This window comes from Micromys minutus, assembly GCF_963924665.1.
Source record: "Micromys minutus genome assembly, chromosome: 13".
Lineage (NCBI taxonomy): Eukaryota > Metazoa > Chordata > Mammalia > Rodentia > Muridae > Micromys > Micromys minutus.
Window position 1 is genome coordinate 49679316 of NC_137982.1, and position 72089 is coordinate 49751404.

Below are 72089 nucleotides of genomic sequence, written 5' to 3' on the forward strand. Positions count from 1 at the left end.
TCCTGGGATTAAAGGAACATGGGTTAACTCAAGGACAGCAGCAGCATGGGTGGTGGCTCGAACCCTGAACTGCTGGAGCGTCCTGCCCAGCGTGCAGGCAGCTCCGCTGAACAGTCTCCCCCTCCACCTTTTCCCCCCTTATACAACATTGGGGAAGTTCCTTCTGAATCTTAGAACTTTTGGAGCTAAGTCCATTGTCTCTCCAGGAGGCAATGTTTCAATTTTGGGGAAATACCTACACAAGTTTGTACTGACCACAGCATAGTTTTACAGAGAGCTCTCCAGTTAAGTAAAATAGGCTTCTCTGTAGAGAATGCACGTAAGGGCCCCTAAATCACCCCAAAGGTAATACCTAACAGTCCTCATTCCCAGGAGGAAAGCTGACCCAATAGATTTAGTCCTATTTCCCCACTCTTTACATAACACATGAATTAACCAGTTAATTCACTCTGACATAAACAACATAAAAATCTTGAATCCTCTTCACCAGACAGGTAGTCACTGACAAGCCTCCAGGTACAGGACTGGACAGTGAGGCAAGTCTTACTGTCTGGATTTGCTTACACAGTGTGGTTGGTCCCACCGATGTGATCTATTTGTCTGTGAAACTAGTCTAGTGGTACCAGGACAAGGTTAATGACAATGACATTGTAATGAAAATTAAAAATGGTAACAGTAATGACAACGTGGAGCTCTCTGTGTCAGGCATTCACTAGGTGTGCTCCAGAGACTCTTCCTCCTCCAAATATATATTATCATTGTTCCATTGTGCTATCAGAAAACTCACAGACGTTAGAACCTCTCTAAGGGTCTACAGCCAGAAAGGAGTAAAGGTGAGATTAAAAACCCAGCCAGACTGAAATGCGCAGTTTCAAGTTGCTAAAGCATTCAATTAATGTACATGTAAGTGGACCTAACGCTGTCTTCCCCTAAGAGCAGTCTCTTCGGCTTTCCACAGCACACAGACACACACCTTGTGACTGTGGGTAGATGAATACCCACTCCTTACCTGTATACAATGGATCTGTAGACTAGAGGCTCACAGTATCACAAAGCACAGACATGGGCCCAGGGTGAGGACTGAGGTTGTCTTGCTATTAGTTTCAGTAACCATAAAACACAAACATGACTAGGTCCAAATGGCATGCATTCTAATGGCACATGCAACAAATTCAAAAAATTTCAAGGACATTTGGAAGGAAGTGTGAGAGCTACGATTGGAAGGTTGTTGAAATCACATCCAAGGTTGAGGATACAAAAAGAGGTCAGAGTTAGGAGACAAGCCGGTGTGGTGATGTTTGATTAGAGTCTGGAGTGTCAGTGAAATGTGCACAGTACTGACAATGGTCCTAGGGGTCACCCCGGGCCTCCAGTCTCTCCATAGCAACATCATCAGTCAATGCGGAAGCTCATCATAGCTGAAGAAGCACTCTGCAAGTGTATGAGAAACAGGGAAAGGATGTACAGACAGGTCTAGAAGGATGTTTCACCGAGTTGGAAACATGGCAACCTGTGGGACACCCTAGAGGCCTTTATACCCTACAGGAAAAACAATCCCAGTGCAGGAAGAATAAAACTTAGTTCAACTTGATTACGTAACTGGTGCTTGGCCAAGACTTTTTGAAGTCTGACATCAGCTTGTTGATTTTTGCCATATTTCAGCATAACACAATTTTGGGTAAAAGTTTTACTGCTAACAACTCAGCCCCGTGAGTACAGCAAAGCTTAAGACATGTTTACGTACAAGCTCTAGGATGGGTTCTTGTTGGAACAACATTCCAGACATGGGTCTAAGGAGAATGACTGAGGTGAACATACTGTCTGACCTAAGATAACATAGAAGTCACTTAAATGAATAAATTATAAAGTATAAATGACATCTCTCACAATGATGAGTTTTATGGCCTAGAAGTAATGCTCAAGGTTTTAGTGGGAAAGGGTCTGGGATAAGTAAAACACAAATTCTGGGAGATGGGCATAGAGCCTGGCTCATTAGACAGCAAGGAATTACCAAGTTGTAAGCTACATCAACTCCTAGCATTCCAGGTCAGGGTAAACATCTTTCCTTTGAGAGATACTGGTGAGTTTAACTTTCCTGGCTTCTCCAGTGCACACCTGTGTGCACAAGCACATTTTGCCCTCTACAGTAACTGGCTTGCAAAAGAAGTGCCAAGGCTTTAAACACTCTCAGGGTGTAAATCCTGTAACGTTAAGGGGGATACTCTGTCAGTCATGTCAAAATGAAATCAACGTAAGTAAGATTTGTAAAGTCAGAATTCAAGATCCCTGGGTGGGGTTTGCTGTGAGACAGTGCCTGCTCGTCATGCCAGAAGCTAATGAAGTATCAGTAACATGACCCAATGCACATGCCAGATAAGGAATGCTCAGAGTGGGAGACAGTCTTCCCCAGGAAGAGTGTACCAGGTGGTTATCCAAGTGGCCAGCCCTGCAAACACACATGTGTAACATACCGACTGAACAGTTCTATTTAGTCCATATATGTCCATATATGCATGCAATAACAACAAACAAAGAAGCCATGAATTTGAAGGACAGAGCAAAGAGGGGCACGGAAGAGGGCTTGGTGCAAGGAAAGGAAAGAAAGGAGTGGTTTAGTTATAATCTCAAAAAAAAAAAAAAATCTAAGAAAACTCACTGGTAACTCTAAAAGATGGATTTTTTTGTATTTTTTTTTTGTTTGTTTTGTTTTCTGACATGGTTGACATGGCAGAAGAAACGAGTTGTTTGAGCTTAACAGATACATGAATCTGGAAAATCTTAGCAGCTGTAAATGTAAGAAAGATTATAGGGAGTTACTTTTGTCATACCTCCATCACAGCCAAGCTCCCTGAAGCACCCCTTCTAAATGGCTACTTTAACATTTAAAAAGGAAAAGGTTAAGTGAGTTTTAGGTAAGATAAAAGAAAGCAATCCCAAGAAGCCCATCAAAGAGCTTAAATGTTCTTTGAAGTCCTTCCTTTGTGCTGGGGAAGGGAGAGAGAGCTGACTGCTTACTTTATGTTATTCCTTGGTTACACCTTTGTAAAGCAAGTACTGTAAGAATCCTACAAAGTAGGAAGAGAACAGGACTGGCTTGACTGCTCCCACCCCAGCTAGGTAAAGGAGCTGCTAGTCAACAGGCCCAAGGGCTCCCCATAGGCAGTCCTGCTCGGAGGAGGCGGAGCTAGAAGAAAGCCTGGTTCTGACACTTCACAACCACAAACCTGAGTCCTCTGGCTTCTATAGTCTTGTCTAGGAGACAAAAACAATTCTGAATGGGTTAAAGAGTTAAAGTAGCCCATTCATTTCTTCATCCTTCCCAAGGGTCAGGCTACAGAACAAAGGAAATGAAGTGAGAAGGTGCCAAGAAAGAGAGAACAGAGAATAGTGGGGGGTGAGCTAGGTGGGCAGTGATCAAAACATCCTCCGGTTAAAAAGAGACTTGAGCCACAGCTGTGACAACGTAAAGAAGTCAGAAGCAGTAAGGACTGAGGGACAGAACTGCCAGGCAAGGACGCTGAGGAAGTAAATGTATGTGTGCCAAGTATCTAAACTTCTGGGTGCTGGACTAAGGACTTGTGCCATAAAGTCCCACTATGCTGAATACCCACACTTGGCTAAAACCGGCCCTTTAAGGTGAACGAGTGTGAGGAGTCCCCTGAACCTGCCCGTGCTGCAGTCTCAGGTAACACTATCTCCACAGTAACGACTGTGTGTATGTACTGTGAAAAGCTTACAATAAAGAAAACCTTTCCCATTCATGTAAAGAAACTGGAATTGCTTCATAGGCAGTTCATGTACCTCATAACTATGCTTTTTAAATGATTAATCCGAATTAAAATTAAATATACATCAGCTCACGCTGACATAATGTTAACGCTGACACGTAGCTTTAAGCGCAGGAACTTTATAGGTGAGCTCACCCGGCAGTCTAAGAAGAGATGGTGCGAGAGCCGTGCACTGGGAAGCAGGGTCTAACAAGTTCACCTCTCTCTAGAGGAAGACATACTTAGAGAGAAAGCTACACATGGGAACTTGTCATAGTACCTTACTATAAAAAGTAGAAAAGGTTTATTTATTTTGGCTTTTGTTTATACATAAAAGCCTCTAATAATTATGGTAAGTCATAGTAATTAGACACATAGAAAAAGGTTTAAAAAAATCAATGATTCAATGAACATTTGTTCCTTTTATTCACAAAACATAAGACTTACCCCTTTTCTTTATGATTTTACACAAAGGACCTTGAGATTTATCAATTATAAAACATTTCAAAAAATCTTTAAAATTTACAAACAGGTACTTTATATAAGAGTTCTCTATAAAATCCATCGATGTAAAAAAAAAAAAAAAGACACTGAACTGAATGTAAGGCATGTTCAGTTGTCATTAGAATTATTTTTGTTTTGTTGGAGACTTTTCTCTCCTCCGGTCCTGACTTCTCTTTGATTCTCTAGAATGTTCAGGGTATCTGCCAGATTTTTCCCAGCGTCTCTCGGCACTGTCCTGACCCCTGTCGGCATCTCCTTTGTGACCAGAATGCTTTCTCCTCCTTTCCCTTGACTTGGAGCGATCTTTCCTTCTAACATTATCACTGTCCTGCTTCCGGGTTCTTTGCTTCTCATTTTCAGAAAAAGAGTCTCTTCTCTCTCGCAGCTTCTTCTTCGGCTCGCCGTGCCTGTCCTCTCTGTGCGGCTCGCCGTGCCTGTCCTCTCTGTGCGAGCCTTGTTCTCGGCCATTGCCAACTCTGTTGTAACTGTTCTCATGGCTCCTGTCCTCCGCATGCTTTGCTAGGGGATCTCGCCAGTCTGCATCCCGTGAGTTCTGAGCTCTGTGTCTCTCGGACCTTGCTCTCTCAGTCCTCCCTTCCTGATGCCTTTGGTCCTCCCTGCCTCCTTCTCGCCTCCTGTCACGTGCCTGGTGGCTCCTGGCTGACTTATCTACTTCTTCACTTCTGGCTTTTCCCTGTCTCTTCTTTCTTGTACCTTTAGCTGCATGCAAAAAAAATGAATTAGTTAGTTTTTATGTTAATATAAATTCATAATTTAACAATAACATTTACCAACATATTGTAGAGCACTTATTTAATAAACTGGATGCAAAGCAAAGCTGAAAAGCCTAAAAATAAACTATTTTAAAAGATAAATAAATTCTAAAACGTCATTAATAGTTATTATGTAATTAGTTTCAATAAACTATAGCAAATGAAAGCCATTCTATCAAATAACTAGGAAATGTGCCTTGCCACGTACGTACGCTAGCCCATCGGAGCAAACAAGGCTGACATCAGCCTTGGTACATAACCAAGACACACGGCCACCCACCCCTAACCACTTCCTACTGGGAGGTGAGGGGGCTGCGCTCATCCCAGAGCGAGTGCTTCCACCAAAAGGCCTCGGATGCCCCCAGTTGCCGGCCTTAGGAGCAAGAGCTGGGTTATAACAGCACGAACTCAATGAGAGCCATGGCCGCTTGGTTTCTGACACAAACTTCTAAGAAACCTTGAATGATGCAGTTTTACTGATACAATCCTAAATATTTTTATATAGGGAAATAAATCACCATTTTAAGTTAAACTTATTAAGTCACTTATTAATTCAAATTCATGAGTCAAAAGCACTGAGATGACTAAAATTTCCCAAATCCTTACACTACAGAAAGAAAACACGACAGGAAATCACTTCTTCCTGCCCTGACTCTACCCAAATGCCAGCGTACCAAGCCCTCCTTCTTCTAAGCCACTGGTGATGGCCCACCGTGTCCGAGCTGGTCTGCCAGGCAGAACTTCCTTCTCAGGCTGCAGCTGCCCAAGCAGAGGCCATCTGGCTCAGTGCTAAGGCCATGTCTCTGGCTCACATAGTCAGGGCTCTGCCAACATTACACCCCAGCCATGCAACAATATGCAAGCCCCTTGGCCATGTCTGCTTCTCTGGTTTCTAATTTGGAGGCTGTTCACACTACTTTTATGCTAATACTTTAATAATGAAACAGTTCTCTGCTAAAATTGTATAAGGCAAATTAACTTTGAATCAGCAAACTTTCTTACTGCAAAATTCAAGCTGAGCTATCATCTGTCCTCAAAATAGATGCCATGAAATATACTCTAACATTCAGAGAGCTTTCAACTGAGTGGTGCCGCAGTCTTCCAACCCAGGAGTCAAGTTCCTGTGAGCAAATGCACTCCTGCTTTAACAAAGCAGGACACGAAGAGCCCCACAGTTCTGCTGGTCATACAGCATGCCAAGTACTTTAAAATGTGACACAACAGGGACCCACAGCGAGAGTATCTGCCGAAGAGGGAGCAAGCTACCACTGACACAGGTATCCCACCATAACAACTTAGATACGCAGACCATCCTCACCCACGTGCACCCAGAGGCTCTACTGAAGAAAGCAGAGCAGGTCTTAGGTTAAACTACACAAACCTTTTCAGAAAACATGGACCAGAAGAAAGTGAGAAAGGATTTCAATAGAGCATCCTCTTCTCCTGGTGTAAAAAGGCACATTCTGAGAGCTGGATCTGTTAGAACTTTCCATCTGTTTGAAGGCACTGAAGATCTGCAGCATTTGTGATGCTGGAATCAAAGATGTGCTCATGGAAAGGATTTGAGCTTGTACAAAGAAAGGAACGAACTGAGAGTTTCAAAGTGAAGTGAAGGCTGGCAGGACGGTTCAGTGGTTAAGAAAACTGCCCAGTCTGCGGACCTGAGCTTTATCCTTGGGTCCCACAACATGACAGAGGAGAATCAACTTCTGAAACTTGCTCTGATCTCCACACAGTTGGAACAGACAGACAGACAGACAGACAGAAAGACAGACAGACAGACAGAAAGACAGACAGACAGACACACACACACACACACACACACACACACACACACACACACACCCTGTAATAAAGTAAAATGATTTCAACAAAAGCACCCGGAGTGTAACTCACAGAACACAACAGTTGTTTGGTTGTGGTAGAATGATAAGGCTGGGTAAATGATAGAGTAAAGGGGACAGTTTTTCTCTTGCAGAAATTGTTACTAATCCACAAAGAAAATAAGATAAATCATCATTAGGCAAACACCACAGAGAATGCTCTAAAGATGGCTGCTAAAATGACAGGAAAAGTCAGAGACAGATTTGAACAAAATGAAATGAAGTGGTTATCTGAAGAAATTCAGCAAACACTTTCTCAATCTAGTGATGACAGGTGATGTTAGTTAATTAGGACATGCCAGAAGTTCTAAGTCCCTTGAGTAGATGCACTAAAAGCAGAGCATTTCCATGACATTCTATCTAAAATGCCATATCTGGTGTTTGAGAGAGGTGGACTCATATTTGAATGTTTGGTCCCCAGTTGGCAGAACTGTTTGAAAAGGAGTAGAAGGTGCGGCCTTGTTTGTTGGAGGAGGTGTGTCGCTGGGGGAGCTGGAGTGAGCTTTAAGGTTTTCAAAGGACATTTGCTCTACCTCATCTAGGTAAGATGTGAATTCTCAGCTCCTGCTAAGGACGTCGCCTGCTGCCATGCTCCCTACCATGATGGCCACAGACTCGCCCTTTCGAACTGTAAGTCCCAATCAACTCTTTCTTCTATACATTGCCGTGGTTACGGTGACTCTTCACAGCAGCAGAAAAAGAACTATGACATCAACTTTTATTCTGTTCTTAAGAAAATATCAGACAGATATCTACACTGAAGGACTTCAATGTGACCAGAAACTTCAAAAATATCAAAGAAGTTTGGAAGCCCCGATAGAACACTGTGAAATATAAACAGGTTCCTGAAAGAGGACAGACTGCTGAGAAATGACAAACCGCTTTAGAACTCATGGACTGCAGCCCAGCAGTTACCGCCATGACGGTTCGCCTCTTTCCTTAGTTTCACACTTTACTGGCCTTAAGCCCCAGGTGACCGAGCTATCGGCCCCCACCAGGCTTCCCTGGAAGCTTTGGACAAAAGACACATACATTGCTGTAATTTTAACTTGCCTTTACCATCTCCTGACTGGAAAAGCACGCCCCTGTCAACTTCTTATCTCCATCTCTCCCACCTGCTGAACTTTAGTGCTAAAGTCCCCTGACCGCCCGCCTGTGGGAGCAGCCTGTGTGGCCACTCGGTTTTGAGATCTCACATGGCTGTTAGTTTTCTCTCTCCAAAGCATGGTGAGCTAGCTCCATTCTTCTATCTTGTGTCTTCCTGCCTCCTCTGTTCTCCCTCCCCACGTCCCCCTCTATCCTCCAGGGACACGGAAGTCCCACCTGTATCTTCTGCCCAGCAACTGGCCCATGGCTTTCTTCACTGACAAGAACCAATGCCTAGCATCAGAAGCGCTCCCTGCATACCTCAGTGTGGCATGACTCTCTATGCTGTTGTGAGTTCTGCTCTGCTTCCTGCCCTTCCTGCCCTCTTGGTCTAAGAGCTGTATGACAACTCTAAGGGGCTTCCAGACCCTCACTGGACAGTGTTTCTGACACTCACAGTAATGATGCCTGAGCTCTTTCAGGCATCGCTGCTGGAGCAGATTAATGAAGCTGTCACCACCCTAGAGAAGAACTTAGAGGTGTAGATTATCAGCAGTGACCACCACCCTCAGAAAACATCTGAAAAAATGAAATTGTTAGTGAAGCTGGGTTGACATGTTTTCACTACTGGCACTGATGTAGTTCAGAAAGGCACACTCTCACTAGTTATGCTAGAGACCTTTAAGGTCAGGGAAACAAGGACAGTGGCAGCAGCAGCTGACGTGACCCCACCTGAGGCTGGACTGGTGACAATTGGTTTTTGAGTTCAGCTTCCTGATTTCTTAAGAATTGCTAATAAGTAGATATGCATTCTAAGAATTTAAAGCAGATGTGATTTCTATATAAAAGTTTATATTTCTGATACTTTTAAGATTCTTACAATATTACTTTAAAAGGTAAGTAATAATTATTTCTTTCTTTGTAAATGAAAATTGCTGTCTGCAGTAAGAGAAACGGGTTGAGAAAACCACCTTCCTTGCTTAGCTACAAATGTACATGGGTTCTTAGGAATAATTTGTTTTCTTTACCTGTACTACATAATGTTATTTCTTGTAAAGTTATTGGGGAACATATTGTTTTTTTCCATAGTCATTCACTAGAAGAAACTAAAACACAGTCACATTGTAATTTTATACAGCTTGAAATATTTTCTGGGATATATAAGCCATGGAAGAAATAATGAAGTGTGGGGTTGGGGGCTGGGGCACTGTTCCTTTCATCCATCAATTACGGGCGTGTGTGTGTGTGTGTGTGTGTGTGTGTGTGTGTGTGTGTGTGTGTGTGTATAGACATGTCTGAATGGGCGAAATGCTTGGAACCTGCATGTTAGAGCTTTGCTCGATGTGCGAATATATATGCATGCATGTATGAAGTTACTGGACTCTGCTTTTTGTTTCACACACTTTGTGTGTGTGTGTGTATGTGTGTGTGTGTGTGTGTGTGTGTGTGAGAGAGAGAGAGAGAGAGAGAGAGAGAGAGAGAGAGAGAGAGAGACAGAGAGAGACAGACAGAGAGAGACAGAGAGAGAAAGAAAGAAAAAGAGAGAATTTTCTCTTTCTGTTTCTTTCTTGACAGCCCCAAAGAGTTAAAAGAACTCAAGAGTATTTTGCTGGCCACAGGGAGTGCCAGCCCAGTAAATATAGTTTTATTCCCTGACTGAAAAGTCTGCTAAGTAATTTCTTTAATCATGGGCTGCCCTTGTCAGTATCTTGACTGACCCAGTCAGCAGTGCTAAGCACTGATTGCAACAGCTGCCTGCCTTGGTTTACCCACCTACGAATCCAAAGCTAGTATTGGCATTCTGGCACCGTAACTCATTCATCTATTGCTTTACAATTTGTGAAATTCCAACGAGATCTGTAAATAGTCCTGCTCAGTGTGAATCTCCCCAGTTTCATTGATAATCTCACTGCTTGTACAAAAGCTGAGGAAAGTTAGGTAGAGGGTATATGTGGATTCTCTCTTGTTGTGATTTTCCTGTAAGTGGGATGTCAGTTCATGATAAAATATTATAAAATTAAAAAAACACAAACTTGTTAAGAAGACAAGAACCAAACGCCCCCAAATTTAGGGAAAGTAGAACGAAGTACACTTTAGTAAGTTAGGTTGTAACCACCTCCTCCCGGGAGCATCTGCTGATCCAGGGTTGCTGCTGAGGAAAAAAAGCAAAAGACAACAGAACTCTGGCAGCCTCAGAGACAAGTGTGAGCTACTTACTTGAAGTATAAACACTCAATACACACACACATACACACACATGGGGGGGAGATGAGGAGGGAGGAAGAGGGGGTGATGGAGGGGGAGAGGGACAGAGAAAGAGAGACAGAGAAAGAGAGACAGAGAAGGAGAAAAGATGAGGAGGGAGGGAGAGAGGGGGAGGGAGAAAGAAAGAAGAGAGAAAGAATACAGTAAAGCTAAACTCTAAAAATAAAAAATTAACAAAAAGGGGAGAAGAGTCAGATCTGAGCAAAAGAGAAAATATCCAAATGGCCAATAACAATATTATGCTCGGCTTAATTAGTAATGAAGAAAATGCAAATTAAAATGAAAGCCATTAGGCAGTATCATCAGCAGGATGGTTAAAATTAGAAACATTGCCAATATACACCAGGTAGGAGTGAAACTTGGACTAATCCCCTAGAAAACTGGTGCTAGATACTGAAACCACACGAACACCCCACAGCAGTGACTCTGTCTGCAGCTCCATCATTAATCACACATAAACACATGGGCATCCCTCAAGTTAAGATAAGACTATATCATGAAGATGACATGTCATAAGATGTTTCTAATACCTCTAACCACAAACCCCACATGCTCACAATACTTATGTCAGTCTGTAGGCAGACATCACAGAAGACCGACTCACACACAGGAGCTCAGGGAGAGAGAAAATTCAGACTTGTAAGGACTTTGACTCTACTATACAGGTTTTGTATTATTCTAAAGTTGAAAAAACAAGAATACAAGGTAATCACACACACATATGTATATATATGCACATATGTATAAATCCGTATATATGTACCACACAGACATATATGTATAAATATGTATGTACACACATACACACACAAAGGACTGCAGTTCAAGGCCAGCCTGAACTGTGTAGTGTGGAGACTATATATAGTCATTAAAAGATGCACACAGGGGCTGGAGAAATGGCTCAATGGTTAAGAGCACTGACTGCTCTTCCACAGGTCCTGAGTTCAAATCCCAGCAACCACATGGTGGCTCACAACCATCTGTAATGGGATCTGATGCCCTCTTCTGGTGTGTCTGAAGACAGCTACAGTGTACTTATATATAATAGATAAATAAATCTTTACAAAAAAGATGCACATAGGACGTCAGACATGTGTGAGTATGTACAGCAACCAATGTGAGCGGATCAATTATAAACATAAAAATATTTTGTGAACATAACAATGAAGGAAATATTAGATACATAGAAGTCCATAATTAATAATTATAAAGTTAAGGCTCTAAACTTAGCACTTGAGGAGTAGGGGCAGGGAGGACCAGGTTCAAGGGTAGCCCTTGCCGGACAGTAATCTAGACTGCACAGAAACTCCAACAACAAACGAGCCAGGCAAGTCCGCCACGAAACTGGGAGCAGGCTGCAGGCCCAAAGGAACAGAGGAGTTCTAAGGTACCGGTACTTCCTGATCTGGGGGAGAGCTGTGCATGGCAAAGCCCAAATGCTACCAGGACGGAACCGGTAAACTCGAGCACAGACATCCCTGGAACTGCAGTTGACAGTGGATTAGCTCTAAGAGGATTCTAAAACAGATATAACACTGCAGGCTGCCAGTGTCAGATGGTCATCTCCGTTAATAAATGTTCTAAGTAGAAAAAATCAATAAGCAGCAGTTGAGCCCGCACTTGTTAGGAACGAACAGAATACCTGGATGAGCCTCCACACCTGAGGCAGAGCTCTGGCTGGAGGAAGCGCTTGCGTCACTGGAGGACTCGGAGCTGCTCTCGCTGCTGTCAGAGTCTGAGTCAGAGGAATCAGACGCCGAGGAAGACTCTGAAGATGAAGATGTCAGGGCCGGCTTCTTCTGCTCAGCTTCTGGTTTCTGGGCTACAATGACCTTGGGCGTGTTTTTCAGATGTTCTCGAAGTTCATCCCTAATAGGAATGTACCGTGTTACATTATGTCTGTTGAGCACTTGTGAGATAATTATGTGAAGAAGATAAAATTCTGCAAATTATCCTTACGTCAATCCTCCCAGACCTATGGAAGTGAAGAAGTTGATGGCAAACCGAGTATTGCGAGGGTTGTCCCGGGGTAACAGTCCTTCAAAGAATGGCTGAAGGGTTCTGAAAAAGAAAAAGGAATGAAGAAAACAGAGAAAGGGAAAACGAAAGCTCCTATACCCACCTACCAGATTTTCTGCATAATCAATCAGTAAATGAAATATTTGTACGTGAGGCTGCCTAAATATGATAGGTAACGAGGGACGGTTCACTGAAGTCCATTTCTTTAGAGAACATTTCTTTGCAGTGTGTGTGTGCTGTGTGTGTGCGTGTGCATGCGCAGTAGGAAGACACATGGGAGCTGGCTCTTTCCTCCCACCTGTGGCCATGAGGGACAAAGCTTATTTCAGATTTGGTGTCCTTTCCCCACTGAGACATCTCAATAGTCCTTAAAGTTGATTTCTGTAATCACACAACAGATTTATACACATGGAATATACACATGGCAAATTAACATGTATACATCGTTATAAGCACACAAGTATATACTGTGAGCATGCACAGTAAACTGTAAAGGCCTTCCTTAGCTTTTTTTCCCCATGTACATCTAAATTGTGTAAAAGTACTGTAAAAGAGTAGGAAGTAGGCAAAAAGTATTTCAGAGAAAAGGGTAAATTATAGTAAGACTGACTAAGTTTGTTATATCAAGAAAACAGCCTCTGGTGTCACGGTGGTGAGGAAGCAGATGTCACAAGTTTCGTGATACTTGGGTGACTAGAGTGCAGCTTCCTGAGGAGGGAGACGAGCCTGATAAAGCAGAGTACATGGAACAGAGTGAAGGTCTAGCTTAGACGGAGAAGCGAGCCTCTGGGAAACATGCGGCCCGAGCAGAAGGACTAGACGCCAGTCACAGCGATAATGAGGGTACACAAGCTCCAAGAAAGGGAAATGGGAGTTAAGTGACAGTCCCAGAACAAAGCCCGGAAAGGTGCATGTTGTCTCATGCCTTGAGGAGTCCTAGAGCGCTCTTCACCGTGAGGCCAACTGTATGCACTGCCACGGGGGCGCCTACAGACAGGAAGACTCCAACTGTATGCACTGCCACGGGGGCGCCTACAGACAGGAAGACTCCAACTGTATGCACTGCCACGGGGGCGCCTACAGACAGGAAGACTCCAACTGTATGCACTGCCACGGGGGCGCCTACAGACAAGAAGACTCCAACTGTATGCACTGCCATGGGGGCACCTATAGACAGGAAGACTCAACTTCAACTCACTCATCCTTCAGCCTCGCATTCAGCTTAGGAAGACCCATGTATTCACACAGTTCCTGGAAGAAGATCTTGACAAAGATCCTACTAGACGATGTCGTGGTCTCTTCACTCAGCTTTATACATTCGAGAACCTAAAAGTTAAGAGAGAATGAAAACACTTTTGTTGGTTTTATTCTAAAAGACAAGGCCCAGCAGCCAAGCAGTTTCCACTCTCAGAGTGACTGGGAACCTCCACCTCTGAGCAGCACCTCTGAACACGTCCCTCGTGCTGACATGGACTCTTTCTTGGCAAAGCCTACAATTTCTCCACATTATTTCCCAATGCTAGGATGGTACAGAAATAGGGTTTGTTCTTCTTGAGGAAGGTGCTTTTTACAGCTGAGAAGGTCCCGTCTTGAGCTTATAACACCAAAGTAAAGGTTGCTCGCAAACCTCCCTCAGCAGAATCTGGTGTACACAAGGGACTAGGCAATGTGCCACCAAGAGCATTAGCTACAGTGAAGTTAGCACACATACACACCAAAGTAACAACAAAACCAAAATGATGGATGACATACACTGAATACCAAGTTTACAGCCTTTACAAACTAACTCGTGAAAACAGACTTTAGCTTATGGATTGTGTGTTCTGGAAGTCTATTTTTAGACGACTGTTTAAAACTTGGTTTTTGTCTAGAACAGAAGAAATGAAGCAAAGGGTTATTATGATTAGCTGCTAGGTTGAAAGTGCCAGTTGAATGTGGCTGGATACACTCAGTCCTGAAGGACTGTATATAAACTTATCTGGACTCCTGGGGTGGAGAGCCACCTCACCACCGGTCTGTGCTGTTATCTTCTTTTCCTTTTGAGATGTGATCTCTCTACTAAGATTCTTCTCGTAACTCTACTCCCCTTAGACGATGCACCTTTTACAGCATATGATTGCCACAGACCTAACTTTTCTCTTACACGGTAACTCTCCTGACATAAATTCATGGTAACGTTCCTAAAAGAATCCTTTGACTGTCCATTACCAAGAACTGTGACTAGACATGCAGACAGTCGCTACTTAACAGGTTCAGCAATTCCAAAATAAACATGGGATACCGCTCAATTTTTTGTCCATCCCCCCATTGAGAACGCCTTCCTTTGTTCTACGGACGTCACAGGATCTCCTTCCCATTGCTTACACCAAAGTGCGCACCTGTTACCAGCTCCTCGAACAATCCTTTCCCTTGAGTAGTAGAGGAACTTTGAGAAGTCACTCGTTCAGAAATACGGACAGTAATTCTGAGGCACAAGCGCCATCAAAATAGGGATATGTGTCTCTTTGTTAGAGTGTGGACAAATATGCACAGGTGTCAAGCATGCAAACACGTCATATTTCCCCTGAAATACTGCTAGTCATCACTGCTGAAAAGCAACACGGGCTGGGCTGCTATGTATGATCCACAACAGTATTCCTGACACATGCACACTGTGTGACTTAGCCTTCTGGTTCCATGCTTCATGAATGTGTTTCAAAGATATGACATGTTCACTGTAGTTCGTGCTTACTGACAGGATGTATTATACTCCATAACCAACGCATATTTGACAATAGTGGGGATTAGGAATGAAGAGCGAACGCTGATCCAATTACTTACACTCCATGGAAGTGAATCTGTGTATAAAAGGTGAGCGAACATCTTAGCAACATTTCTCAGCTTGTTCGTCTCTAAGCGATGGATGGTGTTGTACTGTTCCTTGAATATACTTTCAAATGACTCCATGTATTCTTTCTTCAGCATACAAAACCGCTACAGAGAAGAAAACTGATAGTCAGCCCCAGCAGAGACTGAATGTCAACGCAACTCAGCTTACTAGTCCTAATTTTACTAAGTTAAATGTTTGTAGACACCTTCAAAAGACATCTGTCACCTTATCTTTCTGTGGTAAATGATGTTCCAAAAAAGTAAGACACAGTTTCTCTTTATCTGGATTTATATGTTAAAGTAAAGTTATACATTTAGTTGACCCTAAACAGATACATTTTGCATTGTATATATACCTGCCTTATAAAAACTTTAGAGATAACTTTAGGGACGTGAAGAGAGGATCAACACTTAGTATTTCATGTGCTCTTGCAGACGACCCTAGTTACGTTCCCAGCAGCCTGCACCTCCAGCTCCAGAGAGACCTCTCACCTTAGCCTGCCTACACAGGTACCCTCACACATGCACATACCTGACACACACCAAGACACAACTGAAAATGACACAAATAAACATTTCTTTTTTTTTTTTTTAAGGTCATGTTTAACCTATGCTGCCTGACTTTAGTAACTGAGTTTTTGAAGACCATCTAGTTGTTTTGTATTGGGAAATTGTTACAAATTTATAATTTCAAGAAGCTGTAGAAAAATGGTAAGAAATTTGATGTGCTGCAAAATGAAGTGGGAAAGGACACTGAAAGAGGGAACAATGTACTGGCAGGCGAAAACAACAAAACATGCTGTTAACTAATGACAGACCAGACCACGAAATACAATCATTAATTCAACATATTATTGTTAGGAATCCTTTTGTGATTTATGTTAAATCTGACATGAAAAATCAAGGCTGTAACTCACCCCAGCTAACAAGCCAAAAAATTTTTCATAGGTCCTTTGTTGTGCACAGCAGTCAAGTATCATGTTGCAGAGTTCTTTCTGTTTGGAAAGAAAACTTGCATTAATGACTCAGAGCACAATGGAACTATGCTATATGACAACTCACAAACACAGGCTGTGTTTTTAAACTAGACTTTTAACATTTTTAAAAAGCTTGAGAAATTATTTTCAAAAATTCAATGGCAAGTTTATAATTTTTCGAAAGCCTTTATACTGGCTGATATCATCTAAAGCTATTTATGATAATTTGATTAAATGACATCCTAAATCAAAAGTATGAGTCATTTCTAAACAATTTAGGGCACGAACCAGGTCAAGCCATGACATGCTTCTATCTTTAAAGACTTCTGTGTGGAATTCTTTTACATTATTTTCACCAACACAAATACCTAAGATTTAGATTAAATTTATATTTAGGTAGTAAGTATGGAAAAAACAGAACATTAAGTATTTACAGAAGCTCAAATTTACTTTTCAATGTAAACAACCTTAATTGATAAAAAAAATGTAAAAAAATAAAAATAAAAGAACAGAAAGTAACAAGTTTATGACTCAATTTTCTAAGTCCTGAAATAAATGTTTGATTACAGACCTACCTACAGGGGGATGACCAGGTCTATCCACATAAGAATGAATACTATAAACAGACCTAGCTACAGACGGAGAGCTAAAGATGGATGGACCAGTCCTGTAACTGCTGAAATACTGCCAGCCAGCTAATTAATTGCTTTGAAAAACCTTTTAGTGAAAAATGGTAGAACTAATGAATAAACCCCTGATAAAAAAAATCTGTTATCACAAATGGCTGACATCAAATTAATTGACAAGTATGGTTTAATAATTCCTGGAATAATTCTTAGGGAGCAGACAGCAATTCCATGAGGAAATAAGTCAGGTAACATAGCAAGCAGAGACAGAATGAGGCCACTGTACAAGTACCTTTTTTCTATAAATCACTTACCAGAATGTCTACATTTTTACAAACACATTTCATTCTCTAAGTACAAACAAGCCTATATAAATTAAATGTGCATTCCTTCAGTTAAGCTTTTATTTTTAAGTTATAATTAACTTCTGAAATTTTGTCATAATCACTAAGGTATGATGTAAGTACAAACTGTTAGCAATTTTTTTTAAAGGTAAATAGCATTTATAATTAAGCAGTTTGTGTAAGATACCCTAGAGTAGAAATACAGAACAACAGGGTAGACAAGAGCCTGCCCTGTCTAACGTGATAGCCATTAGCTACCAGCAGCTCCTTAGATTATCACAGTATGCATATTTCGCATAACCGACAGCTGTATGTGCCTGTCATAGCTGCTCTACGCAGGGTGGCACTGGCTATTTATTTCCTCACTGAAGGAAGTTCTATTGCACAGTGCTGCTCTAGAAACAGGTTTACCATGAAGCGACCTTGCTAGAGGCATCACTGTAAAACATGAGAGTGCTTTCAGACACAAGGAAAGAAAAAAGAAAACCAGTCACAAGTTAATCCAATTAAGTAAAATGTTTATGAATGTGTTAAGTTCTAGAAAGATACACTTTGTCAAAATTTCATCTGGTAGTGCAAACTGAAAGCCTTTCTAAATTATGCCATTAGATTAAACTGATATACAATATTTAAAAAATTCACTTTCAGTTTTTCCTACTAGTATTTTGTTGTCCAATATGTTAATCGCATTTAAGCAAAATGTAGTGACAGACCAATGCCACTGCTGTCATCTCCTCAGAGTGAAGCACGCTCTAGACATTATCTACAGTTTGTGATCATTTTTTAACCTATCAATTAAACATCTGAGTAATTTTGGGAGTCTATTAACATACAAAAATAGATGCATTAAGATACTTCCAATAGTAACCAAAATATGTTAAGGATAGCTCTAGAGCAATTACCCTTTGGATTAGCACTAATAACACTAATAATAACTAATAATAAACACTAATAACACAATAGCACTAATAATCTGTAATGACTTAATTATTACATTCCTCAAATGTAACATGGTCACAGTAACTTCGGTGTCAATTCTAAGTTTAAAGGCTAAATTGCTGATTTATTTCCTTCTAAGGATGACATATTAAAGCCTGTTATTGGTGTATAAGTATACAAATTTGGTTTTATAAAACTTCAGCATTTCAGTAATGAGTCAAGGATGTTTCCCCTACAAATGCTCAAGCACTAGTTGTTCTCCAGGCCAGTGCAATACTGGTCAAAGGTGCGCCTGCTGCTGGGGCTTGAGGACAGTCACTCATGAGCAGGGGCATGTTTTCACACTGACAGAGCTTAACTATGAAAACATGAAGTGGGTCTTCAGCAGTGTACCAATCACCTGCCAGCTCAGGACCAACTGCCTACTGGAGCACACATATTCACTGCTCCATCTGTGCAGGTCTATCACATGTAAAACAAGATGTGAGGAACAACTCCACCAAAGCCTAGGCTAAGGTTCCAAAGACCTAAGAGAATATACAGTCACAACTAGGAAACACATTACAAGTCTTTATTCAGTTTGGTGTTTATTATTCTGGGTGTTGGGGCTCTGATACTTTACAGTATAACATGAGACTTTAAGAACCAGGAGGCTAACAGAAGACTTTAGGTACTTAGAACATCATTAAGTCCCTGCCTCTTTGCTGCCTATACAAAGTATACAATCAATTTCTTTTCCTATGAATAAATTGATGACTGAAACAATAATACAGATGCTTCTATACACAATCTGAGCACACATGTGATTGTTATAATTCCTATCGAAATAATTCTTTATTGCATATGTAAGACAGGGATCAAGTAATACTGAAAAACAGAGTCCTCCTGTGCCCTAATTTGTTCCTAGGCAACCACCAGTAGTTTTGTTTAAGTACCATGCTTAGAGACTAATACTCCTGTGTGCCATCAATAGAGGATGCAATCCACTAGGATACAGAACAAAGAACCCCAGGAGTCCTAAGCCTTGGTTTAGAATAAAATTACAAAAATTATGAGTATGTATCATTTTATTGTTTCAATTCACAAAACCTATTAACCTCCACAAACATTCTAATAATCAATATGTACCTCTTAAAAATAGAAAAAAAAAGGCATTGACATACTGTTTGGCTCTCAGCAAACTCCATTTTCAGCAGCTTGTGTGCACATTCTTCAAAATCTAAACTATGGAGACAAGACAGTCACAATAAATAAATTATAGTGTTCTTTACCTGTCTTAATATTACTTGGTTATTTTTTTTACTATAAACATATACAATATTTCAGCACACAGAGAACAGCCCTTAACTCTATCTATAAATGACAAAGTATAAGCACCTGAACCATAAACCTTGCTGTGAAGAAGCCAGACTCAAAGGTCACATACAATATAATCCTGTGTTCCGAGCAGGTAAACCCTTGGATAGAAAGAGGCTGAAATGATCAAAGTAATTGCTAATAGAAACAGAATTCTGGAGTGTCAAAAATATTTTGGCAATGTTTGAACAACTCTGCAAATGCTCTAAAACAATTAACTGCAGATAAGAAAGTATACATTTTGTTTTGTGTATGTGTGCATACAGACACCACACACACACACACACACACACACACACACACACACACACTTTTTCTTTTAAAGCATATGATAATACTGAAAGTTGCATTAGTTATAAATACTACATGAATTACAACTGCTGAGTATTTTTGGTGTTTTAAGTGGCCAAACAAAATTATTTCCTGTTTTAAAACAATAATAAGGGTTATAAAAGTGCATTCATGAATTATTATCTTCTGACATGACTATTGCGCTGAGGGGCTGGTAGTGCAGCTGGTTCTGGAGCATAGGCAGGGAAACAAGAAGTTATCGAAAAAAGTGAGGGTAGGATCAGGTGCGGGAGGAGACAGTCAAGATGTACAGAGGGTTGGGAAATTGAACTGAGGTGTGTAGCAATGGTGGATAGGGAACTGGGGGTAGCCATCAGAAAGTACCAGATGCCAGAAAAGCAAAAGGCTCCCAGGACCCAACGGGGATGACATTAGCTGAAATACCCAACAAAGGGGAGAGAGAACCTGTAGAGACCTTATCCAGAGATTAGGCATGGCCCCCAGTTGAGGGATGGGACTACCCATCCTTAACAAAATTTTAACCCAGAATTGCTCCTGTCTAAAGGAAATACAGGGACAAAGAGTGGAGCAGAGACTGAAAGAAAGGCCACCCAGAGACTGCCCTACCTAGGGATCCATCCCATCTGCAGATACCAAACCCAGACACTTGCTGATGCCAAAAAGTACTTGCTGACAGGAACCTGATACGGTTGTGTCCTAAGAGGCTCTGCCAGAACCTTACTAATACAGATGAGGATGCTTGCAGCCAACCATTGGACTGAGCACAGGGACTCCAATGAAGGAGTTAGAGAAAGGACTGAAGGAGCAGAAGGGGTTTGCCACCCCACAGGAAGAACAACAGTATCAACCAACCAGACCCTCCAGAGCTCTTAGGGACTAACCAAACAAAAAGTACACACGGAGGGAGCCATAGCTCCAGCTGCACATGTAGCAGAGGATGGCCTTGTTGGGCATCAATGGGAGGGGAGGCCCTTGGTCCCGTGAAGGCTTGATGTCCCAGCACAGGGGAATGCTAAGGTCACCACCATGTCAGAACATAATAATTCATGGGAGTGGGTGGGAGGGTAGGAGCGCATTCTCACAGAAGCAGGGAGAAGACGGGGTAGGATGAGGATTTTGGGAGAGGAAACCAGGAAGGAGATAACACCTGAAATGTAAATAAGCAAAATAACCACACACACACACACACACAAAAGTTAAATGCAACACAGATGCTAGTTTTGAAGTACTTATTTAAAAACGATGTCAATGTGTCCAATTTAAGAAACGATATTGTCAGGAGCACACACTGCAGTGCATTTCCCTCAGACACAACTTTGTAAATGCAAACACTGACCACCATTCACAAGCAACAGTGAAGATTCTTCAGCTTCCACAGCCAAGCGAGCTGCTTGCTGGGGTGTTTCGTATGATGAAAGAGTAATCCAGGAGTCCCAACAACAGGGAGAGAGGAAGACCAGCAAGCTAGTCATCAAGAAAAATTTTAAAACACCAATTCCTAAATAGTTCAGTAGTCAACTGACTTTTGTTTACACAAGATTTCTTAAAGTGAGGCTCTAGAACACAGCTTGCTCACACAGCTTGCTCAATGGGAGACTGGGCATAACTAGGCTCAATCCTCAGTTCTGTAAAATCCCAGACTCCCCCACGTGAATACATGAAATGCCCTCACACCTTCTGACTCAGTCACTTCATCCAGCCTGAATGCTATAAAGACTTCAGAAACCAGAAAACACACGTGTGCACGCACAGACAAGACACACACACACACACACACACACACACACACGTCAGGGCAGGCGAGCAGTGTTGACATGTAGAGTCACGTCCCCGCTCTGTGTGGACTGCTCACCTTCTCCAGCTGACAAGTATCAGACCATTTCCTACATTCTTAACATTTGTACGTTAGTTAGTGATCAGCCATTTGTCCCCTTTACTGTTTTCCAGTAAACTAAAGCCCTTGGCTCATGTTTCAAAAGGCTTTCTGTAAAGAGTTTATCCACAACAATGTTTTTGTGAATCTAGTAAAATCCAATGCTCCATTCTACTGCTTAAAAAAAAAAAAGTTAAATCTACTTCTGCTTTTGGTAAGCAATGGCAGCATTTCACTGTCTAGATTTGATAATGAGCATTTTTATGATATTTTATTACCCAAGACTCTCATTTCTACATCCTTCAAAGTGCATCTACTGGTGACTTGTACTTTTCTTGTAATTTGTGTGGGTTAAGTATAGCCACCACTGCCACAGATAACTGCACGGACTGGTAGACTTTAACACAGTCACATAAGGTCTGAAGGCACAAGACACGGACAGGCTGCTGTGTAAGTGGCTACCATCTGTGTCTTGGTGCTTCTGTTTTTGGTAATTTTGTGAATCAGAGATCAGCAAGGGTAAGGCAACTTGACCAAGGGTTTCTTCTAGCAGTTACTCAGAATGCCCTGAAACTCCTCCGGGGCAGTGCTAGACAGCAGCATCAGAATGACCTGCTTCTGATGACTAATGGTGGATGTCAAACTACACATTCTGGTTTGTACAGAAAAACTAGTGCTTTCTTCAGAAAAAGACAAAGATATAGGTCAAGTTAAACAAAGCATCTTTCTAATCAGCATTCTGCTGTTCAGATTCATTTTTACTACAACAGCATGTTCAGTGGAAACACACAGAACCTACCAACAGCCAAACCCAAGAAAATAGCCATCCTCAGGTGTGAAATGTAACATGTGCCCGGTAAATCAAGTGTTAAACGTTCATAACAAACACTGCGATCGCTTCTAATAGAGCTGGTTATGTTTAAGGTTTCACTACAGCAAGTGACTGGGAAAAGAAAACAGCATCTATTCAGGTAGCACAGTTAGGACTTTTACGTAAGTAAAGACACATTACTTTCTAAGGACAGAACAGATATGATGGGACCTCTGAGCTCGGGTACAGGACACAGGGAAGCAAGCACCGTGGGAATGTTGAAATGTCTAATTTTCTGTCACCAGACTCTAAACTGTCTCACTGATCCTGCTTACCCGTCTCGTACCCAAAATAAAAGATCCCCTGAGCGATAGAATCTTACCTTGACTGAATGGCGAGATATATTGTACGGCGGAACGAGACGAGGTTGATTTCTGTTTTGTCATGAATAGTTACTTTTTTTCCTGAAGTAAATTAAACATAACAATTATAAAAATACAAGTTTATTCTATGATCAAATTCAACAATTACAACAGTGTTTGTGAGTCAGTATCTGTAAGATTAATGGAGTCACTGTAGGTCTTCTGCCGTACACAACACCAAAAAAATTGTTTGTCTCTATATTACAAACTCATTTAGATGCCATAGAAGGTGTTATCTGATGCTGATGCTTCACAGAATACTATTTCCAGAGTCATAAGCATTTTGATTAGGTAGATGACCTGGATGGACTAAAATTCAGTTTTCTAGAACAATGGGTTTTAGTATGTTGGCTCTGTCCAACATGTGTATGTTTCAAAATCTGTTCATTGATATAAGGAAACTTCTCTTAAACATAATTAGTAGTATTCTAAATAGTACTCCCATATAGAAAGAGAAATCCTAAGGGAAATGTAGCATACAGAGATATGGGTGACTTATAAAGAGGACAGTGGAGAAATTCAATCTGTTTTTTCATAAAATGTGACAGAACAATTTAACTGTAAGACAAACACTACCCTAAAAAAGAGACACTTCTAATACTTCAGATGTATAATTCACGTAACTAATGCCTGGCTTATGCGTGCTGTTACAGTACTGATACTCAACCAAAGTCAAGGTTGAGCTTGTTTTCCTGTGAAGTGATGTCATCAGAGCCCAAGAGGAGCACAAGCCTACGTCTGTACGAATGGAGTTGTGGCCTTCCTACTGTTTTGCCAAAATGAACAGCAAATATCTAGTCATTCACATCTGTCACGCACTTGCCAAGGTCACATAAATCACACACCCTTAACATGAATGGGCCTTTAGAATTGAAGGTCTAAAATACCAAATTAAAATTATGTTGTTAGGAAAAACTGAATGTCCTTGTTTAATACTTTAGGGATTGGCATCCTGCTGTCGGGGACAGGCTTCGGTCCGAGAAGGTGCTGAGAAGTATCTCTTGTTTTCTCCCACTGAACACCAGGGCGTCCTTCACAATCCTCTCAGTGAATGGAGAAAGCCGTTCTAGCGTATTACCTCAAAATTCACTTTATCCTAGTGTTTACAAAGCCATACTTTACCTCCTTCCTCTTCTTCTCCTTCTTCTTCCTCGTCTTCCTCCTCGTCATCTTCACTACTTCCAGCTTCTTGGTCTGTGTTTGAATCACTGTCTCCTTCATCAAGGATTTCTACAAATCAAAGTAAATTTAAGAAGAAAAAAAATGAGCTAGATACATGTGCCACATTCTGATAGGTTAATCTCATTTCTCTCAATTTAATTTTAACTGTTTACCTGCCAACAAACATAATCACACAAGCCCCAGGCTACGGCAAGAACAATTAGAATGATCTGGTGTTAAGAAGTTGGGCCATTCTTTGGAAAGAAAAGAAGAAGAAAGAAAAGGCACATGATGTTTCTGAGTGGGTGAGGGCACCAGGGAAAATAACTGGAGCTTACAGCAGCATTTCAAAGTTCAAATGCTATCTTCAGAAAGAGGGCAATCTATGACGAAAGCTAACATCACAGGTATGTAGTTCAGGGTGAACACGGAATGGTACCGGAGGGGAATCAGTATCATTCTGTATTCACTATAAATAAGTAGAATGAAAATTTAAATTTAAACATAATTGGTTAATTGCATATTACAATCAAAAAGTTTTTTCATGAGCAAAACTAAAACAAGCTTAAACATCTTAAAGTCGGTAAAATCATCATTTCATTACTTCTTAAATAAAACACTTATTTAGAGGTAAATGAAGGCCCACGAAAGGTCAACAGTGAAAATGACGACCACAGCTGTGTCCTGCCCAGTGCTGCTGGCTCACCAACGCTGCACTGTCTCATTAGCGTAGTCACTTTTTGGAACTTCCAATTCCTTTCTGTTTACAGAGCGGTGTAAATCAGGAGCATATGTAACGGAGAATAGCGTGCTGCAGAAACAAGCGTTTATGAAGACTGCAGAGCTATACTGTTCAGCCCTTATCGAACAAATCTTAAGAGCATTTCTTGCAAACCCCAGTGTCTAACTGATTATGCAACAGAGCACAGACTTTGAAAAGAAACTATTTAGTATTCAAAAGTAGGAAGGCAGGCACTCCTGCTGTTTGCCCAAATGCTGAAGAACCTAATACACAAGTACACCTGGGTCACTCAGAGGTCTAATTACCAGAGCTGTGCTCACTTCCTGCTGTGGTCATTTTTTATGCCAGTTCCAGGGAACATTTGACTAAAGATGAAGGTCAGACGAACAGTCTGATAGCTTACAGCATCCTCTTTTCTCTCTCCTTTAAAATCAGCTTCCCAAAATTCCACAGGCACTGGCAACTGGATTTCATCAGATGAGTAAAACAGGACTTCAGAAGAGTCTGATGCCTTGGGGGGACCCGAAACCTGTTGGACGGCCTATGAGGTCAACACTACTTCCCTAATAATTCTAAGGTATTACTGCCTTCTCACTGAATTGCTATTTACAATAACAGACAAGAGCAATGGGGTTAAATTACTGCAACCTAAGCAAAAATCAAGACTCCAAAATGGACTGGGAATCAATGCTGCTTCCTGCCACACTTGCAGTAAGGAAAAAAATCCATTTAAATTATAAATGCCCTAGATGAAGATGTAAAATAGAAATTTTCTTACAGCTCATACTTGAACAACAATGTAGCACTTATGTTACAGAGAAATGAACAGTGTAGTGGTTCCTAAAGGACCAAGCTGGGGTAACTGGTGAGTTTAAGATGAAGTAAAAGATAAAGCAACCTTTTTACTTTTATTTGGAAAAAAAAAAGGCCAATGCGGTCCATACATGTTGTTAGGTATTCTGCAAACATTTTCAAATGCAACAAAATAACACTCTCAATTTAAAAACAGCAACAAACACTATTTGCCACCATGATACAACTGAAGCTTGTAAGAGTAAATCTAATTTCTACAAAGTATATATTTATCCTTCAATAGCTTCCCAACACAGACAAACTCTTCTGAGGAGACACGTGGCAACATTAACAAATGTGAGTTTTAATAGAGTCCTAACACATTAACTGGGTTTTGAGAATGTTCATGTTAGCATGTGCATACATGGGCGTGCTTGTACACACACACACACACACACACACACACACACACACACACAGTCATCATTACTATCACCACCATCATCTCTTCCCCCTCCCACATACACACACACCCCATCATTATCATCTTCTTCTCTGTCCCATACACACACATCACCAACATCATCACCATCACCATAATGAAGCAAGGATGTTCCAAATAACTTACATGTTGCAAAATGAGTCATGCCTTATTGATCTATTGGAAGTGACACATATTCCAAAGATTTTAACATTTAATTTAGTATGAAAATTCACTGACACCATTTAAGACTTCAAATGAAATCAACTTTCAAGAGAGCACTAGCAGTTAAATGCTGTCATTGTGTCAAGGAGAAGTAGCACATGAACCTGCAAAGGTTAGCACAACACTTGCTTCCTAACTACAGCCCCTAAATGAAAGCAGACTGAGCTGGAGCAGACACAACACAGGACAGTCACTGCACAGTACATAAAATGTCACTTCCCATTAACTTCCTCTGCTTAGGTATTATTTTCATTAAAACGTTGGTTATTTTAATATATATTTTATTATTTTTAAATGAGTTAATATGTAAATATTCAGACACACACAGAAGCTCTATGGAGTCTAATTTTAAAGAGTATTAAGAAATCTTGAAACCACAGAACTTGAGAACTGCTATAATAAAAAATCATAATCCATGTACTGGCCAACTGCCTAGATCCTAATGAGATTCATAACAGATATGGTGTGTGTGTGTGTGTGCGCACGCGCGCACGTGTGCATCATTTAGGGATGCTATAGGGAGAGAAGTCCAAAAAACAAAGAAAGAAGGGGCTTAAGAAATGAAAGACTAAGCAGAAAGGAACCCGTTCCATGGCAACAGAAAGCTTTTAAGAGTGTGAATCAAAGAGGAGAATCCTGTCTGTGACGTGAGAATGCCAGTGCACTGCAGACAGGCTGCCTGCAGCCTCTGTCCATAACCAGAGCAGAGAATGGAAGGACGGGGCTCAAGGACTCTGTGCAGCCGCTTCCAGAGAAGTAAGAGTAAGTAAAACCATAACCCAGGGTGAGCAAAGCCATCACGAGCATACCTGGACAAGACCGCTGTCTGAACACCTTCCTGTGGCAACACAAAGCATTTATTCTTCCTCTACTAACCCAACTTGTCTATCAAACACAAGTTGTTCCAAACCACCTAGCTAGAATTGGCAAAGACAAAACACACCAAAAGTTTGTCCCAAGTTACAACTTAGAGCACACTACTGACATCCTAATAATAACCAAGTCATCAGGCAAGGAAGTGTGGCATTTCCACAGAGGACAGCACTCAGCTGTGTACCAGCTTGTAGCACTGACTGCAGGTACAGAACAAAAGCCTAATAAAAAGCTAGTAATCTACGAGTACTTCTTAAAACATGGGAAGCTAAAAGGAAAGCAAAGGGGCAAAGAACTACAGCACTCAGAAGAAATTTCTTGCAAGATCAAACACTCCAAAGAGTTAATGCACGAGGAAGCGACGAGCAGGCTTCACGGGGGCTGAGCTTCTGAGGACAGTCGGTGGCTTTTAATATTTCCTTCAGTGTAATGGATCTACATTATGTCCACTGATCCAAGCTATTTGTCAAATCTTACATACCTTTTTTAATAGCCTTGTACTTCTCTTCATTCTCCATGAAATTAGGATCCATCTTGAAAACATCTTAAAAAATGAACAGGCAGTCAGGAGTTTATTTCCTTCGTTGACATGCGGGTGTCCCACTACTGTTTCCCGAACCCTCGGCTTACTCAGAACGTCTTCCGGATTGTAGTCATCCTCCAAGGGGAGCATGTGTGTAAACTGATCGTCCTCTTCCACTAAATCAAGGCCTTCCAGGATGACAGGGTGGTCCTTGAACCCGTCCTTCCGTACAGCAAACATCACTTCAATCATGTACTGCACTCTCTTGTCGATCTCAGACTCATGCAGAATGTTTCGCAGGCGCTCAAAGATTGCTGAGGTTTAAAGGAAAGGACAATAAAGAAAAAAAAAAAAAAGAAGAAGAAGAAATCACTCGAACACTAGAATAAGGATTGGTAAGAATATACAGCCAGGCCCGATGGCACACGCCTTTAATTCCAACATTCAGGGGGCAGAAGCAGGCAGATCTCCGAGTTCTAGGCCAGTCTATTCTACACAGAGAAACCTTATGGGGTGTGGGAAAGAATATACAAACCAAGAATATACACTTGCCATTGATTCCCCTTGGTGACACCTGGGTTAATTTAAGACCACACTCCTTGAGAAAGCCGATCGCTACTTCAACACTGTCATCTGTTGGTCTCTCTAGCAGCAAAGTGAGCATCTCCAGGCACAGAACCTCATGTGCCTTAACAGAATGCAGACATAAGAGACAAAATGGTTTTACATTATTAACCTCCTACTGACAAGCTTCTAAACACAAACTAGTGTTCCCCAATGATCATAATGCACATATTAAGTTTTCTACAGATTTCATCATGTAAATATTAAAATATTTTAATTAATATTTTAGATATAGATATATTATAATTTCTTTAATTCACTATATGGAACAGAAAGAAGTATTTGGTTTATGTCTACAAGTAGACTCATTTTAATTTATGTTGTATAAGAAGAGGAAGTTGGATCCCTTGGGACTGACGTCACAGATGGCTATGTGTGCTGGGAATAGAACTTGGGGCCTCTGAAAGAGCCAGTGCTGAGCCACTGAGTCTTCTCTCCAGCTCCAGTTCTTTATTTCACACCCTTTACACGCTGGCAACCTTTTATATCTGCTCTGCAATTCAATCTACTATATAATTCTACTGAACAGCAAATAGTCTGAAAGTTATAGAAAAACCATACCATAAAATATTTTAAAGATTATTGATGCTGAATTGTAAACATTTCCTTTTTATTTACTTATTTTAACTGTTTAGTGGTAATGACACAAAATCTCTAGTAAACTAGTAAAATTCTAAAACCAGAAATATATATCTGCTGTTGTAGAAAGGGTTCTCTGTTTCCCTGCTTCTTAAGTAACCAATTATTTATAATCACATGACAATTAGATTAAAATGTAGAAGATTTCCAAGAGCAGACACGGGAAAGAACTAAATGTTAGTGTTATAAAAAACAAGATTAATTGCATTAAAATCCTTCCACATACATGGGCATTATGGAGAGAATACATATGGGAGAGTCTCTGACTGTGAACAGACAGGTTTATTTTCAAGGTTGAGCAGAAGGCAATGTACTCCACAGAATAGTGGATGAGTATAAAAAAACTCAAACAAAATGACATTAATTATATGCACTCAAAATAGATGAAAATCACTCAACCTACTGTACTTCACAAATATTTATCTGTAGGCAAAGATTAGGATGGTCGAGAACACTTGGTAGGAAGAAGACAATGACAAAATAAAGCTACATGGGTTTTAAAAATGCCAATTATTTAACCTGTTTCATATGGTGGGCCTAAATAAAAATGACTACAACACTTAGATGAATTTTCTTTATGTCAAATTTTTTAAGTGATTAACATTTCAATTAAGTTTAATATAGTTTTGTTGCATGTACACACACATAATCAAGGCTAAGCAAAACCTAACAAAATTATATAAAAATGTATCTACTTCAATTTTTCATCTCTAAAATTAAAATGGAATCATTAAGGTTCCCTGTGTGCTGTATTTAGGGAATGCATAGGTAACTTTAGAACAGATTAACAGGGGCTGAGGAAGCCCTGAGATTGATCCTCAATACTGCATACACTGGGCATAGTGGGGCATGGCTGCAATCCAAACACTTGGAATGCAGAGGCAGGAGGATCAGAATTTCAAGGTCATCCTTGATGTCACAGTCAGCTTACAGCCACCCTGGAGGGGGAGGGAGGGAGGGAGACCTAAACAAACAAAACCCGTTTTTCTGAAGAGATGATGAGTAAGGGAGCCCTGTGTTCACACGCTGAGCACTGGTATTTTGCCTGTGTGTAAATCTGTATGAGGGCATTGATCCCTTGGGACTAGAATCAGAGCTGTGAGCGTCCATGTAGGTGCTGGGAAAGGACTCGGGTCCTCTAAGTGTCTCAGTGAGCACACACCGTGCTGAGCTGCAGCAGCTAACACAATACCTAATACAGATCTCTCTATGCATTAAAGCACCATCTCACCAAGGTGATCAAGCAGTGACCAGAGGAGACAGTGTCAAGACCGTGGCCTTATGCTACTGAGTTTGATCAGGCTTTAAGGATGACTACTTACCACATTTTGGTTAATAAGATGTGCCACAAATTTTGAAGCAGTCAGGCAAAGTTGCTGGAAAACAAAGTAAAGACAGTTAGCCCATCAGCTATCACCAGTTTCCCTGCATCACTGAGACCTAGTGGACTGCATGGGGCTGTTTCACCCAGGAGCAGCGACAGGAAGCAGCTGGGAAAGCTGGAAGTGTGCCGTCGTAAGCTTCGCGGCAGGACGTGTAGCCGAATGAGCAGTACACGCCAGGCCAGCACACTTACTGTCGTGGGCACTGGCTTATTGGAACGACCTCATGGGACAGTGACAGTCTACTTACAAGCCACTCATACGCACCTTGTCATTCCTTCGATATCCTTTGCGAAAATTAAGAATTAGTCTCTTGAGGATCAATTCTCCAATCTGTGGGAATTTCGAGTTGATGATTGCCACCAAAGCTGCATAAACATGAGTGAAGATGGGAGAGGCGCTCTGCGCTTGCAGGACAGACCTGGACAGCAAGCCTCTGTTCAAAAGATAGCACGTCAACAGTCAAACAAGCCATTCAGAAAAACACGCAAAATCAAGAAAACTATTTCCTAATCATGAGTAGTAAAAGCCCATTCAGAACTTAATCTTTACTGTTTCCTAGGAAAAGAGTTCATCTTGGTGATCAATTTTAAAATATGCTATTATAAAAATAAAATTGTGGGGTTTTTTGTAAAATAAAACGAGGGTAATTTTTTTTTCCAAAAATTTCTCTCTAAATAAAGTTACTGTTTCATATTTCATCTAATCAGACTTAAAGGATCAGGGCAAGGAAAAACATGATCAAAATACACTGTATGAAAAAAAATTTAAGTAAACCAAAATCAAAAAATAGTGGTGTAAAAACAAAGTTGCTTGACAAGCACAAAATTTACACAACACAAAGTTTCTGCCACGGACCTATCACTTATGTTCATGTGCTGGGCACAGCGCTGAGCTGTTTCCTTCTGCTGGTGTAGGTTAGAGGAACAAGGTAAGGACTCGGGACACCTACGATGAAGCCACAGACAACACAGTGGGTGAGGCACTGTGACGTTGCTCTTTATGTGCATGTGTAAGAGCGAGAGATGTACAGCAAGCTACCTTATTCCAAACAACACGGAGACAACTCCTGAGCTGCAGGGAGAAGGACCTAGATTGAGCCGGAAGCAAGCCAGCCCATTTGTCAACGCCTGCCTGCCTGTTTTCCTGTGAAGGGAACAGAGCTCTGCTAACTCCCTGGACAGTGGGGCTCTTGGCCAACCTCTATTCCCCAACAACACGCTTCCCTGAGCTTAGTCCTATTTTTCAATTATTACAATCAAGGCAACGTGAAATCACACAAGACAGCACTCAGATTTAAAACTAAGAGATATGTGATATATTTATTTCCATTTCCTTATTCTTTAAAACAAGAAAAACACCAACTGCTTGAATTAAAATAAGAAATGATGATTCTCCTCATTTTCCTTCAAATTTCTTGTTCCTCTTTCCCAGCTTCTCCCCTTCTAGCTCTGCTTTAATCAGAATGGGAGTTGGAATAAAGGACAAAGTACAAACCTAAAGGTAACACTGTCTCAGCAGCGAACCTGCCTCCAGGATCAGAAGCAGGCTGGGTTGCTTGTCATACTTCCCAGATTCAATGTAATACCCATCAACACCCTAGTAGCATTTTTTTCAGAAGAAAAAAAGCCCTTAAAATTAATATAGAATATAAAAAATACAAATAGCCAAAAAAACCTTCAGGAGAAAGAAAAAGAAAAAGCAGGAGGCGCCTTTTACTTGATTTAAAACCTACACAAAGCTACAATAATCAAAACAGCATGGTACTGCCACAAAAACTTAAGAAAAACCAGACAATAGAACAAAACACCTAGAGATAAATCTATACACTTTTATTTAATTGTATTTTGACGTAAAGGCAGTGTGTTCCAAAGTGGTAGGAAAGCCAGACACCAACATGCAGAATAAACGCATACTTTAATCTTAGGTAACACACACAAAACAACCTAGGCTGATTAATAAGCAGAAACTGCAGAGCTCCCAGACAGTGCTAGACACCAGCTATGAAGACAAGAGACAAATACAGGATGGAAGAAAGGGTCTGCAAGCCATTCGTCTGGTACGGAGCTAATATCCAAAATATCTGCCAGAAGTAATAAAACATACAGTCCAGTTTTGGAAATCGACAAAACAACTACACGGACATTTCAAGACAATGCAGACAAGCTGCCACACAGCGTCACCTGTCACAGGAATACAGAGTAAAGCCACATGATGATCTCATACCTGCATAATGGCTATAAAAATAACCAAAAGTGAGTGCTTCTGAGGAGCAGGGAAGAGGGAGCGCACATGGGCTGTGAATGGGAACGCACAGCAGTGCAGACAGGAGGGATGCTGAGCCAAGCAGAGTGCCACTCACACAATAGAATGCCATCCAGCACTAAAGAAGAAAACCTGACACTTGTGACAACGCAGAATGTACATATCAAAGTGTCACATTTAATAATTAATAAAAAATAAGCTGCTATAAAAATTTAAAGACTTTATGTCAACTAAAAAAATTAAAGCAAAATAGCATTTTTTAATTATTATGCCTCATGGATTTAAATTATTGAATTTAGTAAAATGTCTACAAAACTATGGCATGATAGCAAATCTCAAAAAGCACTGGCTTATTAACCTTGAACAATATGGTTTAATTTATCTAACAGCCTCCATTTAAAAAGAACTGCATTTCATATAAACATTCACAAATACCTTTTTAATGAAGTAGCATAACAAATCAACACTTATTGTTCACAGAGACAATGTTTCTTTCAAAAAAGTTACTAAGAGGACATCTTAGTGAGATGCTGTGGTCCATACTACTCTCTGAGCATCACCATGCCACCCAAAGATGGAAGAAGAAAGATGCTAGAAAAAGACAAAGACCCAGTAAATAAATCTGGTGGCAAGACCAAAAAAGTGGTTCAAAGGCAAAGTTCGGGACAAGCTGAACAATCTCGTCCTGCTCGACAAAGCTACATATGACCAACTCGGTAAGGAGTTCCCAGCTACAAGCTTATTACTCCAACCGTGGTCTCCGAGAGACTGAAGATTCCAGGTTCCTTGGCCAGGGCAGCCCTTCAGGAGCTACTTAGTAAAGGACTTATCAACCTGGTTCCAAAGCACAGAGCCCAAGTCATTTACACCAGGAACACAAAGGGTGGAGATGCCCCAGCTGCTGGTGAAGATGCATGACAGGTTCACTCAGCTGTACATTTGGGAAAATAAAACTTAACTGAATCAAAAAATAAATAAATAGAAAATAAGAAATAAAAGTTACTATGAAATATACAAGATAATGGCTACTTACCTCCCTCTGACAATGTTTTCTTGGAGGAGCTCTTGAATGATAATACTGATATTGGAGATGTTGACCTTGTTGATGAGACCATTGATGGATTTCTTCAGAGCCTCCCAGCTCATCCTCTGGTATGCTAAGCTAGGAATTACCAAAGAAGGGCAAGTCAGGAGGGAGCTGGGAACTGAGCCGCTGTCTGCAGTTGCGGGACCTTCAGGTAGTGCGGCCTCTTGAGCTGCACAGTGGGAAGCTAGGGCTGTGCTGCTTCAGCTGAAGGTTGGGCAGTTTAGCCTCACTTGGAGGTTTTCACACTTAACTTGATAACGCCCAAGGTCTTCTAAAGCTCTTTAAAATCTATGATTTTTGTAATTATGTCTCTGTGGGAAACCAGAGTCTTTTCCTCTACATGCTTCTTTCGAAGTCTGGTGAAATTAGTAGGCTTCCTGAAATGCATGTGATACAAACGGTTACACCAGATGCCGAGCCGTCAAAGCTCAAAAACAGAGCAGGCTTGGTACGAGTGCTGTGAGACCTTCAGACAGAAAGGAACAAGAAGTGGTAGGAAGCCAAGTGTCACTCTAGATTCTAAATGACATGGCCATGTACACAGTGTTACACAGCATCCGAAACATACCATTGGGGCTGTCTAGTACAGTTACACTTCCAGTAGAAAGAAAAGCTACAATCTAGTTAGGGATTAATTTAAAAATGCATTTTCCCAGCCCAGATTCCTGAGCCCACTGCCTGGTTTCACAGGGAGCTACAGAAAGCTGCAGTGTCACCGCCCTGCAGAAAGCAGCCCTGCGGTCAGTGCTGCCGGCTGTCAGGTCAACTGCAGTCAACAGCGAGGATCAGACAGACTGACAGACTTGTGATTGGTACTTGACTGTTGCTTCAAACTTCTTCATTAATCAAATCCTTTGCCTCCACCTATGGCACAGGGCCCTATGTCCCACTCCACGTACTTTGGTAAGTCCCTGTCTCTAGAGACACAGGTCTTTGACTTAGTGACTAACCTGGCCATACTGCTCCTGCATAATCACAACCACCCAGAGCACTGAAGACATACAACGGCCTTTCCCAACTCAGGAGCTGTGAGTCCACGAAGAAACACACAGCTCCTCCTGCATCTCCACCTGTACCTTCTTCACGGACAGGCCTCCACTACGTGTGAATTTGCACATGTTGCTGCCTCTCCCCTGCCTACTGTGCCGAAGATGCAACAACTCATATCAACACTCTTCTTTCCCGACCGAAGAAAACGCTCTGCACTGCACTGGGAAAATTCTGGGCACCGACTCTTCCACGCTGCTGTTGTGAACATGTGCCTAGGCGATGAAGCTGGCGCTGATGGAGGGCATCTTACACTCTCCCGTGTCACATTTCAAACACCACCAGCTCTGACACACACAAAAACACCAGGACCCAACCTCAATCTCCACGTCCATGTAACAGATGAGAAAGGTGCGTCCCTGCGGCCTGCTGGCCCGCCAGCCTGACCCACTTGGCCTGTTTCCGACCAGTGAGACCTGGTCTCAAAGAAAAATGGACAGTGCCCCAAAGCTCTACTCTGGCTTCCAAACACAACTACAAGTAAGTGTGGAGACACAAACACATAGGAACACGCTCACAAGGGCACACATGCACACACACACACACACAGAATGAGAGAAACATACGAAAAGGTATAAACTAATATCACAACAAGCAGTATACAGTTTCTGCAGTGAGAGAGACAAGAGGCCTATAAGTGTGGTCTCTATTATGGTAAAGTAAGTACACTCCTAACACCCAAAGCTAATTACATCGCTCTATTCCTGTTCAGTGAGGCTATCTTTGCTCTTACCTGTTCTTATCTGTTATCTGCTCCTGCATCATCCTGAGCTTTGCAGGAGGAATATATGCTCCCCCGGTGCGGGTGAGCAGCGGATCCACCTCATCCTTCTTCTTCTTCAACGAAGGTTCTTCCTGAGCAGAACTCTGGGTCACTCCTCGGTCTGGGCTCCTTCTTTCAGGAGATGGGGATTTCCGGGACCGTTTCCGATGATCTGCATCTCTATCTCTTTCTCTGCGTTTTTCTCGGTCCCTGCTTCTATAAAATGGGGTGGGAAGGTGGGGGAGAAAGCATATAGTCATTCTTATAATGAGGTGCACAGAGAAAGAGTGAGACTGTAAGAGACAAAAAGTTCAGCAAACCTCAGAGAAGATACCTGACTCCAGGGTAAGGTTTTAAATAGGCTTTAGCGTGGATGCAGGCCAATGAGGTAGAATGACACTCCTCACCCAAGAGGACCACATGCTGCTAAACTGAGGGGGGACATCAAGACCAAATGACGCCATCAAAAATAGTGAAGAATCTAGCCTGGCAGCAATAGCTGAACCAAAATGAATTCAAAAGCCAACCAATATCCATTAAAACGTTTACACTAGAGACAATGGAAAACGGTTTCTGCGTAGGCAAAAGTGTGGAATGGAAGTTAAGACCAGGTGGTTTGTGGTATATCTGGTAAATTGTACAGAGTAAGAGTTTATTTTTATAATGTTACATTTAAATGTAAATGTATTAAAAAACTAAGAGTTGAAGTTGTCACTTGAAAGAATTGCTGTTTTTATCAGAAGTTTCAGGGGCCCTGGGTTCTTAGGGTGACGTGGAAAGAACCATTTTCGAGTTACAGTTACTCTTTCCTTTACTCTATGTGTTTATCTTTTCTTTAACACCTTTTAAAACTCGCCTTTTAATTTTTTTCTAAAAACATAAGGAACTTAGAAAATATGTTGCTTTTTCCTCAGAGAAGGGTTTGTTCACTTAACTTTTAAAACATACACTGTCTTGAAACTATTTCAGACATAAACCCCAGCTCGTCAGCAGGAGGGATGGTGCGAACTCTAGCCACTCTGCATGGCGCACGCTCCTGGGAGCGGGTGTAGCAGAGACGGCCAGCGCTGCCCAGTGCTGGAGAAGCTGGGGCACAGCTGAGGCAGTCACCCCCCCACAGCAGCCCGGCTCATTCTCACTGTGCAGATGCAACCAAACAGAAACATTCATGAAATATTCTTCAACTATGCACTTAAAAAGATTTATTTATTTTATGTATGCGGGAACGCTTAAGTATGTGTGTTAAGAGTAACCAGTGCTCTTAACTGCTGAGCCATCTCTCCAGGACTCACAGAACTTTACGCTGGAAGTAAAACCTAGTCTACTTGCTTCACAGTACAACTGAGGGCCAAACATACGGAGTTATACTGAAGTAGCACAGGCAGGGACACAAAGCCTCTGGGCTTTGATTAGGATCAGGACGTAGCATCGACTACCAACCAGAAAATTGTTGACTGGAGAAGCCAAGTTTTCCACGACTCCAAAGTAATTTATGTGGGGGAGGGGCTCCTACAAACTAGGAATCCACTCTCAGTATTCCTCTGCCACACTACAGAAAGATGGCTCTATCTGCCAACACACGCCTGTCCTTCAGTGTAGCTCCTCAGTAAGACCACAGTGCAAGGCAGAGCACATGCTACAGTACATGGGTCAACACCCTGGTCGTCAGGTCTAAAACCAGAGATTACGAGGCATTTCTAGACTGAGTTCCTCAGTCATAAGCAGGCAGTATCTGGTGTACTTATCTGCTGTCTTAAGAGCTACTTCACATGAACGAAGAAGCCCTTCTTAGTAGCCTGGATCCTGAGCACGCAGTCAGCGCCGGCTGCCTGCTTTACTGTTTTCATTATACAAAGACAATTGGGCTGGGGATGTAAGTTACCCAGCAGAGTCATTCTAACACGCACAAAGCCCAGGTTTAAATCCACACCACCACAAGCATTGGGCGTGACAGTGCATGCTGCGGTCCCAGAGCTCAGAAGGCAGAGGTTGGAGGGTCAAATGATCAGTGTCAGTCTCGGCCACTTCAGTACAAGATCAGCCCAGGATGTGTTAGGCCCAGTCCAGGAGAAAGCCAGTCAAGTACAAACACTACGTAAGACTGTCGCCTCCCCGCGCTAAGATCCCAACACTTACCGAGACTCCATGCTATCATCATAAGCGTATCCTCTTCTGGGTCGCTCATAGTCTGACCGGCCGTGATCAGAATGATCTCTGTCCTGGGGGGACCGCTCTTGTTCTATATATCTAACACAGAAGAAAACCCAAGTTGTCCTTTGAAAACAACTCTGTTATACTTGCAAAGTCCAGTATCAGTGATGCCAAGTGACTCTACACCGTACAACACTGATGAAGTATTTTAACTACGGCTCATGTCCTGGCACTGACTCGGTCTGAATTACAAAGGCTCCCAGCAAGGGCACAGCAAACAACTCCTGGGATTAACCAAGTTTACTCGTCCCGAGTCACACTGCCCTTAGTAAAGGAATAAACCTAGAAATTATACATAACGGGCAGAAGAGGCTATTTTACAAACACCGCCTTGTATCTACCCTGAACAAATGAGGCCAATGTCAGCAACTGTTATTCTATTTAACTCTGCTCTAGACGCAATCATTAGAGGTTGTTCTGAAAACTGCAGTACTGAAGACACTGAACCAACAGAGACGGTCCCATCTTAATCTATCGTTTGATGCTTAAAACGCAATAAAACCAGAGAACATTAAGGGAAGTTGAATATACAACCTACATGGCACTATAATTTGTTTCATTTACAAATCTACAATTACCTTGCGCTTGTGTGTGACTGGTAAGGGTGGTAACGGTCACAAACCACGATCCTAAGCTCAGGTCCTGGGAGCTATCTGGCAGGGCGGAACAGGACTGAAGTGCACAGGCACAGGGTGCCTCCCTTAGGATTGCTTTAGTGACCCTCGGGGAGCAAGTGATACGGCTGAAGTGCTGGCACTGCTTTTATATTTCTTCTTCCCATGTAATTATGCTATAAATAAATATTTAATCTATAGGCTGCGTGAATATATAAGCAAGCTATAAGAGCAAAAGAGATACTTCAATGACCACCCTAAAATTACAAATCATAGAATCTGGCTGGGCCCTCCCCCATCAATCACTAATTAAGAAAATGCCCTGTAGCCAGATGGTATGAGGCGTACTCTCAGTTGAGTTCCTCCTTCCATATCACTCTAGTTTGTATATCACGCTGACATTAGACCAGCCAGCACATTGTGCATATACATATGTACATTACTTACATTCATATTAAATTATATATCCCAGAACTCAGGAGGCAGAGGCAGGCAGATCTGTGTTTAAGAGCAGCTTTGTCTACAGAGCAAGTGCCAAGACAGCCAGAGTTAAACAGAGCAACTCTGCCTTGGAAACCAGAGCAACAACAAAACCAACAAACAACAACAACAACAAAAGCCAAAAATCAAACCAAAAACCAAGCAAACAATCTGATGGACATAAGAAATTCAGAGAAGCGGTACCTGTCTTCTGGGGAGGAGCTCCGGTGCCGTGAATTGTGGCTCTCTTTTCTGTCGTGACCAGAGGACTGCTTCCAAAGGGAGTAAAAAAAGAATAGGAGGAATATTTCAAGATTGGTTATGTTAAAATATATACACAATAACATGTATCTAAGCAAATTAATAGTACTTTACAAATTACTTAAATTTTTTCTTTGTGACCCAGACAGTTATAGGCCCACCTGAATTAAATCAGGCCCTGGCTCAAAAGATTGATTATATATATATATATATATATATATATATATATATATATAGTAGATTTCACCAAGAAACACAATGGGGGCTGAGGAGATGAATAAAGGCATAAAAATATTAATTGCGCATGCCTGACAGCCTGAGTTCAATTCTTAGCACCTATATAAGAACTGAAGCAGTGGGCGGTGCCCATCTACAGTTCTGCACTCCTATGCTCTGAGGGAGGTGGAGACTTGGTGGCCAGAGTTCCCATAGGCAGTTCAGTGTTAGGGTCAACAAGAGACGGTGCCTTAAAACAGGAGGCGTCCCCTTCCTCTCTTTCCCTCACACAACCAACAAATCTTAAAACATAAACAAATGCAATGAAGCAGAATTGTTCAGTATGTACGATACCCGAGCCCCAACACGGAAGTTATAACCCACTCAGAGCATCTTAGCTTGCCTGAGGGCTCCACAACCCAGAGACTTTCCACACCCCAAAACGTTCTAAGTCAAATATACACAAGATCTACCAGATCAACAGTTTCTATAAAATGTGGTTATTTCCTGAGTATTTCTCATGAGCTACACTCTTCCTTGTGTAGTCATTCAGAGGGACACGGAATACAAGAAGAGAGGAACTGAAGATCTTCACACCAGGAATCCGTTGTGTACTGTAGAGATTTTATACAGATTTCAGTATTAAGCATATCAGCCCATGTATGTGAGTGAAAAAGAGACACAGACACAGGGGAGACAGATAACACTACAACTATTCTAGCCACAATTTCTTTTATAAGCGAGGCAATTATTTTGACTACATTAGGAAGACAGCCTCAATTCTGTGCTAATGATTTTTAACACATCTCCGCAACAGCTGCTGTGAACAAGAGGGAGAAGCCAAAAACCCAGAAGTCGTGAATCAGAAGGATTACGTAAATACAATCAAGTAACAAATGACTGGCACATTTGCAGTACTGTTAACAAGAGACCTTCAGTAGGGGACAATCACCGTGGCCCACAGCACTCAAAGGTGAAGGCTTACATGCAGTTTGGGTCGGGACAGAAGGTCACTAAATTAAAGAACATTTGTAGGTATAACCCAGATATTAAGAATATGAACTTCCCTTGTCATAGTTTTAGATTAAATCAATACAACTTACTTAAAATGTGGAGCAAGGGCCTGAGTCCAGGGGCTCTGAGCACCTCTGGTAGGTCCAGGAGTCTCTGGGGGAGGGGAGAGAATGGCTCCTGCCACACTAGTGAATTGCTAATGGCTAATTCAAATGAAAGATGGAGGCAGACTGAATACAGCTGGCCACTAAGTCTGAAGGACATACCAACTAAAGCCACCTCCTTCTTCCTTGATGTGATGCCACCGAGACACAAAAGAACCATAAGGAAGACCACCGAAAAGACCTCAGGAAGATTATGGTAAGGGTCACACGCTCCTCTCCCTTTAGAGGTATCAGTCTAAGGATGAATGTTTTTGCACAAGGCCTGAGACAGGTCTCCCAAGTCTCCTTCCTCCTGCTGACACCGGCTTTTATCATCCTGTCGGCTACCTAACTGAGCCCTAGATACATTAACGGTAGACTAATGAACACAAATTCAAAAGCAGCAGATTTCAGACCAACGTAGGAAAGACTCTACTGACAGGGTTAGTGAGTTCAGTCAGTGGAAACAAGTAACACAAGGCTGACTGTCTACTGAGCACACAGCCCAAAGGGTCTCACATCCTGGACAATGTGACAGAAACGGCTGTGACCAGCACATGCTATGTACAAGAGGCTCAGTCTACTTTTCTCTTCAAAGAAGTTTAGTGGAATAGTTGAAGGAACGTGTGCATATATTTGTGACTAGATAAAAATATATCTTTCCTTTCACTGACTCCATGGCCCAGTAAACAATACACTGGCTTACCAACCTCACACAGAACGAAATTCAGTGGTTGGCTGACTTTCCAAGACCACTGAGGCAGACCTCTGAAAGCCCATGATTCATTCATTGTTCTTTGTTATCTCGCCGACCTGACATCTTACAGCTCTCCCCAGCATCTGTTGCAGTCACACTGGATTCTGTGCATTTCCTGTTTCCACTTTCTGATACATTCTCCCCACTGGATAGCAACAGTCAACTCTCTTGCTTCTAAGACATCTCTCCACAAATGACGGACTACCTTCCTTCACAATAGGCCCTGTTCTTACCCCCATTACAAACACACCAGCCCCCCTTACTCTTCTTTTCTCCACAGCTCAAAGCTCACAGGTAACATTCTAATATACTACATAGCATATTTACTATCAAGTTTTAAGATTTACTTTCTGATTCCTCATACCAGAAAGTAAGTAAATTAAGAAATTTTCTTCACTGCTTTGTTAAAAAGTACTTATAAGTGACTGCAACTTATAATTCACTCTTAGTTTGTTGAATAAATGAACATTTAAAACCAAGAACAACAGGGGAGCCCTCTGGCACACAGGAAGTGACTGGGTATGAGAGTCTGGACGGACTGAAGGAAGGACTATGCCATGCCTATCACTCAGGAAAGTCCACTCTATGAGAACAATATTACCACTGCTAACACCATTTGTTGTTCTTTTTTCACATGTACACATCAAGTAATTCATGTAGAATCTCATGTGTGCAATTACATATGTATATAATTTAATATGAAAATAAGTAATGTACATATGTATATGCACAATGTGTTGGCTGGTCTAATGTCAACGTGATATACAAACTAGAGTGATATGGAAGGAGGGAACTCAACTGAGAGTATGCCGCATACCGTCTGGCTACAGGGCATTTTCTTAATTAGTGATTGATGGGGGAGTGCCCAGCCCACGGTGGGTGGTGCCATCCCAGGGCTGGTGGTCCCGGGTTCTGTAAGAAAGCAGACTGAGCAAGCCAGTAAGCAGCACCCTCCATGGTCTCTGCATCAGGTCCTGCCTCCAGGTTCCTCCCCTGTGTGAACTCCTGCCCTGACTTGCTTTAAAGATGAACAGTACTGTGGATGTGTGAGCTGAATAAACTCTTTCCTCCCCAAGTTGCTTTTCAGTCATGGTGTTTTTTTACAGCACACATGCACAGATGCAGGTACCCACTAGTGTACACACACACACACACACACACACACACACACACACACACACACGGGGATATCCAGCACGCCTTCTCAACTGTCCCTTTACTCAATATTACTCGTACCTGGTCCACTGTGTTTGAAATAGTGTGTGTCAGAGTACACATAAGTCCCTTCTATGGTCTGAGGGGACTGTTCTGATTCTATGAAAGCATTCTTGGTGAATCCCAGGCATTAACTATGAGCTTACATCTTCAAGTTTCCAACACTTACTTTCATGTGTGCCACACTGCTTTTCATTTTCTGCTGTCTGCTGACCCAATGAACCAGATTCTTCAGGTTCATCCAAGTGACACGTACTCAGTGGTCTGAGTTCCTTGACAGTTTTCTTTTTCTGTCTCCACACGTCACCTAAGACACAACAACACAAGTCTGTCAGCAATGATTAACAGTATGTGCAGTGATGGCATGTTCCTTCTAAATCGCAGGCACCTAACCTCTTCATTTCCCTTCATTAGTAAAAGTAGATATAACTCCATTGTTAAAATGAACTCTTTAAATAGTTGCACAAGGGAGCTGCAGAGATGGCTCAGTGGTTAAGAGCACCATCTGCTCTTCCAAAGGACCCTTGTTCAATTCCTAGCACCTACATGGCAGCTTACAACTGTCTGTAATTCCACTGCCAAGGGACCTGACGATCTCATACCAATGCACATAAAATAAAGTTAAATAAGTTATTAAAAAAAAAAAAGCTGGAGAAGATGGCGGTCTCCCCAGGAGTTAAAGTTCTTCGTAATTTTCGCTTGTTGGAAGAACTTGAAGAAGGACAGAAAGGAGTAGGTGATGGCACAGTTAGCTGGGGCCTTGAAGATGATGAAGACATGACACTTAAAGGTGGACAGGTATGATTATTGGGCCACCAAGGACAAACTATGAAAACAGAATATGTAGCCTGAAAGTAGAATGAGGATCTAAATACCCAGAAGCTCCTCCATCAGTTAGATTTGTAACAAAAATTAATATGAATGGAATCAATAATTCCAGTGGAATGGTGGATGCACAGAGCATTCCTGTATTAGCAAAATGGCAAAATTCCTACAGCATTAAAGTTGTACTTCAAGAGCTAAGATGTCTTATGACGTCTAAAGAAAATATGAAGCTTCCACAGCCACCAGGACAGACGTACAGCAACTAATTTTAGTGGATCTCAAATTTGTTTTAAATCAGCAACCTTCTACTCATGTTTATGTCTTGATTAAATATCACCATGCAAAATACCCACACATTAAGTAAAAGAATTGCAGCAGGTAAACATGACCTGGACAGCTGTAAGAGCAGATTTAATATATGTACACCTATTATGTTTTCAGGTAACAAGAGAAGCGCAGCACAGTTTTTCTTTCTCTTCTTAAAGCACTGTCATTTAAACAAGAACCTGAAGTATTCAAAATGGAATTCAGGTTTCCCAGACAGAAGCATGGCAAGAGTGTCAGGTGGCCATAGACACCTTTGTTTTCCTGAGAAGTAAAGTCTCAGGAAGGAGGAGCAGAACTGGCTTTTCCACATGCACAGAGCTGCAGCTGGAATTGTTTCAAGTGGCAGATGTAATGAATAATCACCAGTTGTGGTCATTCTTGACTTGGGGTGAGTGCTGACTACTATTAGCATCAAAATAGGCTCAGGATTGTTTTCATACCTGTATTTATAATAAAAAGATGTTTGGGATTTTGAGTTTCTGTTAAAAGCTGTTCTCGTTTGTTACATGTAACAGACATGGTAATTTGTTTACAGTCTTTGTTTAATAAAACATGCTTAGAAGTGAAAAAAAATAGTTGCACAAAAGGAAGTGTACTTAATATATATTAGCAATACTACAAAAACAAGAGAATAGCAGGCTTATTCTGACAGGGACCAGAGTTAGTTCATAAGTAGCTCTTATAAGACTATGAAATGCTTCAGCAAGGGAAAGTTATACTTACATCATCAAGTATGTATAAGAAAACAATACCCAATTTTACATATCAATTATATAAACGAAAGAGCCAATGTTTGTACAGAAACAATATTTTGAAATATACTCCATATGGAAAGATAATGTGATAAACTGAGATGTCTTAGCCTGCTTTACTAAAGGCACAAGGCTTTGGATATACATGTACCTTTAAAGAAGCATTAAGTTCTGAATAAATGTGCACTGATGTCTTCTATGTGCACATGCTCCTGTAGAGATCACAAGACAACCTCTGTCGTCTTTCCTCGGTCACTGTCCATCTTTCTCCTAGTCTCTCACTGTCTGAGAATTGCCAAGCAGGTAAGGCTGGCTCTCCTGGGAATCCCAGAAATCGGCCTGTATCTGTCTACCTCACCCTGGGGCTACAGGCAGGAGCCACCATGCCCAGGAATCAAACCCAGGTCCTTACACTTGCAAGGCAAGTGCTTTACTAAGCCACCTCCCCAGCAGCAAATGTGTCTAATATCCTTCTGCTGAATAGATTTTAGTTTTTATGACGTGCAGTTACATTGTATCGGTAGTTACATTCACACAGAACTGCCAATCAAAAATTTTATAGATACATAGTTTATAGGAAAATGAAAGAATAATACACAGGGAGTACAAAGAACGTAGTTAGTACTAAAATGGCCTAAGCTCTGCCACATGAAGGAAATGGCATTTCATGGTCCTCCTATCCCCCAGTTCTTCTGTTCTTTATGCCTCTCCCGTGATGCCCGGGCCTTAGAGGGGATTGCATACATGTTTTCTTCAGGGCTCAGCACCTTTAGAAGCTCTGCTTTTGACCCCTATCCACTGTATGTGTCTTTCTCATTAAAACCAAGAGTAGTGTCCCGTTTACTTTTTGTGTCAACTTAACACAAGCTAGCGTCACCTGAGAGAAGGGAAACTCAATTAAGAACATGTCTCCATAAGATCAGGCTGGAGGCAAGCATGGAGGACGTTCTCCTAATTAGTGACTGACTGGGAAGGGCCCAGCTCATTATAGCCCATCCCTGGGCTGACAGTCCTTCATTTTATTAAAAAAAAAAAGCAGGCTGAGCATGCCACAAGAAGCCAGCCAGTTAACAGCACCCTCCATGGCCTCTGCACCAGCTCTGGCCTCCAGGTTCCTGCCCAGTTGGAGTTCCTACCTTGGCTTCCATTAATAGACTGTGATTCAGGATATGTTAGCGAAATAAACTCCTTGAGGTTATTTTTGGTCATGTTTCATCACAGCAACAGTTTTCCTAAGACAGTAGGATTTGTCTATAGGTATAAATATGTTTATACCCTCTGACGCTATCAGCTTAACTAAACAGTAAGTTCCTCACTAAGGCCTAAGACTTCTCCAGCCAAGTATCTGACTGGGTTTACACTTTCACTCACTAGTCTCCTGTGGAGCAGGCCTCTGGTCAATCCAAGAGCTGCTGGTTACTCCCACACGACTAGGGTCACTAGGCACAAGTGTCCCATCCTGCCTGGCATGTTGGTACTAAGCCTGTGAGGTTCACATCGGAGCACTTGCTACGTTTCTTCTCCTAGCAACCTGAACATGTTCTAGCTCTCCGAAAGCTGGTCAGCAGAAAGCAAGTCTTCAGTTAGTTCACTTCCAACTTGTTTTATCTGTATCTTGCAATAAAAGCATGTGGTGTCTTTAGCAATGTGGTCTTAGCATGTTGAAATTTAACAGAAACTATGTTAAACTACAGCACTGAAAAAAATTCTTTAATTACAGTTAGTTTTTAAAAAGCATACCTAAAATTTAAAGCTAGATTTACCTGATGCCCAAATTACCTCATAGCACCCGACAAAAATGCCAATATTGGTAAACAAATGCCACATCGGGAAATACAACTGGAAAATTTAGAAAATATTCCTATCCCAAAACCAGCCTACTCCCTTGCAGTGCCAGATCAAAACTACGATGTTACTAAGACTTTGTAATCTGCACTAAGGACTTCTTACTTGGGCAGCATACCAGAATGCACTGTGCAGAGATGGGTAAGCAAGTGAACCACTCACCTCCACTGTCCCAAAGTCCTTTCCTGTCAGTCTACTGACTTCTTAAGCCTAGTTCTCTCCTTGCCTAGCACAATATGCATATCATAACTGCAATTCTCTATGTACTTCCCTTCAAAATGATTATTTATTTAAATGTAGTGAGTTTTTCTGTTTAGTGGTATCCTTTCCATCTGTAACTTTCAACACAGAGCAAACCATCTCAGACACTCCCACAGTCCTGTAGAGAGCAAGCTGGTAGCATTGCAGAGGCTGCTGCAGGTCAGAAAAGCACATAAGCTCCTCTCACCGCCCAGATGTATACAGCACAATCCTCAAGGAAGGCTCTGAGAGCTCAGCATGTGGACGCTTTACACTTAGACCGACTGGAAATTCCTGCAATGAGAGCAGTTTATATAAAATTTAAAGCTGCTGCTCTTCCCAACACCGCTATACGGACTTTGTTATGAATTATTAAATTTCTCATCCTGTCACAAATGAGCAACTCAGCAAAAGCACAGCTGCTTCTCTGAGTAAAGAGGGTATTTTATAAGAAGACGCAGCACTCCTGAGGATAGTTCTTTACAACAATGGTTATTTTCATGTTCCAACAAGCACCAGAAACCAAACACGTAGTAGCATTTGTACGACATAATTCAAACTGTGAGCCAAAACCTAGAAATTATCTCTGTTGATGACCTGAAACCTTCGGAACATGAAGAAACACTCCAGGGGCCCGTCCTCTTGACACAACACTTCAGCACCTCGTATTCCCGGGTGTGTTCAATCATGTGAGAGAACCCACTGAAATACGTGACACAAAACCTGTAATAGTCGGCCTCGCATTCTACAGGCTTAAAAAACAATTCAAGTTGTCGGATGGGGAAATGATAATGTTAAACAATATTCAAAGTTTAAGAAGAATCTTAAGTTAGTTCTAAATATCAAAATGGAAGGCAGTTTGACAGAGACATGGCTTCTCCCTTCCCAAGTAGAAAAGGAGGAAAAGGCTGGCCACAGAAACACACATATGCACACATATGTGGATGCACAAACATTTGTGAGACTTACCCCATAAAATGCCAAGAAAGGAAATGATTTCATTTTAGAATCACAATTTTAGGAGGTCGTCATATACTTATGGTGCTTTTTGGAAAAGTCACCAAGTACAGGTTGACAACTGTCTGTAATTTTAAATCTCAAACTTCCTAAAAACACAAAAATTTTTGTCATATCTATGATAAGTCATTTAACCCCCAAACCTGGCATGTACCATTTTGAGTTCATGTGCTTCTTGAAATATTACTGTGTTTAAATAGAAAATGTTGACCTGAACCTCAAAGACGAAATGCTTAATAAATATTCCATTCCTCACTTAATATAAAAAAATCCTAAATGTCAAACAGGTCTGATTAAGTGTATATAATAAGACATGCAGGCCTATGCTTGCTTCAAAGTCACTAATGAATCAGATGCTCTATGTCCTCATCTGAACTCAATCCCCAAGTTCCCATACAAGGGGGTGCTGTGAACACAGTTCAGGACATTGCCTGTCACAAAGAGAAACATTTGTTACAAGCATTTGCTCAGTCTCTGATTCTTTGTACAAAGAAAAGCTTCAAGTTTAAAGTTTGGAGTTACCTTAAGACAGTAACATGCAGATGACTATAGAGAAAAAAAATCCTAAAAATAATTTTAAGTAAGCACTATACATTTTAAACTAGGAGGAAGTTCTTATCTGCCTTCATTTCTCATGTCATGAAGGGAGCCCACTACTAAAAAGTACATGATACAATAACTTCACTTTAAAAAAAAAAAAAAAAAAAAAAAAACAATTGTTTGGGGCTGGAGAGATGGCTCAGAGCACTGACTGCTCTTCCAGAGGTCCTGAGTTCAATTCCCGGCAACCACATGGTGGCTCACAACCATCTGTAATGGGATCTGATGCCCTCTTCTGGTGTGTCTGAAGATAGCTACAGTGTGGTCACACACATTAAATAAATAAATAAATCTTAAAAAAATAATTGCTGCTCTTTGAATGTTTTACTTTTTACCAAAACATGTTGTCTGTAAGAACTAGAATCTGATCATTTTTGTTTCAAAATACTAGCTATCCATTTCTAGACTTATAGTAGTTCCCAGTTTAGTTTTAAGTAATTAAAACAATCTACATGTTGAACATTTTAGTCTAACTAAAAATAAATTGTGACACTGTGGACAACTCCTCTGGTCCTGCTTGCTGCCGCCCCACACTGAGAAGGGTCTGGTAGTCTAAACCTGACGTCCTCATTCTTCACTCCTCTTCCTGCTGCAGATTTCCATCCCTACTTTCTCAGCATTGACCAGGGCTATAAAACGGCTGACCAGACAGTGCTGCACACCTGGTCCTAGGTTCACAGTCCTCTGCTCTTCCTCTAAGTTATACTTTAACTTGGCTCCTCAGTTCTTCCCTCTGTTCATTACTGTAACTGTACTGAACAACACTGGAAGCTGCTGACACACATGCAACAAGAACAAATGGACGTGGCTGACATTCCCCTTGCAGTAGTCTCTGAAGAGCGCCTCCATCCCTACCTACAGTGTCAGCTGACTTTCTGATCTAGCCCATGCTTCTCCAGTCAGCAGTCCTCCGAGTGGGCGCTGATGGCCTTCCAAAAGGAGGCAGTGCAAACTGGCCTCATTTCCTTCTCCCCATCTCTCTCCAGCTCGTCCTCTAGCTTGTCTTCTGTCACTGTTCCAAGTGGAATTCACTTTACTTCACTCCCAGTCAGTCATCAAGTCCTGATTCCAGTCTTTCTCTTAGTAGAAAAACAAACTTGGTGTTTACCCCTCTCTGCCTCTTTATATGAGAGGTTGGTGGAAGTTTTCATTTAGAGAAGATCCCTAATAAAACCACTTTAGCTTTACTCCAGAGGCAGAGTGAGTTTGACACATTTTCTCACACTGTTGGCAGTATCTGTAACAGTTTCTGAAGTATACACTCCCTTTGCATACTAACACTGGCATCCCACTTATGGAGGCAAAAGGATCCTAAGTATCTGCAAAGCTGCCCGTGGGGAAACCAGGCTTTGAAATTAAACACGCATTGCATTAGAACATGTTTAGGATTATCCCTTACTTTTCAAATGTCCTTAAACATTTTAAAAACAGAAACTTGTCTCTAGGTCTATTTCTACAACATTTCACTGTGCAATATATTTTTAACAGAAAATAATTTCTCGATAGCAGTCCTTCTGCTACTGAACAGAACAAAGCCCAAGGGGCACCCTCCTTGTTACCGTCTCCTGAATCATGGAGCTCAGATTCTTTCTCCTAAGCCTGTCTCTTCGCTTACTTTCCCATATATCCTTGGCTCATGGCATCTGTGCCCACAAATGGGGCTTAACTTTATTCAGTAGCCCTGCACCTCATTCACTGTGTAAATGGTGTCATTATAGCTTCTCCTGGTCTACTGTTTCTACCCATTTTCATTTCTTTTCAGAACAAAAGACCAGAGAAAGCACTAACTTATAAAGACCATCATCTTCACAATAATACACTCCTTTCAGCAAACACTTCAGTGGGTCTAATCATGTTCTTCATCTGTTCAAGCTTGTATTTGTGCAGAGGAGTCTCTTTGAGACTGTAACAACCGAAAAAATACACAATACAGGACCTCAGAGTGATGCAGGTATAGCATTCTTCCTGATAAAAGCAACAGCTGTGGATAGGGCGGTCATATTTACATTAGACACTCGACATCACAAGTGAATGTTCTCATCCTAAAGGTGGAGAAATGTCTAGATGCTGTAGTTGTGCTACAAACACACTATTGTTGGGTGTGTAAAGAACAGGAGGTACCAATGCTGGGTCCTGAAGGATACAAGTAGGACTTCTAGCCATATAGAAAGAAGAAAAGGTCACACACAGACTCAAAGACTGACAAACAAGTAAACAATGACTTCAAGTCATTCGGGTAAAGGAACCATATAGAAAATGAAAAACATAAATGACACGGATCCTAAGAGACCTATGAAGCTAAATCATGAAAGGCCTTTGATGGATATAGCAGATCTCTGAAATTCTCAATTTCACACACACACTCACACTAAGATAGAACCAGACACTTAAGTTCAAAATCTAAAATTAAGTTTTATAAGGGGAAGATGGCTTTAGATTATCTTAGATCCAAAGAGAAGTCAACATATAAAGACTACTCCTCTACCCCTTATTCCTGGAGCCAGGCTGTCTGCCATTATCTGCATCAAGGCAGCACTAGTAGATGCCCTGCCCTATCAGGCATTACAAGAGGAAACTGGACCCCGAGGAACAAACCCAGGAATGTAGCATAGGCTACACTGCCACTCATACTAGAGGGCTCTGTGCTGTATCAGTTTCCTTCTAGCTTAAAAATTGTAGGGAACCTCAAAGTTGGCTCAAGACACCCCAAGACCACGTTCTCTGCACAAAGGTTAATTTGCTTCAGAAGGACAAAGGGCAGAGAATAGGAGACAAAGACAGGACACAGAGGACGAAGGAGAAGTCTAAGGAAACAAGGGAGAGCACAAAGGGACAAAGGACTGTCTCTGGATAGAGAGGAGACAGACATGCATGCAGGAAAATGATAGTTTATGGGTTGGGGTTGGAGTGTTAGGATAAGGTATTTAATTTAAATTGGGCATGTTAATTAGGTGACCCAAAACAGGCTTTGAATTGTTGGACTTTACAGTCTTAATAAAAACCTTAGATAAGGTTTTATCTAAGGGAACAGATCTTGGGGGCTAGCTTTAGGAATGTAATCCAATGTTTCTTAGCAAGACACAGGGAATTGGGAAGGGCCTTGCCCACCACATTCAAGATGGCCAGTCCCTGCAGTAATTACAGAGAAAACAAGGGAAACCTGACAGAACAGCCCTCAAAGATGTTAGTTCCAATCTGCGGCATTACCAGTAATCACTTGTTTCTGGAACTGGTCTATCCCCAGACTGAGTCTGACTGGCCCGGTCATGACCAAGTTAGGAATCAACTAGGTGGTAAAATACACAGTCTAAGCTGGGCAGTGATGGCACAAGCCTTTAATCCCAGCGCTTGAGAGGCAGAGACAGGCAGACAGACCTCTTTCAGACCAGCCTGCTGGCTCTAAGGAGTGAGTTCCAAGACAGCACAGAGAAACTGTCAGAAAAGCAGAAAGCACTATTAACAGAAAAGGTAGTTCAATTTTACACATATGGATCTTCCTGACTTCTATACATATAGGCACAATTCAAGTTGCTGGTTCGAGTGATGATCAGCAAGCTGCATCCCGTCCCCTGGAACATATTACAGTTTGTTGTGATCCAACTTGTGGGTGCTTGGATCAGAACTAAGATCCCTCTGAAAAAGCAGCATGTACTTTTTCTAACCAATGGGCCAACTCTCCAACAGCTTACCGGGATTCAGTTAATGTTTCTACAATACCTTTTCCCCAAATTATCCTCCCTTTACCTAAAAAAAGAAAAAGTCAGTGGCTACAATGTATCAAAAAAAGGTCTTGTATTTAGAGCAGGTAGAAACTGCTGGTGCATTGCTGCTTGTGCAAGTGTACTGTAGGGTCTACAGCACGCTAAGGGCAGGGACCGCAAACCCATGTTTGGAAGTTACAAATGGTAGACGCTTTTAGAGTTAGTTTTAACTACAAGACTTAAACACTGAAGATGCGAAGACACTGAGCAAATATGACAAGGGTTCAGTCAAGTCAATAAAAACGAACCATAAATGAAAGTGTAAGAGTTAGCTACTGGGAGATTAAGCTGGAATGAGGCAAAAGTGTTACCACAGTTTATTAATGCCAGCCCTGGGTCCTGGGAAGCCGACTGGGGACGCGACCCGGGACGCTCCCAGGAGAGGTGCTCACCCACGGTAACCCAGACCAAGGCCCAGGCGCGCACGCCCCGCCACCGGCGCTAGGCCAAGCCGGCTCACGCCGCACCTCCTGGGCCGCCGGTGGAGACGGCGCAGCCACTTGAGGAAAGCGAGGCCGACTGGGCAAGCGCCCACTCGCAAGTCCCTGCCCTCTCCACGCGACCTAGCAACCCGCCACCCCTACTCGAGCTCCCAGTCCATCCCGCGTCTTCAGAGTTCCGTAATTACCTAAAGCTCCACCGCGTCGCCATCACACAGGAAGTGCGTCAGCTCCCTTTCTCGGGTTAAGGCAGCGCGAGAAATTCGTGAAAACCTTATAGTGAATTGAGGGTATGCTATACTATTAATAATAATACCGAATAGTAACAACAGATCAAAGCAATCCAGCTAGTAACACTGTTCTCCCTTACGAATAACACGAGAAGAAGAAGAAAAAAAAAAAAAAAAAAAAAGTCCGTGTGAACTACAAAGTCCAGCATGCTCTGGAAGCGCGGTCGGAAAGAGCAGTTTGCCAAAGAGGTCCGCGGTGCACGACGGGAATAGTAGTTTGTGCGGGTTGGCGCTCACAATAGAGAAACTTTTGTGAGCTACGTTTTTGAGACATGCATCTTATGCCTGTAGATACTAAAAAGAGTAGAGATCCTTTTCAGAGTTTTGACAAAAGCTTTACCAATAATCCGTTTAGTGGGGGAAAGTGACAAAATGTTTAGCATCTATTAGGCTCCAAGATTTTAAATTCAAGTGAATAAAAGACTATCCAATTATAAATGACATAGTGTACCAATAATGAGGCCCAACACCTAGGTGCCTGCCTTTGAAAGAACGGAGGAAGGGAGGGAGAGACGGAGGGACTGAGAGAGGGAAGGAGAGAAGGGAAGGAGAGAAAAAAGAAAAAAAAAGAAAGGAAAAAAGAAAAGAAGCAAGTTGTATTTATGAGAAGGGGGTGACTTTTTTCAGGGTTGGAATGTGAAATCTGTAAAGAGTCCCGAGCATTGGCCTCAATTACACTGTTTCCTTAGTCTTTGATTTTCAGAGTTAATTAAAGCTAAGCATTAAAGTGCTTGCAAATGTGATTGGAAATCTCTTCCTAAAACAACATCATCTTTATATTCCCAAGTGTCTTATAAACCAAATTTGGCTTCTCCAAAAATTTTGTCAGTTTTTAAAAACAGAGACAGGGTCTCACTATGTAGCCCTTGACCAGCCTGGAACTTGCTATGTAGACCAGGAGGAGGGAACACTGGCTAGGCTTGAGCATCTGAGAAGCTCACCACAGTGACACACTTCCTCCCACTACCCCACATCTACACCAACAAAGCCACACCTCCTAATAGTGTCAATTCCTAAGTGCCAATTTTTTTTTTTTTATTCAAACCAACACAGAGTGTAAATAAAAATTATAGGCTAGGCACTTTAATCCCATAATTTGAGAGACAGACCTGATCTCTAAAAGTTCAAGGCCAGCCTGACCTATATAGTCATTTCCGGGCCAGTCTAGGCTACATAGCGTAGAGAACTTTTAGGGCTGCTTGGCAGGAATTTGACTTTGGGCTAGGACAAGGAAGTGGGCTCCAGGCAGGAATCTGATTTTAGGTTAGAACAAAGAAGCAGGCTTCAGGCAACAATACTGCTTTGAGCTAGGACAGGAAAGCAGGATCAGATATCTTGGTCATCCTGATAAAACCTAGAAACAGTGACCAAGGGACTTTGTTTATGGCCTTGCTTGTTCCTTGACTGTTTCTTCCTTCTTCAAATAATCTTATTAAAGTAATCCCACTGGAGTGAGCAGGAGTTTGGGTTTTAGTTGATTCTAAATGTAGAATGTAAGGGTCTTTGATTTGTGAAGAATGATACCCTAGACTCAAATAGCACGTAGCAGGAAAAAGCATTTATTCTGCAGAGAAACTGCATGCATTTGTCTACCATATATCGGATGGAAGACAGGTGTGGACTTTGCAGGGTCAATGTAAAGCCTTTTAGGGTAGGAGTGGGTGATTCTTAACATCTTTCCCTTGATTGGCTGTCTCTATCTCCAGGGATATGGATCCCTTTATGATTGGCTAAGGCTCTGGAAAATTTGGGGAAATTTGGCTCAGGCTAAGTGATGGGGCAGCTTCTACAGCCCCTGATTGGCTGCCCATGGGATTGACTCGGGTTAGTTGGTGGGGCAACTTTCTGACTGGCTGCCTGTGGGGGTGTTTTTTATCTGGAATTGACTTGGTTTGGTATTTTCCTGTTCTTAGGTCTAGTCTCTTAAGCTGCCAGTCTGTCATGGAGTCAGCCTGGCTCTGGCTAACTCAGTACTCTCAAAGCAAGTTGGCAACGGAGATTAGCCATCTTAAATTCATGTGTTACCTAAAATTCTGCTCATCAGGGCTGAAGAAACAGCTGTGATTAACAAGAGACCAACTCCACTAGGGTGAAAAATTTGCTAGGGTAATTGACAGGGGTCAGCTGGAGATGACAAATTGGCCTGATTTAGAAGATAGCAGCATGCCAGCACATGGGAGGCAGAGGCAGGGGAATCTCTGTGAGTTTGAGGCCTAGTTTACAGAGCAAATTCCAGGACAGCCTGGGCTGCACAGAGAGACCCTGTCTCAAAAGGCAAAAGACAAAACAAACAAAAACTAAAAAATATATAAAATGTACAGTTTGCAGAGAAAATGGAATTTAATGTTGTATCCAAAGTTGTGTAAAAAATAAAACTACAGAGAGACCTGATTTACATCGGTCTAAAGGGAAGAGCATCCTCAGACAAGACTCCTTCCCAGATAAGCTTCCAGCTTACAAAAGAGTATAAGGTGTTCCTGCTCCTGTCTAACTGACATCAACAAGCAGGAGATGCTGGAAGGTCATCCAGAAAACATCCCTAACTGGCAAGTGAGCTTGGCAGTGTTGTCTACCACGTGCTGGCTTAAGATTATGAAGTTGTGTGTGTGTGTTGTGTTAGTCTAGTCAGGGTTCTCTAGAGTCACAGAATTTATGGGTGATCTCTATATTGTAAAGGAATTTTTAGTTCAACTCCCCAACAATGGTCAGCAGCAGCTGTAAATGCTAGTCCAAGGAACTAGCAGATAGACGCTCAGCCCCACAAGGCAAGCAGGCGATGAGAGTCAGCCTTCCTTCTTCCAATGTCCTTATGTAGGTCTCCAACAGAAAGTGTGTCCCAGATTAAAGGTGTGTACCACCACACTTGGATCTGGGACTTGCTTTGTCCCAGATGATCTTGAACTCAGAGATCTCCATGTCTTAGTGTCCTGGGATTCATAGCCACTATGCCTCAAGATCTCCATGCCAAGATCCGGGTCAGAAACTTGTATCTCCCAGCCTTGAAATATATATATATATATATATATATATATATATATATATATATATACATACATATATATTATACATATATATATATATATATTTCAGTATATAGGCATGTAAAATAGGTGGACAATTTCTCCCTGCATAACTTGAACCACCTCTAATTCCAGTTGTTAATTGATTCTGTTATTGATGCCTCCTCCTGATGCATTTTCAATTTCAATTAGTATGTGACTTCTTAATTGCTTCTATCTGTCCATTAAATTTCTCTGTTGTAGTGTTGGACCTTTTCTTGTGTCTTCCTGAGGCTCAAGTTTCCTACAGGTTGATATTCAGTTTGTTTGTTTATGGTATATAGTATGGCCATAAGGCAAGGTTAAATTTCTTGAAAGCTCTTGATACTTGTTGGCCTAAGGCATCGCGTGGGATTTGAAGATTTAGGTACAGTACTTTTCATATGGCTTTTTGGCTTTGGTGCCTATCTTTCCAGAAATCAAGTAGGTTGCTTATTTCATGTGTTTGTGAGCTTTGGGTGACTTCCACTCTTTCAGCATCAGACCAGATTTGTCCCAAGCCTGCTGTTTGTATATTGTCACTGCTAGAGGACCGTCCAAGAACACACTTGTCTTAGATCTGTATATGGTATTTAGACAGGACTGGGGTTTGCAAGGAAGGATAGTCCATCCTCACAGGGCTATTCCTGAGGTCAGGATAGGCCCAGTACATCATGCATATTCTTGGAGCTTTGTAAGGCCCAGAAGGATTCTGCCAGTTCTGAATGTGTAGTGCTTAATTTTTAATGTCAACTTGCCTAAAATTAGACTCACCTAGGAGGTTCACCTCTCCATGTGTCTCTGAGGGAGTTTCCAAAACGAGGTGGGAAGACACACCCTGACATGTGAGTGGCATTCTCTCATGTCTGGGGGCCCAGAGAGAAAAGGGAAAACAAAACAAGAGCCAAGATGAGCACTGCTGTTCCTCTTTTCTTTGTTACATTTTGGTACCTATCTTAGTTAGGGTTTTATTCCTGTGAACAGACACCATGACCAAGGCAGCCCCCCTTTTTTCTATTTACTTTATTATTATTTTTTTTATTGGATATTCTCTGTATTTACAATTCAGGTGTTATCCCCTTTCCACCAATCCCATCCCCCTCCCCCACCCATTTCCTCCATGAAAGTGCCCCCTCTCCCAACTTCTCTCTCCTACCACAGCATTCCCCTACACTGGGAAAATGACCCTTTGCTGGACCAAAGTCCTCTCCTCTCATTGGTGCCAGAGAATGCTATCCTCTGCTACATATTCATCTGGAGCCATGGGTCTCTTCATAACAACTCACTGGTGTTTTAGTCCCTGGGAGCTGTGATGGGTTTGGTTAGTTGATAATGTTGTTCTTCCCATGGGATTGCAGACCCTTTCAGCCCCTTCAGTCCTTTCTCTAGCTTCTTCATTGGGGTCCCTGAGTTCAGTACCATGGTTATCTGCAAGCATCCTCCTCTGTATCAATATGGCTCTGGCAAAGCCTCTGAGGATTCCTACCAGCAAGTATTATTTGGTGTCAGCAATAGTGCTTAGGTTTAGTGGCTGCATATAGGATGGATCCCCAGGTTTGGATAGTCTTTTCTCCAATCCCTGCTCTTCTATTTGTCCTGTTATTTCCTCCCATGAGTGTTTAGTTCTCTCTTCTAAGAAGGACTGAGGCATCTACCTTCTTCTGGCCTTTCTTCTCTTTGAGCTTCATAAGTTCTGTGAATTGTTTCTTGGGTATTCTGAGCTTTTTGGGGAGTGGGGGAGAGCTAGTATCCACTTATCAATGAGTACATACCATGTGTGTTCTTTTGTGACTGGGGTTACCTCACTCAGGATGACAGCTTCATTTGCCTAGGAATTTTATATAAGAACAACATTTAATTGGGGCTGGCTTACAGGTTCAGAGGTTCAGTCCATTGTCATCAAGGTAGGAACATGGCAGCATCCAGGTAGCCATGGTACAGGAGGAGTTAAGAGTTCTAAATCTTCATCTGAAGGCTGTTAGCAGAATAGTGACTTCCAGGCACCCACAATGACACACTTCTTCCAACAAGGCCAAACCCCCTAATAGTGCCACTCCCTGGGCCAAGCATTTTCAAACCACCACAGTACCACAGACAAAACATCTCCCATTGCCTCCTTTATCATGATGAAATACGAGCCAAAACGAACGCTTTTTTCCTTGCATTTCTTTTTTTTTGGGGGGGGGGGGTAAAGCACGTGGTTACATCAATGAGTAAACAACTACTAGGGGCTGTGATCACTGTGTGTGGACTAACCCCACCAATGCAACCAAAAAGCATCTTGTCTGAGTCTACACTTCACCAGGACCAGCACAGTGCTGGGGCTGGTCCAAGGCCTACACTGCTGCCTGCTTCCTACTGCTGATCTGGACAGGTGGCCAAAGACGTCTGCCATCATCCATAGACAAGGCCGACTGGAATAGAGAGCTAATAGATGAGGTCACCTGTCTTTCCCCAGGATTGGGGCTGTCCAGGGACTCTGTCTACATGCAGGCAATGGAAGGGGAAACTTTAACTTCTACCTACTGATGTTTTACCATCTCAGCACTAAATTTGGGGGGCCAAGCTCTCTCCAAGCAATTTGGAGAAGAACAGATTTGTTTGGCTTATATATCCACATATAAAGCATTATCAACAAAGTCAGGGGATGGACTAAAACAGAAAGAATGGGTGGATGCCACTTATTGGCGTGTGTCCCAGGACTTGTTCAGTCCCCCTCCACCCCCCTTTTATACCATCGACGCGGTATGGGCCCGCCCACATCAATCAAGAACATGCCGTACAGACTTGCTTTAAGGCAATATCTCAGAGGGTGTTCCTCTTCCTAGATGACCCTAGTGGCGTCAAGTTGACAAAACCCAAATCAGGACGCCATCCTCAAGTTTATGCTTTATGTCAGTCAAGCAGCATCCTCATTGCATCCCTGTGCTCGTCTCCCCTCCCCCTTCTTCTCTCTTGCTAACTGGGTGCCATTAAGCACATTCACAACCTTCCCCATGTTTCCCCATTCTGGCATTGCTGGTTATTTTGTCAGTGTGATTCTCTGGCTTTGGTGGTTAAATGTTGACTCACACTCTCTTGCATGGGGCCCCATCATCATCACTGTCACCAAACAGCCAAGTTCCATGCAACCTCCCCAACCTGTAGAGAGAAGACAATGCTGGAACCTTAGAGATGTTGGTGTGCCGGTATCTTCCTGATGGTCTTGACAAATAGTGTATTTCGGCCTCTCTTTATAAGTTTTTCTGTCCTCATTCTTACTCTGGTAAGCTCACTTTCCCAGGCTTTTTCTAGGCTTCTTTCATTGTCAGCTATTGCAATTTGGACATTTCAGTTTCCTCCTAGGCTATCAGTTTCCCCAAGAGCCTTGTAACCTTAGTAACAAATCCTTCCCTTAGAATTCATTCCAGAATTCTTATTCCTATGCCTAAGGAGAGTGGACAGTGTAGGTAAACTCTCCCTCATCAAGTTCTGTGATGGGTTCTTCTGTGTTCTTCAAGTAATGAGGGAACCAGGATTAAATCCAACTTACCATGTGTGATAGTTATATTGGTTAACTTGATTACATCTTAAATGAACTACGATTCAGAAATGGAAGGCCCTCCTATGAGAGTTTTTTTTTTTTTTTTTTTTTGGTTTGGTTTGTTGTGAGTGAATCCACTTCTGATCTGAACCTTTGAGGGAGGAAGAAACACATGTTTGATGTGGATCTTAGGTGGGTCTTGAGGCTGGAAGACATACCTTTAATCTGGATCATGCCTTCTGCTGGAAGTTATATGACAACATAGAAGAAGGAATCTTTTGCTTGTTGCCTGCTTGCCTTTACCTTACTAGCAGGTCTATTCTTTCACTGGACTTAGAGATTGCTTTTTTGGGATTCCAGAATATACAGAAGACCAGCAGAGACATCCAGCCTTGCAGGCTGAGCAACTACTGGATTCTTAGACTTTCTATTCACAGCCAACCATTGTTGGATTAGCTGGACTGCAACCTGTAAGTCTCGTCTCATATCTATCAATCTATCTATCTATCTATCTATCTATCTATCTATCTATCTATCTATCCATTCATCCATTCTATGTAGATTTATTCTATAAGTTCAACTACTCTAGATAACCCTCATCTACCAACACTTACTCTTTGGGATAGCTTTTATGTAGGCTCTCTGAGAAAGGGATATAACAAGCTTATGAGACCTAGACATCAATAATAGGAAAAAGCCAGAAGCAGGATTGATTGGGAGACATCAGCATATAATAGTGCAGAGCAAACAGTCTCTTTAAACCTGCATCAGAGAAGTCAGATCAAGAAATTAGAAGAGAAGAGGTGGACTCTTGTACCATAATCTTGGTTGGTCAACAGTAGCTGGGGTGACCACAGGGAGAATGGTGTCTATACTCTGAGGCATGCTTGAAGGTGTTAAAGATAGACACCAAGGGTCTGAACATTGGAAGAAACTGTCGTCATGTCCTGCACAAAGATTCAGTGGTATAGAGATAAAGAAATAACCAGGTTCCTTTGGTATGCACCAAATGTCTTCCTCAACACAATCTTAAGGATGGTGTGGGAAAACCCGGTGATGTCAGATGTCTAGCTTTCCCCAGGCAAAATGGAACTTTCGGAGACTAAAGATTTTATGGGAAGACTATGGAGACCAGTGTACATGCTGTCACTTGGTATCCATATTAGTTCCTAAGATGTATTTATTAAAAGTTTCACATATGGATATTATGTGAGTGTAAAATTGCCTTAGCAATTTTGTAAAGGTTTTCTGTGAAGCCCTTATTATAGTTAGTTATCCTTCCCTATATCCATCCTCCACCGTGGCTTGGTACCTTATTGTGAATTCCATCAACCCTACTTCTATTGCTTCACCTCCAGTTCCTTCCCACCCATCCCCCCCCCCTTTCCTCAGCTTTGTGTGTTTTCTATTTCTCACTGTTTCTAAAACCACAGACACCACTTTGTGCTGCCTATATATGCCTTCCTTTCTTACACACCCCAGGACCACCTGCCTAGGGTCATTACTACCCCGAGTCCCACATCAATCCTCGATCAGGAAAATGTCCCCACGGGCTTGTTTATAGTCCACTCTGGTGGGACATTTTCTCAATCTTTTTTTTTCCCAGATGACTCTAGCTTTAACAATAAACTAACCAACATAATACTATGTACATATTTTAAGAAGCTTCTGCAGTAGTAGGTTTGCATATGGCATTTTCATAAATGGGACATTATCCCAGTCAGAGCAGCTAAGACCCAAAAGTCCAATGGCAACAAATGCTGGTGTGGATGTAGTGAAATAAAGCACATACTCATGGCTGGTGGGAGTGCAAGCCAGTAGCTGCTATGGAAATCAGAATGGAGGTTCCTCAGGGAGCTGGGAATAGACTTACTATATGACCACTCCTGGGCATATATATCCAAAGGCTCCATGTCCTACTACAGAGAGATTTGCTCATCCGTACAGTTGCTGCTATATGCACAGAAGCCTAGAAATGGAAGCAGCCCAGGTGTTCATCAGCTGATAAATGGTAGTAAAATGCAGAATATACAGTGGAATATTATTCAGCTATAAATAAAATGAAATTTAGAGTTAATAGATGGAAATGGATACCACCATTCAGAGTAAGGCAACATAGGTCCAGAAAGACAAATATTGCATATTTCCTCTCACACGTGGATACTAGATTTAAATTTTAGAAATGTGTGCTAAACTTGGGTGCCCCGTACAAGTCAGGAAACTAAAGGGATTATGGGGGTGCTTCAAGGGAAGAGAGAACAAGGAATAAGGTAAGAGAAAGGATTAAATGAGGTTGGGACTGGGGGAGGGCAGGGTAGAGAACGAATGTGGGAAAAAATCTCTAATAAGGTCTTACTTCTCGGTAAGAGTTGCTGAAATCCTTACTTTCTTCATTCTGACATCATTATCATTAGTGTATTAAATTGACCACAACAATTTGGCCTCATTACCAAATAAATTTCTGCATTCTTCTAAATGTTAAATAAAAATTCCTGTTTGAGCAGGAGAATAACATTGATGTCTCCTTCCTAAGTGTCTCAGAATAGAAACCCTACTTGGCACTCTAGACTAAGGATGTACCGTGGCCACAGTCTTCTGTAATGGGGCTGCTTAGAAAACTTCAGGCTATGCCAATGAACCAAGGAGTTCCGGGGCTCTTTTCTGCCTCGAAGCAGAAGATAGAGTTAATCAAATCTGTCTGTGTGAGCCAAGGTCCAGTGAAAGAAAAGAACAGTCATAACAGACTCAAGCAAACAAGGTTATTTCCAATGTGATTATCCAGACAACTTTTAGTTTTAATGTTCTGGTTTTCTATGAAGATGCATGATAGCTCATTTTGCCTTTCTTCTGAAGTTATTTCAAGTCCTAAATTTAGAATGCTATGTCTTAGGAGTCGGATTCTCTCTAACACATTAAAAAAAAAAAATCAAGAGAGTGCTATTTTAAACCAAGTTCCTTTACTTTCACAGGGATATAATTTTTGCATAAATTCATATGAATAATTTCTCCTTTCTAGCCAGTATGTAGTTTGACACATCAGTAATCCAATGAAATTATGCATGGAGGTTTACCTTTGCAAATATCTCTTATGCAGGCACATACCAGCAAGGGTTGGCTTACATGTGCAGAGCAGTGATAAATAGCTCTAGTGACTGATATTAACTATGAAGGCCAAATAGGTGAGTAATGACCATTGCCTTGGAATGCTACCCCGATGTGAAGATCCTCGGGCTTCCATTTCCCAGTGAAGGCTAATTTTCAGCCTGCAGAGAGGATGGAAGGACAGATGAGCGAAGGTAGAAGTTAAATAAACACCTGAGCAAAACATAGGCTTTGTTATTGTTCCAGAGGAAGGGTGGAGTTAACACACAAACGGAGCTTTGGGAATTCGGAAGGTCTTGTGCCAAGAGACCACCTTGGGTACCTCGGAGGAGATAGTCCATAGCGAAGGCAGAGAGAGGATGCTAAATACACACAGAGGTCAAGGGAAATCTTTCCCACCCCGGGGACTGTGAGAATTTTAAATGATACAATCCAGAGGGTTGGATTTCTACTCCATCCTTTACCCAGGACAGTAGTATGCTGGGCTCTCAAAGAAGATACACTTAAGCAAATAAAGGATTACCCCTGCTCCCCAAACCCCCTTTGTAAGGTGCCCAATCCTGTAACAGTTAAACCTGAGGGCACATTTGCTCTAAGTACAAAATAGTTACAACCCCTTTTAAAAGCCAAGAGTACAGATTCCTGGAAGTGAATAGTCTTCTATTGATTTTTTTTTTCATAAATATAATACCTTTCCCCCCAGGCTGTTTCAATCTCCATTGACCACGTTAGTCACACTGCAAAGCTAAAGCTTTGACTCGCCACTCAGTGACTCAGTCCCTCTCACATGTTGAATGTTTTAACAAGTGCTCGGGGCTTATGTAACCCACATATAATAACTTAAAAGTGCTCCTGGAACTATTTTCGACAGCTTCTCCAAAAAACACTTTAATTGGGGTAGCCAGCAGCTTTTAACTGCCATGGGGGATGTTTTGATACCGGGGAAGTGGGCAGAAACAAAACAAACCCTTCACTGAGCAGGGTTCTGATCTCCCCACAAAACCTACCCCCATTTGTGTTTTCCTTTCTGGTGTTATTTCCAAAAAGCTGTTCTTTGCAGACAAATGTGAATGTTTCCAGAAAGTAAATGAGCGCTTTTTGTGTGACAAAGCAGAGGCCCTGAGAAAAGAATTTGAAGGAGGCTGAGTGGGGATGAAGAGGGAACAGAATCCAAGAGCAAAGGAACAGAGAAAATGAGAGGAGACCAGTGACATGCTGGCCTCTGAGTCAGTCGGAGTTCGGCAGGAATGATCACCAGGGCCTTATGGTGGTTCCGTGCCGGAGGAGCTGATAAGATAAATGCGACATGCCAAACTTTCAGAGTAATGGAGATCACTGGAAAACATGAGAAAGGACACTAACCGAGTAGGCATGTCTGAAAACGTTGGCCTCCACATAGGAAGAACAGAGGAACAATTCCAAGCCACAGAGGGGAAGTAGAACGTGGAGGTTCATATGGGGTGGCTACACTGTCTAAATTCAGATTTGCCCCTTGTATTGTTCATTATCACATAGCACACGAAAACGTCTCGGTGTATCAAGTAAGTGAATCAAGGTATACCTTAGTTGGGTCCTCCGGGTCATCGTTTCTCTAAAGGTTGCAATCAATGCAAAGGCCTCATGGGTGGAAGATTGCTTCCACTATTGCCTGGATCTTTGCCTCTCTACGGAATTCATATGTGGAAATCCTGCACTCCAAAAGGCATTGGGTAATGGGTGGGACTTGTTAGGAAATGACTATGTCATGGAGTAGAGCCATCAAGAATGGGCTTGGGACCCTTATATAAGAGGACAGGCCCAGAGCTTCGAGAAACAAATGTTACTTGTATGCTGTTTTTACGAGTTGTCGGTTCTTTATAAATCAGGCTCATGGTGTTTTTGTTTTAACAAACCAAACACACAGAGGCATATCCCTGGGCTCACTCCCGTGGCGGTTGGCAGTTCTCAGTCCTCTCTGGTTGTTATTCGGGGACTTACTCCTTGTCTTAGTTAGGGTTTCTATGAAGACAACACCACGGCCAAAAATCAAGTTACGGAGGAAAGGGTTTACTTCCAGATCCATCATTGGAGGAAGTTGGGACAGGAACTCAAGCAGCGCTGAAACCTGGAGGCAGGAGCCGAGGCAGAGACATTTGCTTCTCACAGTTCTGCCTTGTCATCTTCTATGAGGGCACCGACCCTTTTCTTGTTGCCTCTACCCCATGACATTGTCATTCCCTGACGGGTCCCATCAACCTTCTCATGCAGAGGCCGTGGAGAGGGTTTTGCTTACTGGCTTGCACCATAGGGCATGCTCATTCTGCACCCTTATAGAACCAGCCCAGGGACGGCCCCACCCACAGTGGGCTGGGCCAGTGATGGCTCCACCCACAGTGGGCTGGGCCCTCCCCCACTGATCACTAGTTGAGAAAATGCCTTCCAGCTGGATCTCATGGAGACATTTCCTCAACTGAGGCTCCTTTCTCTGTGATAACTCCAGCTTGTGTCAAGTTGACACACAAAACTGGCCAATACGTTGCTGATACAGAACTCTTACTAGGGAACCCCAAACAGTGACGTTTCCTGAGAATGATCGGTAGAGAAGGACGAGAGAACAAAGCTTAATCTCGGCAACGATATCTTGTCACTTTTACAGTGCTCTGTGTTAGGACTATGGTGGGGGGGGGGGGTTGGAAGCAACCCCCTCACTCTCTGAAAGGGGGCTGAAATGAGATAGCAGGAGCAGGCAGAAACAGGTATGCACAAGGAAAAGTCTAATGCCTAGGAAAGATCTCCAGATGAGATCCGAGGGCAGGGGAGTGAAGTGGAGACATTTCAAGCTACAGAGAGGAACAGGCACTTCATACAGGAATGAAGGCTATTTTGTTTATTTTGCCTTTTTTTTTTTTTTTTTTTTTTTTTGTTCTCAAGGAAATATTTCCCTGTGTAACCCTGGAAGTCCTGGAACTCACTCTAGACTGCCTGGACTCGAACTCAGAGAAATCTGACTGCCTCTGCCTCCCAAGTACTCGGATAAAAGGCGTGAGCCACCAACATTGCCTGGATTTTTTTTTTTTTTCCTAATGAGTTTTTTGGGAGGAAGAAAACTTCATTTCTTTGGTTTTTAAACTTTATTGTTATTGCTGCTGCTGCCCTTCTCTCAGAAGTGCCTCTTCTTTGAAGAGAAATCCACTAGCGCTTTAGTAGCGGAGACATGACCAGAGAGAGACCTTCCCTGAGACAGCTCCAGGCACCCTGGCACGGCTGTGTGCCAGTGCCGAATCCCTATGTCCCATGACAGGTCTGGCTCCCTGACCAAGCCTTGGCAGACCTGATGAAACAGGACAAATGAAGTCACTCACCCTGAGGTGCGACGCCACCAAACCGAAGCCAAATTGTTAACTGATCAACTTTTAGAAGAAAGAAATATTTATATTTCCCAAATGGGCTAGTTTCACGGAATCAGAAACAATCTGATACCAACCAATTCTTTACTTTCTCTTCTGTTTTCCTCTTTTAGCCTTATGGGGAATGTAACTTCAAAATGGCTGATGCACCCCCTCCTCCTGGTTTCTGCTCCCCTCAGCTCTTTCCTCACCAGGATAATTCCCTCTTCTGTTCAGCACATCCCTAGGCCCATTCTGTTTTATGGGACAATGTGTTACTGAGTTCTAGAATTGTAAGTAAAACTAGTTAATGTCTCCTCCTCCTCCTCCTCCTCCTCCTCCTCCTCCTTCTTTTTTGTTAAGTCACTGAGACCAACCTGAACTCAGGAGAGGGAAGAACAAATTCTCACAACCTCCTTTACCACAAATGTGGGGGAACCACAGCCTGCCGAGCTTTCCTTTCTTTAATTCTAGGGCAAGAGGAATAGTAGCTTCCATAGTGTTAAACAGCACAGTAGGCGATATTAAAGCCAAGGTAATTAATGCATGCAAAATACAAAATGCAGGGACCACACACAGGATAGTTTGAAATATTTACCATGTTTTTTTCCTCCTGGAGTTTTTCTTTTCCATTCCCTCATGCAGCTTGTTTCTTGTGATCATAGTTCAGGGGAAGAAACAGAACAGAAGGAGGAGCAGAAGGCACCTGGGCTTGCATCTAAGGGCTTGTTCTCACCTGATTTCCATTTCCTGGATCCATGTGGGAAATGGAAGGTAGGGCAGGGGTCAAACATTTGGGGAAATTATTGGACCCACATGGCCCAACGATCGGGGTGCCCACTCCCACAGAGACACAGACAGACTGACATACCAATGCAAGAGGTTCAATTTGTATTTCCAGTATACTGGGGTGGTTCTGCAGGCGGGACAGAGACGACAGACAACAGAAAATACATAGACCTGCTCACGAGCGTACCTCCAGATCTTCGCCAATTGTGTGTCTGGAGCAGGGAAGCACTGTTCCTGGCCAACGCACCAAAAATGTAAGACTCCCAAGGTCTCAGCCTAGGTGCATTGCCCCACAGAACACAACTTGACAATAGGTCACTGCAATGGCAAGAAGTTTATTTTTGATCCGACATGCGTGGGGTTGCTCAGCCTCACAGGGAGAGTCAACCCCGAACTCAAAAAGCACACATCTTTTATACGTTTTTGTGAGGGGGGCGGTGAACTACTATATTGTGATTGGTCAGCAAAGCAGCAGTATCATTTTAAACTCTTTGGTCAGAAAAGGGAGAGGAAGGGGGGAAGAAACTTTGGCAGTAAGGTTGTTGACAATTTGCAGTTCTCCTTGGGATTCAGTACAGGGAGGGGTGGGGGTGTTGTTCCTAAAGCAGTCATTTTTGTTTCATCTTAACTCAGCTTGGCCAGCGTAGCCTACACATTCTGACCTGTCCACTAAAAACTTTGTTTTTACTTTTTTCATATCGTGTTTATACATTCTGAAAAAACTTTTGAGGGGTTTAGGCTAATGATGTATATTTGGACTTTTCTATGAGACCCTGTGGCTGTCAGCCAGTAAATTCTGTCCTGAAATGGGTGTTTTGGAAAAGTCTCAGTGCCCCTAAAAACTTTGTTTCTACAAAATCATGAGTCCCTAGAAAGAAGAACTGTGTGAACTGTGAAGTTCTCCCTGCTCAGGTCAGGTATAGCACACAAAAGAGGCCTGTGGGTTTTATCTTATTTTGTTTACTTTGAATAAGCACTTTGGTGGAAATAAGGGTCCTGCAAGAAAGTGACTAGACTACATGACAAAGAGAAGATGTCGACAATCCCACTTGATCCCTCAGGATGTGCTTTGTAAGCCTTGGATTAAGTCACATGAGTTTACCCAGAAAAAAAAGCAATAATGGGGATTTTGCAACCTGCTTTGGGCTTAGATTAAGCCAAAATTTAATATCATTTGGTGCTGTGTTTTAAGTCCTGCATCTGCAGTCTGCAAACTAGTTAATAGTATATTAAGGATGACAACATTCTGTCAGGCTGCTCTAGGAAGATGCTCTTCTAAAAATTAGTGTCCTGCCTATCAGGACATTGCAGAATTTAAAAAAGAAAGCCATGGCTTTGATCTATAAATAGAAATTGGCACCAGGCTTAGGACAAGGATGTATCATAAGGAGTATGAAACTTAGGAAAAAATTTTTTTCATTTCACATTTTCTGTATAGTTGGGAGCTTTTGTGATGGGAGCAGCCCAAGCCTGGCATATGGAATCTTTGATCAGGATTCCTCCTGGTTTCTGAAGATCCTTTCTGTATAGAAACCTGCAGGATAAGGTAGTCACTAAGGCTACTGGCCCAGGGTAAGGCTGTCAGCATCCACTCCTTGTCTCTGCCTTATTTATCTTTAAGTAGCTCCTTGGCACCATGGTAGATTGGTTACTCTTCACATCCCAACTGTAACTAAGCATCCTAACCTGTAAGGCCAGGATGAAGCCTTCCTTTAGTGAGATGGTAATTGTGAGAGGCAGATGAGATGATTTGTGAACCTTCTGAGAACTGACTGAACTCAGGAAGAATTGAACTCGGGAAGAGCAGCCAGTGCTCTTAACCACTGAGCCATCTCCCCAGCCCAAATAGGAACATTAAAAAAAATCCTGTTTATAGCCCTATTACAATTCCCAAATCAATGTTTTGTGGGTAGAGAGAGGTACAGAAAACTGTGGGCCAAATCATCCCAATAACTTACATCATGAGTCAAGACCAAGATTTTGTTCATAAGCCATGAATCCTTTGATAAAAAAAAACGTACTAGTTATCTTCCTAGTTATCATGTCTTCCTGTATGAGGCAATGTTCCTGATTAAATTCAACTTCTTTTGATGCATTGAAGAGACAAAGGAAACCATCCCATAGGTCCACTAGCCCATGAATCCTGGGTAAGCTAGAAATTCTTATTTGATCTGAAATAAAGGACTGATGGGAAATATTTTTAAATGCTTCTTGTTTTTGATGACAAATGTTACCTTTACTCTATAAATAGGACCATTCTGGGTGATATAATTGGCAGCTTCCATTCAGGATGATTAAACAGTGCTGAGGAGTCCAGCTATGCTAGGATCATCTAATATCATTGAAGTAAAGCATGGGGTATGGCCCTACTGAAGCTAAGCTATTTGCATGATGCATTTTGTAGACAGAGTAGTTCTGATGAGATGGAGAGACAGTTGAACTAATTTCTTCAGGTAGGTGGGCTGCAATCCCTTCCTCCCGAGTAGAGATTTGATGGCTACTATGTGAGTGGGAAGAGACAGCCATTCTTCTATAACTTCTCCAGAGGATCAACATTGGAACTGGGACAACCTAGGCCTCTGGAATAAGAAGGATGAATGGAGCTAGTCTGCTTATTGCCAAAGAACAAAAGGCTGAGGCAGGAGAACAGTTTCTACAGATTGGTGTTGTCAGATTTGACAAATAAAACTATAGGACATCCAGTTATGTTTCCAGTTCACATCATTCAAACATTTTATATAAGTGTGTCTAATGCAGTCTTTAGAACTTGCTTGCACTAAATAGTATTCATTTTAATTTAATTTACATATTGCAATGGATCTGGCAACTTTAGTGGGAACTAGGAGATTTAGTCATACTAACTTAAAAATATTTAGAGAGCATTCTTTGCTCCTCTCTGTTTCACAGAGAGCCTCATCTTCTTGTTCAGTGCCAGCCACATCCTGTAGACAAGATGGTGAAGTCAGTGTGAACGGATTTGCTTGTATTGGGCACCTGGTTACCAGGGCTGCCTTCTGCTCTGCATCTGGAAAAGTGGATATTGCTGCCATCAGTGACCCCTTCATTGACCTTAACTACATGGTCTACATGTTCCAGTGTAACTCTACCCATGGCAAATTTAATGGCACAGTCAAGGCTGAGAATGGGAAGCTTGTCATCAATGGGAAGCCCATCACCATCTTCTAGGAGCGAGATCCCGCTAACATCAAATGGGGAGATGCTGGTGCTGAGTATGTTGTGGAGTCTACTGGTGTCTTCACCACCATGGAGAAGGCCAGGGCCCACTTGAAGGGCGGGGCCAAAAGGGTCATCATCTCTGCCCCTTCACCCAATGCCCCCATGTTTGTGATGTGTGTAAACTATGAGAAATAGGACAACTCACTCAAGATTGTCAGCAGTACATCCTGTACCACCAACGGCTTAACCCCCTGGCTAAGGTCATCCATGACAACTTTGGCATTGTGAAAGGGCTCATGACCATGGTCCATGGCCATCACTGCCACTTAGAAGACTGTAGATAGCCCATTTGGAAGCTGTTGTGTAATAGCCATGGCACAGCCCAGAACATCATCCCTGAATCCAGTGGTGCTGCCAAGGCTGTGGGCAAGTTCATCCCAGAGCTGAACAGGATGTTCCACCCCCAATGTATCCATTGTGGATCTGACATGCTGCCTGGAGAAATCTGCCAAGTATGATGACATCAAGAAGGTGGTGAAACAGGCATCTGAGGGCTCACTAAAGGGAATCCAGGGCTACACTGAGGCCCAGATTGTCTCCTGCGTTGCTCTCAATGGCAACATTGTAAAGCTCATTTTCTAGTATGACAATGAATACAGCTACAGAAACACAGTGATGAATCTCATGGCCTACACGGTCTTCAAGAAGTAAGAAACCCTGAACCATTCACCCCAGCAAGGACACCGAGAGCAGGAGAGAGGCCCTCAGTTGCTGAGGAGTCCCCATCCCAACTCGGCCCCCGACACTGAGCGTCTCCCTCACAATTTCCATCCCAGACCCCCATAATAACAGGAGTGGCCTAGGGAGCCCTCCCTACAGTCTTGAATACCATCAGTAAAGTTTGCTTGCTCCGCCAAAATATATTTAGAGAGGATTCCTTCCATTTGATTAGAAGCCAAATAATATGAGAACAGTTTTGGCACCTTGCTCCTGCCTTACCAGCACCATGGTGACAGTAGGGCACATACTGGCACCTTTTCTATGGAAATGTTCTCTTCAAATAATCCGGACATGGAGACTGTGGACAGACAGAGCACGTCTTCTGTTTTTGCCCAGTCATCAAAGTGACCTGGTTTCTGTAATAACGATACTTATCATTCCTGGCCTCCAGGACGACACTTGCATTATATATCTGCATCGGGACAATAGTTTGATTGAGAGATTGATACAGGTGCCAGATCCCGAGAGGAGAAACCACTCCTAGTTAGGCTGAAGAGAAAATTAGCCTTGGAGAAACATGCTAACCTGAATTTTAGGGGACAGGTTTGTTCTCATCCACACTTCTCTTTCCCCTGTCATATGCCCCTTCCCGTCTCTCATGAGGTTTGCTCTGTCATCTTACCCAGTTACCATCAACTGAAACTCCTGAAACAAAGTTAAAATAAATCTTCCTCCCTTAAGGATTTGTATCTTGTATTTTGTTACAATGGAAATCTGACTCATATAAAGGGCACAAGTGGTCATATTGGGAAGAGAGAAGGAAAGCAGGGATGTTTGACTACAAATTGTGAGGTAGAATGATGCGCATCTCTAAATTTAGCACACAGGAGGTAGAGGCAGACAGATCTCTGAGTTCAAGGCCAGCCTAGTCAACAGAACTCCAGAACTGCTAGAGATACCGAGAAACCTTGTGCTCCCCCAGCCCCAAACCAAACCAACCAACCAAACAAACAAAAAAAGAAGCAAAAAGAGAAAGCTATCTTTATTGTGGCTGTTTTTAAAAGACTAATTATTGATTAATTTTAAATAAATGCACCCTGAGGCTTATAGAAAAGGTATAAGAAAAGTACAGCAAATCCTTGCATTGCCCTAACCAAGGATTTTCAAATTTAGCATTTGTTTTTGTCATTCTCCCTTAGACCTTCCCAGAGAGGGTCCCAGAGTCGTGGGGGACCAGCCTCTTTTGGAACTTGTAGAGTCTTGATTGCCAGGGCCAGAGTATATGGGTGTAGCATGTTGTAGTCCTGCTGGAACCAGTCACTGCTTTTTTAGTATTTACCGCTACAAAGGCCCATTAATAGAGTTCCTTATGTGGTGACCTCCAACTATATAATTGTCTTTGTTGCTAATAAATAACTATAATTTTGCTACTGTTATGACTCAATGTAAATACTTGATGCTTAAGGTGTGTGATATATGGCTGTTGCGGTAAAATTAAAAGAGTGGCTCCTACCAGTCACACGGAACTGCACTGTCAGCGAGCTGCAAAGTTGTGAGTCGCACACCCTGACTGCTTCTTTGCCAGCTGGGAACTCTACTCAAATTCCGTGCAGCCCAGTAAAATCATGGCTCTAGATGTCCAGCATGGGCTGGCCTATCTCGGCTCGCTGCCACGAACTCTGCTCACACTCCTATCAGCATCCCCCTGGAAGTTAAGGTCTAAACTCCCAACTACTCGTGGAAATCATGACTCAATAAGCAGTAATTTATCAATCAGATTTATATGTTAAATTCTCAATCCACAATACATCGACACAAAAACTCACAGTCAATAAATAAAGATATAAACCACCCACCTAGATAAGATAAGTTGACCTATGGAGATCCATCCCTTTAAAAAATACACATAACTACCTAGAGCCAGTTCAGACTGCCCAG

At 42.1% G+C, this 72089-nt stretch overlaps 1 protein-coding gene and 1 pseudogene across 2 annotated transcripts; one reads left to right on the plus strand and one right to left on the minus strand.

Moving 5' to 3' along the window:
• Positions 1 to 4193: 4193 nt before the first annotated feature.
• CWC22 (CWC22 spliceosome associated protein homolog) lies at positions 4194 to 52355 on the minus strand. The gene is made up of 20 exons (XM_080927141.1): positions 52336 to 52355; positions 42510 to 42647; positions 38939 to 39006; positions 37566 to 37676; positions 35400 to 35645; positions 33566 to 33694; positions 30535 to 30703; positions 30208 to 30261; positions 28175 to 28310; positions 27730 to 27936; positions 27581 to 27643; positions 23948 to 24055; positions 22786 to 22867; positions 19215 to 19275; positions 16083 to 16160; positions 15118 to 15270; positions 13496 to 13623; positions 12238 to 12339; positions 11921 to 12147; positions 4194 to 4991 (listed from the first exon to the last, which is right to left on the minus strand). The coding sequence occupies exons 2-20, from the start codon at positions 42579 to 42581 to the stop codon at positions 4396 to 4398; spliced, it is 2790 nt and encodes a 929-aa protein (XP_080783267.1). The 5' UTR covers positions 42582 to 42647; positions 52336 to 52355; the 3' UTR covers positions 4194 to 4395.
• Positions 42998 to 43431, plus strand: LOC308428577 (ubiquitin-conjugating enzyme E2 variant 2-like; annotated as a pseudogene). Its single transcript has 2 exons — positions 42998 to 43194; positions 43300 to 43431. The product of its transcript is annotated as a ubiquitin-conjugating enzyme E2 variant 2-like (transcript).
• Positions 52356 to 72089: the final 19734 nt, after the last annotated feature.

Excerpts from the sequence above, each read along its gene's own strand:
- CWC22 (XM_080927141.1), bottom strand. The coding sequence starts at position 42,581 with ATGAACCTGAAGAATCTGGTTCATTGGGTCAGCAGACAGCAGAAAATG. Across the intron at positions 24,056-27,580 it reads GTACAAGGCTATTAAAAAAG|AAATCCTTGATGAAGGAGAC; the intron begins GTATGTAAGATT and ends TTTGATTTGTAG. Across the intron at positions 12,340-13,495 it reads AATGCGAGGCTGAAGGATGA|AACCCTTCAGCCATTCTTTG; the intron begins GTGAGTTGAAGT and ends TTTCTTTTTCAG.